The 71,806-nt window shown below is 35.1% G+C and overlaps 5 protein-coding genes across 5 annotated transcripts in view; 3 read left to right on the plus strand and 2 right to left on the minus strand.

Moving 5' to 3' along the window:
• Positions 1 to 23,808: 23,808 nt before the first annotated feature.
• LOC125837316 (CDK5RAP3-like protein) lies at positions 23,809 to 38,264 on the plus strand. The gene is made up of 10 exons (XM_049516460.1): positions 23,809 to 23,965; positions 24,061 to 24,195; positions 24,984 to 25,078; positions 25,166 to 25,260; positions 25,365 to 25,500; positions 25,593 to 25,745; positions 25,836 to 26,390; positions 26,622 to 26,830; positions 37,143 to 37,275; positions 38,012 to 38,264. The coding sequence occupies exons 1-10, from the start codon at positions 23,905 to 23,907 to the stop codon at positions 38,132 to 38,134; spliced, it is 1,695 nt and encodes a 564-aa protein (XP_049372417.1). The 5' UTR covers positions 23,809 to 23,904; the 3' UTR covers positions 38,135 to 38,264.
• On the minus strand, positions 31,957 to 33,508 carry LOC125837321 (uncharacterized). The gene is made up of 3 exons (XM_049516464.1): positions 32,810 to 33,508; positions 32,611 to 32,729; positions 31,957 to 32,523 (listed from the first exon to the last, which is right to left on the minus strand). The coding sequence occupies exons 1-3, from the start codon at positions 33,453 to 33,455 to the stop codon at positions 32,107 to 32,109; spliced, it is 1,182 nt and encodes a 393-aa protein (XP_049372421.1). The 5' UTR covers positions 33,456 to 33,508; the 3' UTR covers positions 31,957 to 32,106.
• Positions 38,265 to 38,867: 603 nt separating the features above from the next.
• On the minus strand, positions 38,868 to 43,124 carry LOC125837337 (protein STRUBBELIG-RECEPTOR FAMILY 2). Its single transcript, XM_049516474.1, has 16 exons — positions 43,049 to 43,124; positions 42,841 to 42,973; positions 42,689 to 42,763; positions 42,544 to 42,609; positions 42,385 to 42,456; positions 42,233 to 42,304; positions 42,014 to 42,085; positions 41,874 to 41,939; positions 41,728 to 41,793; positions 41,306 to 41,634; positions 40,503 to 40,771; positions 40,146 to 40,411; positions 39,794 to 39,941; positions 39,525 to 39,664; positions 39,290 to 39,446; positions 38,868 to 39,150 (listed from the first exon to the last, which is right to left on the minus strand). Exons 1-16 carry the CDS (start codon positions 43,122 to 43,124, stop codon positions 38,947 to 38,949), a joined length of 2,211 nt encoding a protein of 736 aa, XP_049372431.1. The 3' UTR covers positions 38,868 to 38,946.
• A 4,515-nt stretch (positions 43,125 to 47,639) lies between these two features.
• Positions 47,640 to 58,735, plus strand: LOC125837315 (carbon catabolite repressor protein 4 homolog 1-like). Its single transcript, XM_049516459.1, has 12 exons — positions 47,640 to 48,201; positions 53,411 to 54,134; positions 54,460 to 54,546; positions 54,615 to 54,698; positions 54,795 to 54,881; positions 54,972 to 55,058; positions 57,211 to 57,264; positions 57,342 to 57,433; positions 57,571 to 57,685; positions 57,867 to 58,014; positions 58,170 to 58,321; positions 58,415 to 58,735. Exons 1-11 carry the CDS (start codon positions 48,044 to 48,046, stop codon positions 58,313 to 58,315), a joined length of 1,782 nt encoding a protein of 593 aa, XP_049372416.1. The 5' UTR covers positions 47,640 to 48,043; the 3' UTR covers positions 58,316 to 58,321; positions 58,415 to 58,735.
• A 10,057-nt stretch (positions 58,736 to 68,792) lies between these two features.
• The window catches only part of LOC125837313 (probable galactinol--sucrose galactosyltransferase 2), a 7,549-nt gene continuing 4,535 nt past the window's right edge, over positions 68,793 to 71,806 (plus strand). The window contains exons 1-8 of the mRNA XM_049516456.1: positions 68,793 to 69,027; positions 69,457 to 69,701; positions 70,187 to 70,277; positions 70,451 to 70,499; positions 70,599 to 70,690; positions 70,770 to 70,880; positions 70,978 to 71,076; positions 71,269 to 71,806. The exon at positions 71,269 to 71,806 is cut by the window's right edge and continues 15 nt beyond it. Of these exons, the coding sequence (XP_049372413.1) occupies positions 68,837 to 69,027; positions 69,457 to 69,701; positions 70,187 to 70,277; positions 70,451 to 70,499; positions 70,599 to 70,690; positions 70,770 to 70,880; positions 70,978 to 71,076; positions 71,269 to 71,806 (1,416 nt within the window). The 5' untranslated portion in view covers positions 68,793 to 68,836. The remainder of the gene's footprint in view (positions 69,028 to 69,456; positions 69,702 to 70,186; positions 70,278 to 70,450; positions 70,500 to 70,598; positions 70,691 to 70,769; positions 70,881 to 70,977; positions 71,077 to 71,268) is intronic.

The raw sequence follows: 71,806 nt of genomic DNA on the forward strand, positions 1-71,806 counted from the left end.
ATTTTGGCCGTGTTATTGCTAATGAGATCCATAATGGGTTTCGAGGCCATCCACATCTTTGCTTTTCCCCTACTTGATCACGGGGTTATGCAAAGTGGCAGAGGTGCATATTCTTGTTGCAGTTGACGAAGAGAAGAATGCGACAAAGAAGTTTGATCTTGAAAAGATGAAAGATGACTCCAGACTTGAGTTGAGAACACAAAGCTCAGACCTCGATATTTTGGCCGAAAAAGAGTCCTACGATTGTGCCAGTACCTACAGATAGACGAGACACTAGCACTGTTATGCCCAACCATACGCAGTCCACCTCAGACACTCCAGCACCACAGGGTAAGGCTACTGACACTACTTCATCTTAGATACATGTATCACCTTATTCTTTCATGCATTCAAACTTTACAAGACTAGAAAAGCAGACGAACAAGCATGAGAAGCAATTGAAACTACGGGCAGAGAAACCTGGCCCATTTATTAATAGGGCGATTGCCACGACCTTAGAGCCATATGCAAATGTGCATACCCAGATGGATGCAATAGAGCCCGAATGAATGACCACTTGCGAGAGCTTTCAATTCCAGATTTGCCTACTTGGTTACAGAGCTTGCACAGATTAGAGCGGATGTTGCTATGTTATAAGGGCGACCTGTTACGCAAGTCCCAACCCCGAAGATTAAGGAGTTGGAAAAGGAAGAGTCATTCTCTGAACTATTTAGAGCATCCCCTAGATCAACACACAAAAGGACAATAGAGATAGGATAAAAGGAAGCAAGATGATATCAGGAGAAGCGTAAAGAGAAGAAAATGAATTATGGCAATATACAACTGTTGTGATACGATAATTGATTTTTGATGTAGAGTTTGTGCTTGATGATCTTATAGGTCATCTTAATGAGGGATTCTTGTAATACCTCACATCCTTTGATTGAAGACATCTTTGTTGACCTCATACCGATCACACCAGACACGACTGATGCAGTAGAGACAGTAGAGGACTCTGCCCTACCATCAGTTTCGGACTCTAATGGTTAGAGCATCAATGATAACCCAACTCTACGATCACTGATTGTCATATTTGATGCATTGAGGGCAACGCATAAACTTTTATGGAGGTGTATCATTGTTTAGAGGTTTTTGTTATAGTGATTCTTTTCCCTTTTAGGTGTTATCTAGTAGAACCAGCATGTTTAGAATTGTCAAAGAATCTTTTGTATATAAGTGTGATGTGATGTATCAAGTCAGTCTTGTATAAATAAGTTTGCAACAGTTATGGTTATAAGCATTCAAATGCGTTGATGATATTGTTGTTGACATTTTAGGATCTTGGTATGACATTTGTCGAGTATTAATGAAACAAACTTAAATTAATGCATTATATATAAAATTTGGCAATTTGAAGTTGATAGTGGATATCAGGCCATGTATGATTGTGAGTATTTGTATTCTATTCTTGCCTTGTATATGCATCTAGAACTTGTCTAGTCTATGTTTCAATTATTTAAAGACATTGGGTTAGTAAAGGATCGTAGGCCATTGTTTAAATTAGCCCACTCTGCGTGTAAGACCGATCAAATGAAAATAAGAACCCTATTGATCCCAAAGTTTGAGCCTGAATGATAACCTATTTGTTGCTAGCCCTTTAGCTTCCGTGTTAACTTTTAAAACCTCTTCTTTGGCCCTGGTCCCTCCTTGGACGTTGTGTACCTTACCTTAGGCAAAATTCCTAAGTTGAGGATGGTTATTGTTAATTAATATAAAGAATATGGTATGAATAAAGATAGGCAAGTACCATGCAGAATCTGGAAGATGTGGCTTATAAGTAAAATTTATATATATATCTATAAGACACCTTCAAGGGATTGAAAAACTATTTGACACAAAAGGGGGAGAAATAAGGATGGTTAGAAGAAAAAAAATCAAAGTCGGTACCAAGAGGGCATAGTCACTACTCCCAAAACTAATCCCACCTTTAGCCTAAACCTATGGTACAAGCCGAAAAAGTCCTATTGTGATCCTAGTCCAGTTGTTTGCAAAGTCAAGGCGAAACTAATAAAGGCAAGCCTATGGATTGTATGTGCATTGCTTGAATTTGTTTATGAGCATGAATGTTTATTTTATCCCTGGCAAATAAGATCTTGTCATGAGAGTGATAGGGATTTCTTTATGGTAAGGGTTTTAGTAATGCACTGTTAAAAACTCATTGTTAAGCACGTGTGCTAAGTTGCTTATTGATACCCAGATGTCATTCCTAGATCCTTTTGAGTTGAAACATTAATTGATACGCATGTGCATGTATGAATACACTATTAATATTGTTGATAGTCCTTGTGTTTGTGTGTTGCTTGAGGACAAGCAAATATGCTAAGTTAAGGGTGTTGATATGCTGGTATTTGATGAAACATCTGATGCTTATACTAAGGATATTTGTGTGTTCTTAAGTAATAACAGTATCATTTTGATATTTCAATATTATATAAGTCAGAAAATGTGCCAAGACAGAAAAGAAGTGAAATGGAGCTAAGTGTCGAAAAAAACATCCATGACGGCAGCACAGACAGGCTGTCAGACCTGCAACAGACCGTCAGCTAATCCATCACATGTGCAGGAAGCTCAGGTGTATAAGGCGACTATGACGATGACAGATGATGAGCTGTCATCACTAGCATCACATCGACAAAAATTAGGCGCATGTTTCTGAAGCTCTTGACAGCCATTCCAACGGACCATCACTCTTATGACGGGTTGTCAAGACCATCATCAAACGCGCATCGGGAATTGCACTTTTTGTTTTTAAATTTGAATTTTAGGAACCATAATTACTTTTTGTAGGGTTTTATTTCAGTATCAAATTTTTATCGAAGAAGACGTTTTCTTTTGGCAAAGTAAAGGAAAATTTCATAGTTTATTGAAATCTATTGTTGGTTGTTTGCATCTTTTGTAAATCTCTATTTCTCAAACGACTGCAATTATCAATTTTATTTCATCAAGTATGGTGGATAAATTCCACAACCAAGGGTTGTGGGATCCATGACGACTTGGGAAAAAGTTAATGACAAAATTTGGGAATTAGAACCCCTCTAATAGTAATGTTGTAGCAAGACTAACTACTTGAGTTATTATCATTGAGCTGAGATAAACACTTATGGTACGGAAGAATGCAAGTGACATACATTTGATGTGGTTGAGAAATCATGAATTGTAGTCGTAGTTGATAAATTGGTATATTAAATAATGTGGAGTCTAGTTCTACAATTTACCCGACGAATGGTCAAGAAGTCATGGTGAACACAATCCTGGTTAATTCTCTATAATCATCCTAAATCAAGTGTTATTGTTGAACTTTTCTTGTAATGAATTTTCAAACACTTCCCAAAGACTCCCCCCATTTTTCATTTTATTTTGAAAATAAGTACCTAATAGTTAAATAATAATATACGGCTCTCACCTTATTTCCTGTGGGATTCGACCTCAACCTAGTTGAGTTCTATATTTAACAACAACCATTTTATGCTCCTTAATTGAAGTGTAAATTTTGGCGTATCAACAAGCACATACAACTAATCTATATACGAATGAAAAACTGTGTTTAGATATATATATGTTTCATGCATATGTATACATACTGTGATACTAGATCTAAAATTGATAACAACATCAATTAAAAAGGAAATTCATTAATACGATCCATTCAAATAAAATTTGAAACAATTCTTCAATCATAAAATCATGTTTTCAATAAATACACATACAAATCAATACAAAACATCAAAATATGTTGATAATATACAATTCAAACAAAACATGATTTTTGCTAAAATATTTTACCTGAATTTTGAGTTGAATCTATTTCTAAAATTCAAAATAATGATCTAAACTTCTACAATAATTTACATGTTATTATATAATTAGCCAAGAATCGATTGAGGATTGTTTGTATTAATGAAGCTTTCTCTATCTCAGAAAATTAGGGATTATTGTGTTCTTCATGATGAAAAAGTCATTTTAGATAAGAAGTTCTAACTAAATATAATTATATTAATTTATGGGATTGTTTTCCATTTTCATAACCGAAATTATCGTCCATCTTTTTCATTTATTTTAAATTCGAATTTGTATAATTTTTTTAAAACTCAGCGAGATATACAAACTTTTAGCATGAAAAATGAAACTATAGATACGAACAGAGGTGGATCTATGTGGAGCGTGTCGGGTGCTCGAGCACCCATTAACCCCGATAAATTTTTCATATATTTGTATAGAAAATCTGCAAAAATTAATATACAATACATATTAGCACCCATTGAACAAAAACACTGATTGGTGCTTTGTTTTGGGGTGGAACTTAAAGTTTCTCATGTGGGGCCAACTAGGTTGAGGGATCGAATCTCGCTAGCAGTCCAACTTTCCCATAAAATACACATATTTTTAGTCCCAATTTTATATTATTGATTTTAGACTTCTACTTTTTTTATTCACTTTTCCTTTTTCTGACTTCCGTACTTCCATCAACTTTTCCAAAAAATAACTCATTCCATTTTTAAGAAAAATTTCTGTCTTCTTTCCTTTTCAAATTTTTACTTTAACTTGACTTTTCACTTCTCCCACTAGTCAAAAAAAATTATTAAAATCCTTCTTCTTGTCTCAAAGAAAGGCCATCAAGTTTTTTCTTCACAAAACCAAAACATAAAAGTAAGGTAATAAGATTTGGTGATTTGATTAAAGTTATATATTGAATTTTTTATAGAACTTCCGCTTATTTCTAATATTCTAAAAATTAGATTCAAGATTATTTTTTTACTTGATCAATAGATTTAAAATATCAAGCACTTGGTGATTTATGGTTTAATTTTTTTTTGTTTCGAGTCCTTCAATACTTTTTAGATAAAATACAATTTTCTTTATTACCAACTTATTTAATTAGAAAATTAAATTATGGTATAAATACAAATTGTGTGATTGAAAGATTTGTGCTCATTGACTCATTACAATTTACATCAGAAATTTATTATTTAGATTGATTGTTGATAGAGAGTCATGGGTTTCTACAAGAATTGATTAAACTATGTGAATTGAATTTAGGATAAAATTAAATAGAATTGAATTTTGTTTTGTATGAATTTATCTAGTGAATTGAGATGGATAGATATGTCACAAGATCAAAAATTGGGCATTCAACTTCTAGTTCTACTCATCCATCTACCGGCTCATCCGTAGCTCCAGAAATTCAAAAAAAAACACTTATTCTAGATATTAATAAAGACTTTTTCCAGCCGATCCAAGAATTAGAAAGCTCATTGCAAGATATAATCCTAATAGACGTGATGATATTAGAAGATATTATATCCTCAAAAAGCCTTGTCAATCAAAATAACATGAATTTTCTAAAACTCAAATTGGAAAGAAAATGTGTCAATTTTGTCCTAATTAATTTAAAGGTTGAGTGTGATTAGAGTACACCATGACAAAAGATGTTGCATTTTTCTGTGTTGCTATTTATATAAAAATGAATGTGAAAGTCGTGGAAATATGAGTGATGTTGCTTTTACAATGAATAGTTTTAAAAATTGGGACAAGGCTTTGAAAGATTTAGAACTCGTGTTGGAGATGTTAATAACGTCCACGACAACTATTTCAAAAGGTTGTCTGATTTAATGAATCGGTCATGGTCAATACACACTTCCTTTGACAAGAAATTGAAGAAAGAAAAAAGTGAGTCTGGACATCGCTTAAGTGCTTTCTTCTATGTGACAAGATTTCTATTACACACTAAAAAAAAATTCGAACTGAGACTTGAATCATCCTTCGCTGTAAGTAGCATTTTATCGAGGAATTTAATATTTCTTGAGTCTTAAGGTCACTAGATGTAGCACCTTGAGTTCCAAGAAGAACTAAAGAGAGTTCATTCAAGTCATTCCTAAGTTCCTTTAAGTTTTGGGTCAACTTCAAACAACCATAACTTTCAGTACAGGATGAGTTAGGTGGTCCATAAGATATCAAATGAAAATTCTTTGATTATCTTTCCAACGCCACCGAGTTTGCTAAATTTTGAGCATGTATGAGGGAGATATGCCCGTTTGAAGTCAGGTTGTCTAAATATAAAAAGTTACCCAAAAATAGTAAAGGGTATTTTGGTCTTTTCCTTACCCGATCAGATTTAATTCATTTTTAGTAAGGTTTTAGGGGTCTAATTTTATTGGGTTAAAATTTATAATCCTAATATACGCTTAGAGTTTAAGTTGAAAGTTCAAGAAGAAAAAAGAGGAGAAAGGATCAAGGCGTTCATTGAGGTTCTCGAGTTTTGTTGTGGATTTTCTCCATGGGCTAGATCCCTAAGAGGTATATAGGTTCACATAGTGTTGGGTTCGTTCACCCACGCGCCAATCATATTTATTTCAGCAAAATTCGTTATAGAAATTTGAAAGTTTGATGATCTTAAATTGTGTTCTTGAAATTGGCTTTCGTTCTTGAGTAAGGATGGGATTGTTGATTTCATAAGGCAATCGTATCAATTTTAGAGTCTTTTATGAGTAGATTCTTGTGTACATGTGCTGGGTATCTGAATCTAAAGAGAAATTGAGAAAAAGAATCGAATCTAGGTGAATAGGGGTTAGAAAATGAAGAAGAAAAAGTCGGACAGAAAACAGGTATCAAATCAGTATCGCGAACATGTTCCTCAAGAGTGAAATTTTTTCGCTCTGCATCGCGGAGAGAACGCGGACTCCACTATTTCAAAAGTTATTTTGACCAAACATTATAATTCATCTCCGCGTCGCAGACTTGCTTCCCAGGCAGAGTTTTTCAACCGTTTCTCATGATTAACTATCTAAAACACTTTTAATCATCACGATATCTTTCCTATCACAAATCGTAACCTTGAATTCATAATTTAAATTCAAGGTAGAGCTAAGAGTTAAGTTTTGAGAGTTCTTTCAAACATTTTGAGAAAGTTCCTTTGAGTTTTTTGAGGAGTCTTTTACAATTTCAAATAACTTTTTTCAAGACTCGAGCAAGTGAGTATGAGAATGAGGAGAGTGTATTCATGAGTCGACATTATCATCACGAGATCCTTCATAACACAAATCATAACTCTTGAATTCATAATTTAAATTCAAGAGAGAGTTAAGAGTAGAGTTTAAGAAAGCCTTTGAGTTCAATTGTGAATCCTGCGAGATCAACTATTGATTTGAGCTAATTTTTGAGGAAGTAAGTATGAGAATGAGAAGAGTCGTATACATGAGTTACATATTGTTATGTAGACCCCCGAGTCGAGTCGTTAATGCCCATAAAATTCCGCATGAACTTCATAGATTAAGCATCTTTCAGAGCAGTAGTCTTTCCAAGTACTAAGTCTTGAGTATTGAGTTCCTAACCCTTTCGAGATTATATCCCTAATCATGGAACTATTATATGTTTCCCATGAAGTCATTGAGTTGAGTTGTTCATGCCCATAATTTCGCATGAACCCTATGAGTCGAACATTTTTTAGATGAGTAGTATCTTTGAAGTTCTTGAGTTCTATGTATCGTTATTGAAAATCTTAAATTGAGTTGTTCACGTCCATAATTCAGAATGAACGCTATTTTAAGAAGTCTTTTGCAAACCTTGTTAAATTTGTTTTAAGACTTGAGCATATGAGTTTGAGGAAGAGTAGAGTTGATTTCATTTTTTCTTTAAAATGATATATGGGAACTAAGTAATCCCAAGAGTAAATGTTTTTACATTTAAGTATAGTGGAAACACTGATTTCCAAAAGAGTTTTCATGCGCAGTTCAGAGAACCATCTCTTTTAAGAGATAGATTTTGAGTAATAATCTCAAACCATGACAAAGAGTTGTGTTTTTAAACATATGAGCTAGTTATATTTTGGGAGTAGTATTGAGCACCGATATGGGGAAGAGTTTGAGTTCAGATAATTCAAAGTATCCATAAACCGTATAGCCAGCATGGGTAGAAAAGGGTCATACTTTTTAGATGATTTCTTAATGATTTCAGCATAGACTAGTGGATCCACTTAGTAGTTAGGTTCTATACCCCCAACAAGGTATAGGACGGCCCTGACAGCATGAGGCAAGACGTTGTATCCTCACATAACTCATAGTGATGGTTGTCGGTTAGAGAAACTCCCACAAAGATATTTTGTATTCTTATATACACAGAGTTTATTTTGCATTTTCATATACAAACAGAATTTATTTTGTATCCTTGAATACAAACTAAGTATATTGTATTCTTAAATACATTGAGTTGTTTTCTATTATTTTCAAAAATTCCATATATTGCATCTCCTATTGTTGCTTTATATTGAGTTGAGTATCCAATGTTGAGTATCCAAAGTTTGAGTACCTAGAGTTGAGTGTCGTATTATTGAGTTGAGCTCTATTTTCTCTTAGTTGAATTGAACTATGTTTCTTTGAGTTGAGTGAGTTGAGAAGAGGTAAGTATGTTTTTATTCCATCAGTTTAAGCTTATGTTTATGCTTTAGAATTCCCTTTGCATGCTCATAAATTCCACGTACTGAGCCATTTGACCTGCATCGTTTCATGATGCAAATATATAGGTTGATGAGTCCAAGATTTGGAGTCATTTAGGCTTTATTTGGATAGATTTAGTGTCCTCAAATAATTATTTGGTGCCAACAACTAATGTAAAATCCTTGATTTCAAGGTATTTCGATTAAGGAACAAAGCATGGACACTAATTTGCAAAAAGGAACGAAGCGAGCTGAAAGAAGGAAGCAAAGAGAGTCTGGTGATCACCAAGTCCATTAGGCGAGTCACCGAGTGGCCATTTGACCGCCTAAAGTTCCAGTGTGCCAAGCCCTGAAGAAGAAAATCAAGTTGGTGAGAGAAAGGAGCAGTCGGTGAATCACCAAGTGGTTCCGTGATGCAGTATTAGATCGCCCAAATTTACAAACCTGGAGGAATGCTGAAGGCCAAGGCAAAAAGACGATGAAATTGACCAAAGGGCGGATCACCGAGTTGATCGGTGAGCCCGGCTTACTATGCCAAATGGTCCTTCGCAGCATAGTTTTGGCGACTATAAATACGTTTTTGAACATTTAGTTTAGCATCTTATTTTTGATCAATTTTTATTCTAAACAATCTTTAGAATAAATTTTCAGTTTGAACTCTGAGTTTGGAGACAAGTTTTCCTTAGCTTTGAAGTTTTCCATTTTCGAGAAATTGGAAATGGGTCTTTGAGATTCATCAATTTGGACCTTTGTAAAGATGAAATTAATCGTACCCAGTTGATGGAAACACAATTTGGTAACGATTTTTATCTTTTTATGATGTCTAGCTAAAACCCCAATTCTTGGGGTGTGATATGTGATTATGGTTTGATTTAGTTTATGGGTATTGCTAACTGTTAGTTTAAATATTGTTTAGAAGTGATTTCAATCATTAATTGTGGTTTAAATTAAAGAATTGTAGTTGCAAATGCAGTTCTACCTTCGTGTTTTTGGCCTGCTCGAGAGAGAGGTTTTGAGACCAAGATTATTGATAGATGGTCTATGTGTATTGGGTTGTCATGGGTTCAGCTCGAGAGAGTGAATCCTAAACCCCTTTCCACACATTTAGCTCGAAAGAGTGAATGGACTAAAGTGTAGGTTGTTCTTAATTTGTATGCTTGTCGATGTTCGAGAGAAATTGACTTGATTCAGGTTAAATTATTCGAGAGAAAGTTTACCTCCTCTATAGTCTACCGTATTCACTAATTTACATCTATTTCCTAACAGTTGCAATTACCCATTTGTCTACATTAGCCTATAATCGAATCACATCCCAAGAACCCATCTCATTATTATTATTCCGTATTATTTACTACTGATGTAGTTGATAATTAAAACCAAAACCCCCTATTATTTTACATTCATGTCACCCTGTAATTTGAATTATGTTTTTATTCGTAAATGTCTATTCATATGGCTGATTTGAGCATATTTGTGCTTTCCTATTGAATCTTAAACACGTACCACTCTCTGTGGGATTTGACCCCAACTCATTTAGTTGGGTTATTATACTGACTAGCGATCGTTAACACTTAGAATTGAATGAAGTGTCCCTGAAATGTTAATCAAAATGGCGTCGCTGCCGGGGAGTGGTGTTGGTTAAGATTCATTAGTCAAGTTGAATTTCTTTCTTTTTAGTCATAGTTGAATCTACTTACTTTCAGTTTTGGTTTGTGTGTTACTATTTTGAACAGAGGAAATGAGTGTGAATGAAAGCAATGGTAGCCAAGTGGGCCACAAAGATGGCATCGGTAATGTCAACGATGTCAATGAGCCTAATATCAATGACCCTCATATAATGGGTGGAATTGGTGCCATTCGCTTGCCTCTGGCTGAAGGGAACAATGTGTTCCATATTACAAGTACCATGTTGCAGCTATTGTAATTGAAAGGGTTGTTTGGTGGGCTGGCTCATGAGGATCCCCATGAGCAAATTAGAAACTTTGTTGATGTTTGCAGGTCATTCTCCTTCAAGAACATATCCCAAGAGTCGGTCCGGTTGAGGTTATTCCCATTTTCTTTAATGGGAGAAGCTTGTAAGTGGCTGGCTGAATTGCCACGGGAATCAATCACTTCATTGGAAGAGCTTGTCACCGCATTCCAAGTGTGATTTTTCCCTCATTCAAAGATGATGACTCTTCGGGATAGCATCCAAAGCTTCAAGCGTTTGGAGGGTGAGCCGATTCATGAGACTTGGCTGTGATTCAAGAAGTTGGTGCAGTAATGCCCAACTCATGGTTTGCCCGACAAAGTTTTGTTGCATTATTTTTACCGAAGCCTTCATTCGGTGAACAAGGGTGTAGCTGAACAACTTTCTCTGGGAGGTTTGATTCAACAACCTTACATTATAGTAGCCCAGCTTTTGGATGGTATGACCATAATTAATCGGGCTTGGTACACCCGCGAAGATCAGGTCTCCCCTCTCACGTTTAAATTGACCAAGGAGAAGCTTGAGAAAGACCAAGAGAGAGATTAGAACATGCCAAATATTATGACACAAGTTGACATTTTGTCCAAAAATGTCATGGGAGCTAGTGTTTGAAGTGTCAATGTTGTGGGTGTCGGGTGTGTTAATCCTGATGAGGCCAAGTTTGAAGCGTTGTACAACGATCAGGTGAACTTCCTAGCCAACCAAGGAGGTGGTTATCGTTCAAACTACCTAAGGCAGGGTGGTATCCAAGGTTGAAACAGGGATGAAGGCTGGAAGGATCATGATAAAGAGTGGAGGGATCGTAACCACAATTGGAAAGAGAGAGACAGGAAAAAGGACAGGTACATTCCTCTCCACGAGCGTCAAAAGCCAAAGGATTCGAAGGGTGGCCGGTATGAGGATATGTTGTCTCGTATTCTGAAAAAATTTACAAGGGGCTGAAGGAAGATGTGTCGACCCTTAGCCAGATGGTTACCTCACATTCCATCTCTATCAAACAGTTGGAGACCCAGATGGGTCATATCTCATCTCATTTAAACCCGAAACAACAAGGGGGGTTGCTTAGTGATACTTTGGCCAACCCTAAGAATGAAGTTTGAGTGAGGACTTTCGTCGTGCCACGACGTTAACTAAGGAGCTTCTCGGGAGGCAACCCAAGTTTTATTTGCTTTCTTTTTGTTTGTGAAATAATTGTGTGTCGATTTTGCAGTTTAAAGTGTGGAATGTGTTTGAAAAGTGGTAATTTGTGAGCCAAATGTCCAGTCGGCGAACCCGACTTGAACCGCCGTTGGACTCAAGAAATTCTAAGGTTGGAGTCTATAAAACTCGACGAGCCTAGGAGCAAATTGGCATGTTGCCGAACAGGTCGGCGATCGCGACTTTGTCCGCCATTTGGACCCCTACACTAACTGGAGGTCCTGTAAAATTTGGTGTGTCGCCGAGTGGGTCAGCGAGCAAGACTAATGTCGCTGAATGGGTGAGAACTAGACGGTTTTTTTAAAAGCAAAAAGTTCAAAATCTTTCGCATTCCCTCACTTTTCAACTTTCCAAACTCACACCCACACTATATTTTACTATATTTTCGTTTTTTTTTACCAATTCCTAGTTGTCATTTGTGTATTCGGAGTTGGATTCTTTGCCGCCTACCTTTTCAACTGATTTATTTGGCTTAAAAGGTTGGTTTTCCAAGCCCCGAATTCATATTTTGCGATTTTACTCATTTACAATTGATCTTATCTTAGTGATGTGTGTTGGGCCTCTCTGATTTCATTGTTTTTTGTGCTTGTGTGTGTATGTGCCTATTTAAATTCGAATATCTTGCCTAAATTGTCTATATTGTTAATTTCCCAAATTATCGTGCTTAAAATTGATCAAAATCTTGTTGGGTTGTGTTGTATTTTTGTTGGTGCTAGTCCAGTGAGATCTAAGTGACTCACATTTGTGCCAAATGACGTGCTTTGCCCAATGATGGAGAGGTTGACATCATTCTCAAGGGAAAAAGTCGTTAAATAGCCAAATTTGGCCAAACTGGGAAAAGTCTGAGTATCACGAGGGCATGGGTATAATGGGTATAAGTCTAATTGAGGGAGTGAATGTTTTGATTTTGTTTTCGAGGGTTGCGGGGTTGAATTTGGAAGTCAGGGTTGAAAGTAAGCACGTTGGGCAGTTTGGCAAGCTGGGTTGAGCGCGCCAAACCACTCGACAGTTCATCAAATCCCCCTTGATAACCTTTATTTTCATGCTAAAATTGAGTTTGGGTTCTGTAAATTTCAGCGAGAAGCTTGAGTTCGCCGAGTGCACTCGAAGACTTGTCGATCGTCTTTCTTGATCGCCCTTTCTGCACCCTTAACCCCTAAAATGCACTGTAACTTTCGGCGGGCTAGTTCTAGCTCGCCGAATATTGTCTGTGATTCGCCGAAAGTCCCTTCCCATCACCAACATGCCATTTTTCTGAGAATATTTTGAACCAATCCTTTCGGCGAGCCCGATCTAGCTCGTCAAAGTGATTCGGCGAGTCTGTCTGCAACTATTTTTTGCAACTTTGTTTGAACTATTTTAAACTTATTTTGATGTTTCTGTAGAGATGGCTAGAACCAACCTCGACATGCCACCTCGTAAAAGAGCACGGGGAGTAGTGATAAATAAAGGGGGAGACAATCCTCCTAAGAAGGGAAGGACAAAACCTCCAAAGGGAGGCATGGGCAAAGGAAAAAGGCCCGTATCTGAGACCCCGGAGCACAACCCCGACAAGGAAAGAGAGTCTGCTGACTCCCAGGCTACAATCTCCGAGCCGGATGATGACCAGCCCCTACAGTCTAGGCGAGTAGAGATTTGTGCTAGGTCTCGCCCAGACTCATCTAGAGCTCCAGCAGCCACTTCTCTTGTGGCAGACACAGTGCCAGCTCCGGCACTACCTGTGATCCCAGTGTCACCAGTGGTTCATCCTCCTTGGCTACTTAGCAAATTAGAAGTCGACGGGTTGAGGACAATTCTAAAGGAGATGTTGTTATCCACAGAAGGCTTAGTAGGTAAGTATTCCACTATGAGGGACACCCTCCAGTTTCACCGGTTCGAGCAGTTCACCAGGCCCCGAGTCCCCTATATTCCTACATGTGTCCGGGAGTTCTACACAGCATATGGAGACTTGGTACTCAAGGGAAAGAAGAAGGCCAGTGCTTTCAGACCAGTGAAGTTTGTCATGGTCGGAGGAAAGGAAGTGGGGTGTAGCAGCGAGTACATTGTACTTGACAGGGCTCTAGGTGCTACACTTGCATATGAGGGCTTACCAATTACTCAGTCCCTAGATGATTTAAAAGGGTGGCTTGCACCTTTGATTTCTGATACCACACTGAGGTGGATCAAGGCAGGAGCCCCCATCGAGAAGAAGGACCTGAATATTGATGCTCGGTATTGGTTCGAATTCATCAGCAGCTCTATCATGCCTTCCTAGAATGAGTTCATCCGCCAGCTTCCCAAGGCAGCCTGCCTTGGGTCGATCAAATCCAAGAGAAGCATCAACATGGGACTCCTTATAAAGTAGGAGATGGCCATAAGGGTCAAACAGCATCAGACATCCATTTCATTCCCGGTGCTGATTACAGAGTTGTGTCGGCATGCTGAAGTTCCTTGTGATGAGATGAGATATATTGAGGTCACTCCCACATTCTCCATAAACATACGGCGTATAGAGGCCGAGTACACTCGGGAGGAGGCTGACAGGAGGAAAGAAGCCCCGGTAGATACATCCCAGAGGTGGACATAGACTCTATACCTGTAGAGGCACCTTTGCCTACTCCGGACTTCGGGCCTTCAGGTACCTACACTTCCTCCCAGACTCCTAATACTTCTACTATTCTCCAACCGACCAAGATCACTCAACCCATGCTCCTGAAGATGGGACATTTAGCACATTTTGTGGATGTTAGGGCTACTAGATTGAAGGTTGCGGTCCCATGGATGATTGAGAGTGTTATCCTAGTTGCACTGACTCCCCTACGAGCATCTATTAACACTCTCACGGCGAGAGTTGAGGCTTGTGATAGTAGACAGGGGGAGACTCTAAGGTGACTGCTTTGAAATCCGAGGTTGTAGATTTGAGAAAGGACGTGGACCACTTGAAGTCCACTAGCTTCACTTCATTATTGGAGGTAGAAGATGATGTGGATTCCCTGGCCAGTTCTGATATTCCTCCGGTTACCACCGGAAATGTGTTGATGGATGATGTGGCAGTTGATGAGTCGAAGGCAGAGAGACCAACGAGGAGCAGATTAAGGTGCGGGAGGAGAGCATATATGGAGACGTGCCAGATCTGGAGAAGACGATTGCACAGTTAGTGATCCAGACATCGCTGACAGAGACGTCTATGACAGGCCCTAATGGATCGAGTACTGTTGATGTGACTCTGGGCACTGATGCCCATGACCAAAGTACTACACCGGGCACTGATGTCTCGACAGATGGAACAACTGCGTAGACAGGATCCCTCTTTACCTCTCTCTTTGTCATTTTTATTGATTTTTGGATGTTTTATTACATTTGAGGACAAATTGCTTTTTGTACGTGGTGGAGTGAGGTATTTCCATACCTACCTCTTGTGATTATGACTTTTCTGTATATATTCGGTTTTGTGCTATATCTTGTGTTTTGACACTATTTTTTGTGGATGTTTGAGCTTGTGGCTCCTTATTTTGAATGTAAATGATTTTTAGACCCTTCTGAAAAAATTTGCCACCTCTTGTGTATTTAATTGTGGTTGTTCTTCTGCAAATTTGAGTGTCGATTGTGATCAATATCGATGACTTGAATAGTGCTCTCAATCGAACAAACATGAATGTGAGGCTACGATGAGGCCAAATGAAGTTGCATAGGCAATATGTGAACTCTTTGCATCTCGTTGTGACTAGCCGATTATCAAATTGAGTCTCTTGTGATGAACGTTGCACACTAGCAAAAGTGTAGAGTCTTATTTGACATTGGTGTCAATGCCTTGTGTGATGAGCTTACCGTGAACCTTGTGTGATGACATCTAGAATTTGCCCCGTTGGTTCAGTTGACTAAGTGATGCAAGATCTTGAAATGAACTTAAGCAACAATTCTAAAGAGTGAAACAATTTGACATTATACCTCTTTTGTGGCCTACCTTGTGAGTGTGTAAACTTTGCTTGAACACCTTTTGAGCCTTACCCTTTTTCTTGGAAGAAACTTGATGAAATTGTGACCTTTCTTTATCCATTCACCCATAATCCTCATGATTTGTGGTTTTTTTGAATAGCCAACTTAGACCAAAAGCCTAAGTTGGGGGTGTGGTGAAAAGAGAAGGTAAATCAAGAAGTGCAAAGAAGTCCCCTTTGATCCATGGTTGTGAAAAAGATGGAACCCCTCCATACAAAAAAAAGAAAAAGAAAAGAAAAGAAGAATGAAAAAGAAAAAGAATGAAAAAGTTTTGAAATAAGTTTGTGAAAGTACAAGAGAAATGGGGTGTCCGGTATTCCATGGAAAGTGAATAATGGGGTGAATTTCGAGCATGAATCAGAATAATGAAGAAAAGGAAAGAAAGTTTTGTTCATACCACATTTCATGAGGATAGCAGCCACTAAGCCTAAATGGCCATACCTTTACAGTTAGCCCCGTTACAAGCCTTGAAAAGACCTTTTTTTTATCTTGAGTGAGTTGAAACAAGTGTTGATTGGAAAATAAGGGCAAACCTAGAAGTCATACATGTGTTCATCTTTGTGAGTGTGAGAGTTGCATGTGATTCTGGAGCTATTAATTGTTGAACCATTGTATGTGAATATGGAATCATTCGTTGTGTGAGGGCATTTGAGTACCTTTGTTGAGCTTGAACTTGCATTTGAAGCAAGTATTGTGAGCTTGAGATTCTTTGGTAATGGTGAGTCACAACTTGAATCTTTGAGTGCACAATTGACCCTTGCATTAGTAAGTTGAGCCTTGTCGTGTGCAGTCATTATTGAGTCTTGTGTAGCACTGTTTTAGACATCCTTCTTGAACTACTGAACTTGAGTTTTACTTGAGGACAAGCAAAAGTGTAAGTTGGGGGTGTTGATGAGTCCAAGATTTGGACTCATTTAGGGACTTATTTGGATAGATTTAGTGTCCTCAAATAATTATTTGGTGCCAATAACTGATGTAAAATCCTTGATTTCCAGGTATTTGGATTGAGGAACTAAGCATGGACACTAATTTGCAAAAAGGAACAAAGCGAGCTGAAAGAAGGAAGAAAAGAGAGCTTGGTGATCGCCAAGTCCATTAGGCGAGTCACCAAGTGGCCATTTGACCGCCTAAAGTTCCAGTGTGCCAAGCCCTGAATGAGGAAATCAAGTTGGTGAGAGAAAGAAGCAGTTGGCGGATCGACGAGTGGTTTCGCGATGCAGTATTAGATTGCCCAAAGTTACAGACCTGGAAGAATGCTGAAGGCCAAGGTAAAAAGGCGATGGAATTGACCATAGGGTGGATCGCCGAGTTGATCGGCGAGCCCGACTTACTGCGCTGAATGGTCCTTCGTAGCATATTTTTGGCAACTATAAATACGTTTTTGAACATTTAGTTTAGTATCTTATCTTAGATCAATTTTTATTCTGAACAATCTGTAGAATTAATTTTCAGTTTGAACTTTGATTTTGGAGACAAGTTTTCCTTAGCTTTGAAGAATTGAAGTTTTCCATTTTCGAGAAATTAGAAGTGGGTCTTTGAGATTCATCAATTTGGACCTTTGTAAAGACGAAATTAATTGTACCCAGTTGATGGAAACACAATTTGGTAACGATTTTTATCTTTTAATGATGTCTAGCTAAAACCCCAATTCTTGCTAATTCTGTTTATGTGATTATGGGCTCATTTAGTTTATGGGTATTGCTAATTCTTAGTTTAAATGTTGTTTAGAAGTGATTTCAATCATTAATTGTGGTTTAAATTAAAGAATTGTAGTTGCAAATGCAATTCTACCTTCATGTTTTTGGCCTGCTCGAGAGAGAGATTTTGAAACTAAGATTATTGATTGATGGTTTGTGGGTATTGGGTTGTCATGGGTTCAGCTCGAAAGAGTGAATCCTAAACCTTTTTCCACACATTCAGCTCGAAAGAGTGAATGGACTAAAGCGTAGGTTATTCTTATTTTATATGTTTGTCGATGTTCGAGAGAAATTGACTTGATTCGGGGTAAATTGTTCGAGAGAAAGTTTACCCCCTCTATAGTCTAGGTTATTCACTAATTTACAGATATTTTCTAACAGTTGCAATTACCCATTTGTCTACATTGGCCTATAATCGAATCACATCCCAAGAACTCATCTCATTATTATTATTCCGTATTATTTGTTGTTGTTATAGTTGATAATTAAAACCAAAACCCCCTGTTATTTGACATTCGTGTCACCCCTTAATTTGAATTATATTTTTATTCGTAAATGTCTATTTTTATGGCTGATTTGAGCATATTTGTACTTTCCTATTGAATCTTAAACACTTACCACTCCCTGTGGTATTCGACCCCAACTCATTTAGTTGGGTTATTATACTGACTAGCGATCGTTGACACTTAGAATTGTATGAAATGTCCTTGAAACGTTAATCACAGGTACTCAGGATCATCAACAAACGCTTCGTTGATACCACATGCAGTTCGAGTTAGCTATGGTGAGCCTCCTTACTTTCGGAGGGTTCCACTTGTACTTTCAGTTATATTAGTTGTTAGGATGTCGTGGGTCTTGTCTCGACTTCCATCTTTGTCAGTTAGAGGCTTTATAGATAGACAGTAGAGTTTCCGAAGCCTGTTCATTTATTTTGTTAAATGTTTTGAAGACATAAGTTGCCTATTTATGGTGAGTTGAATATACTATTTTATTCAGAGTTATCTATTCAGTATTGTTTAGATTATTTTAAAGTTTAGTATTTGAATTGAATTCAGTTTTTAAGCTTTTGCATGCTTAAGTTAGTCTTCCGCTTGTAGTCAGTCAGGATGAGGGTTCACTTGGAAACCAGCAATGGCTCTTGAGTGTCGGCCACGTCCAGGGTATAGACTCGGATGTGACAATTTCTGTTGAGACTAGAGTTATCATTTTGTCGGCATGATGAAAATCGATCTTCTTGAAATAAAGGTATCTTTCTTAAACTTTTTAAATGGTATGGAGATATTGATCAAGATGTGGGAAGCATTATTTAAGAAAATGCCCCTAAAAATGAAATGATGTGTTCCCTAAGTATTCAAATGGAAATTGTTCATTCTTGTGCTAAAGAAACAATCAAAGCTATCATTGAAGACTTAGATGGAGATTATTTTAGAATATTAGTTGATGAATCGAAGAATATATCACACAAGGAACAAATGACACATGTTCTGAGATATGTTAACAAAGAAGGTGAATTAATAAAGTGATTTGTTGGCATTATATATGTTAGTGATACATATGCTCGTTTATTAAAGGAGGCAATCTACCATTTTCTTTCAGATCACTCATTAAGTTCATCCCAAATTTGTGGACAAAGTTATGATGGAGCTAGCAACATGCAGAGGGAACTAAATGGCCTTAAGACTTTGATTTTGAATGAGACTTCTTCGGCATATTGCATTCATTGTTTTGACCACCAATTACAGTTAACACTTGTTGCCCTTGCAAAGAAGGATTCAAATGTAAATGGAATTTTTTTTAGTTACTAATGTGCTAAATATTGTTAGAGCATATTTTAAGCGCAGAAATTTACTTCGAAAACATCAAGCTGAAAAGTTAGAAGAATTGCTCATATCAAGTGAAGTGCATACTATAATCGAGGATTAAACCAAGAAAGTGGGCTTTAACGTCCAAGTGATACTCATTGGGTTCTCATTATAGAACATTGGATAACCTTATTGTTCTATCTTCATCAGTTATTCATGTATTTGAATTTACCGGACGTGAGTGTTCAAATTATACTGACAGACTTGTTGCTAAAAGTCTTGTGAGTATGATTAATAAATTTGATTTTGCTTTTATGTTGCAGTTGATGTGGAAAGTTCTAATGATGACAACTGAGTCGAGCTCCTCATTATGAAAGATGGATCAAGATATTGTCAATGTTATGAGATTTCTTGCTCTTACAAAGCAACGATTACAAAATATGAGAAATAATTATTTTGATTCATTAATGGGTGATGTATCATCTTTTTGTGATAATCATGATGGTATAATAATTCTGGAGTTGAATGGTGGTTACTTCTCAGGAAAGTCCAAGCATAAATCTCTTGATGTATATTCTCATTATTTGCGCGTTGAAATTTTTTATGCTGTTATTAATTTGCATCTTCAAGAGCTTAATAATCATTTTGATGTTGTGAGTAATGACCTACTTCTTGGTATGGCTAGCTTGAATCTAGTTGATTCATGGGTGGTTTTGATAAAAGTTGGATAATGGGATTGACTGAGTATTATATGAATGAGTTTGATAGCAATAAGCTTCGAGATCTCAATTGTTAGCTTGATAGTTTTATAGTTTATGCTCGTGGTTCTGACAAGATGTTCTTCAACTCGAAGGGACTTAGTGACCTTGCTAAAGTATTGGTAATGTTAAATCTGCATCAAACTTGGCCACTTGTTTATTTTCTTATCAAGTTGACTCTCATTTTTCCTGTTGTTTCTGCTTCTGTGGAACAAACTTTTTCATCCATGAAGTACATCAAAAATGAACTCGTAATAGTTTAGGTGATGAATTTTTGAATGGTTGTTTAGGTTGTTGTGTTGAGTGTAAGATATTCACAATCATTAGCAATGATATTATTATTCATCGTTTTCAACATATGAAAAGTTGTCGAGCACAACTATGACTTTAAGACTAGAAGTTACTTTTTATAATAGTAATATTACTACTACGTCATTGTGACCCGTGATTATAAGTTATTTTTGTGACGATAATATTCATCATTGTTTTATCATTTACTCCCTCTGTCCCAATTTATATGACTTGTTTTCTTTTTTAGTCAGTCCCAAAAAGAATGACACATTTTTATGCTAAGTAACAATTTAACTATAAAATGTTTATGTTACCCTTAATGAAATGATTTACAGTCACACAAATTTCTATCATTCATTTTGGACTACAAGTTTTAAAAGTTTTCCTTCCTTTCTTAAACTTCATGCCGAGTCAAACTACCTCACATAAAATGGGACAGAGGGAGTACTTTTTTATTGACAAATTCGAGTAGCTATATATTTATATTGTGTGATTGCAAGCTATTTTATGTTAAAGGAAATGAGCACCCACAACCTTTAAATTCTAGATCCGCCACTGAATATGAAGCATAATTAGACAAACCATAGCTAAGAAAAGTTATTAAATTTGATCTCTCAACTATCTATAAAATTTTCTCATATCTTAAATCAACATTGTAAAATAGGGAAACTTACATAAATATACTATATTAAGAAAATATTTTTACCATTTATAACAATAACATTTTTTTCACTTAATCACTTTTAATACGTGTATAATACAATGTGTCAATTTCTTGAAGGATAATACAAGTTTATTGATGGATAATACATTTACACACATTTTTTATACACTTATAATACAATGTGTCAATTTCTTACCAAACAAGCATAATATATTTTAAAACAATTACAATACATATATATTGCATACATAATTCACTTTTAATACATATTATAGATTTATCATAATATTGCTATAGGAAAAAGGCATAAATTCACTCCCGAACTTTTCTCAAAAAGTCAGTTACACGCTTAAACTAATATGGTGACCTATTACACACCTCTGCTACTAAATGGTGATTTTGTGTACTCCTGAGTTGTGTAGCACCACTCTCACAATGAGACGTGTATCACACTTGCGCCATATCAATGCCATGTCGTTGCCAAATCAGATGCCATGTCAAATTTTGACTAAAATTCTCCATGTCATTCAATTGTTTCTTCTTCAATGAACACCACCATGAAACCACTACCATTGCCACCATATTACTACCAAATCAATATATTTCACCATGAAAATCAAAATAGTCACCACAAATTTCACCACCTACGATGAAATCCACCATCGAAATCATACTATCACCATTATCCCCACAAAAGTTATAAAGATCCACCACAAAATTTGACACCCATAAACAAAATCATCACCATCAAAACGTACAAACCCACCACCAAATATCACTACCATCATTGTTAATATTGATTGTTTCTTCTCCACCACCTTCAATTCCCACTTTTTTGCCACCCCTCACCAACAAATCCATCATTATATTTTAGTTTTTTAAACTTAATCATCAATTTTATCAACCACCAATAAAGCCGAAGAGAAAAATCAAATATAATGAAAATGGTGAAATCGAATAAACATTAAAATAGGATATGATGAGGGGTAGGGGGAGAAGATATTCGTGGAGGTATAGTGAGGTGGATGAAAATTGGGTGGAAAAATAATTTTTTAAAAATAAAGAAGAAGAAGAAGAAGACAATTGTGTGTGAAGAAGAAGAGGCGTGAAGTGGGGGGTGGAGGGTGGGGGTAGGGTGGTAATAGAAAGAAGATTTTTTTTTATTTATTTTTACTTTATTTACTATCAAACACACTTTTCTTTTCTTATTTTTTGCCACGTTAGTTTTAGGGGGTAAAAAAATAATTTTTAAACAATAAAGGTGTGTAATAGGTCGGCATGATGGTTTAAGCGTGTAACTGAGAAGTTGAAGGGTGAATTTATGTCTTTTCCCTATTGCTATAAATGATAATAAATAAAAAAATATTACTAAAATCAGTAATTATTTATTAAAAGTTACATATTCAAGAAACCATTTTTCCAAGAGGAGTTGACACAGACATACAACTATTATATATAATTGGCAATATATAGCCCAATATTAATTAGCAATTAATAACCTAAAACAAAATTAGCACGTATTAGCCTAAAAGAAATAAAACCAACTTTTTATAGTTTTTTTCTTTTTATCGTGTGCAACCAACCCGCATTAATTAAGGAGATGTGGGATTATTTTTTCTTTCTTGTTTTTAACTCCTATAATTAAGGAAGTTAGCTTTTCAATTTCTTTAAATTCTTAAACTCAACTTTATTTAATCGTCTATTTAAAAAAAAATAGTAACACAATTTACAGAAACATAAAGATATATTTGATTGTAATTTTATGAATTGTTTTTTTTACCAATCAACAATAATTAGTTTATTAGAAAACTGATTGCCTACTTTTAAGAAGTGATATATATATATATATATATATATATATATATATATATATATTAACCCATTAAAAAAAGGTTACACCAACTTTTAAGGAATGAATTTTTTAAAATTCTTTAAATAACTTATTAAAAGATTGTGACTACTTTTTTTAAGGTAAGAAAATGTATTATTAATGCTCTAACGTGTATTAATTATCACATAGTCGACAATAATTAATCAAATAATATTAAATGGCATTTTGTTAGAAACTGTAATAATACATATGCATAAATTATACAATAATTAAAGTTGCAATTACATAATGTATACATAAAAAAAATACATATACACAAAAAAATATTTATAAAAATAGACGTGTAAATTTTATCGATGTATACAATAATTGTAGCATGTGTACATAAACTTTATATTGTATACATAAGAATATTACCATCAATTATACATATTACTATAATGAATACAAGAATGAGATTAATATGATACATATATAAATTTTATTCATTAATTGTACATGTGATTTTGTTTATGTATACGGTAACTACATTATGTATACATTAGTTTGTATTCATCGTGTATTCAGTGATTTGTATTCACATAATAAACTTGTATACTTTAATTTAAATTGAGATTGGAATTCATTGGTATACATTGGGTTGTATTCATCAAAATAAATTTAATTCATTTTGCAATTTATTATGTCTCTTCATTTGTTACGATTAGATTACTTGCCTAATTAATTAATTATTGATACAAATTTTATTTAGTCTACGAATCATTAACTACTCTACAAAAGAAAATAGAGAGAGAAAGGGAAAAAAAGTAAGAGAAAGAGCAACAAAAAAAGCAGCAAAAAGAAAAACAAAAGAGAAAGAACAACATAAAGAAAAAAAAGGGAGAAAGAGCGAGAGAGAAAAGGGAGAAAGAGGCAAGAGAGAGACAAATCTAATAAAATATATAATATTGTTATATATTGCTATAAATGGTAATAATTAAAGAATATATTTAAAGTAAGTAATTATTTTTTAAAAGGGATCCACTTAAGTAATTAGTCCTTCAGTTTATAGGGTGTTATGCTGTGCCATTTTGTCTTTTTCGAAAATGTGTCTGCAAGGCCCAAAAAGACCTTTTTTCTGTTGGGCTTTGTTTAGGCTCATGATTATTATCCAACCCATTATCTCACTTTGGGGGAGAGTTGACAACTCCATCGCGCACGTTAGCATATCGGCCGATTTGTTTGGGAAACTCCGGTGAATATTTTTGGGCGAAATGCAGAAGGAAGAAGATATTCGCAATCTTCCAATCGACATAGCATTCGCTCGCCTCGGAGGTAAATATCAACAAATAAACACTTTGGATAAAGTTGCGTTTTTTCAGTCTAAATTTTTTTATTTTATTTTCTGTATATCCATTTTTCTCATGAAGAGTGGCTGGTTGATCGGAAGAGAATTTCGGCCGATTGGCGGAAACGACTTGCCGCCGTTAGAGCTAAGATTACGACGTCGTTTGCTTCGCTGCCTAAAGACATTGATCCTTACTTCCACACTCTTGATATTGAAGGTTTACTTCTTTTCCTTTGTTTTTATGCAATCAAATTCAGGGCTTGTAAAATTATGCTTTTAAGCCCTACACATATATGCTCATCATCATGTCGATGTTGCGGCTATCTTAAATAGTATCATTAGTTTGTTTTTATGCAATCAAATTCAGGCTTGTAAAATTATGCTTTTAAGTCCTACATCTGTGCTCATTATCATGTTGCGGCTGTCTTAAATAGTATCAATTGTGTTAATTTTCTATAATTAGTCTACTTCCAAACTCATCTGTAAACTGCCTGAACAACTCTAGAACTTGAAGTGACATAAGCCCATAATTTGTTTGTTCGATCTATTCTATAACATCAACGAAAACAGGCAATCTTAGTTCTTTGAGAACCTGAATATATATATGGAAATGTAACTGTATTCTCTTTGAACAAAATTATTTTGTTAAGAACTGAAAATTGTTACAGTTTTGGATAGGCATACATCTTCTGGTTTTTTAAGAACCTATTTTGTTTTTTTGTGTTACTAAAACCAGGAGGAGGATGACATTTGAAGGATTTTAAATATGTTTGTTGTTCGCTTCTGACCTTTTATATGCCCCCCTTCATAGGCCTAATTGCTATCATTTGATGGAAATTTTACTTGTCAGAAAATAAAAACAGAAATTGGTGGAAATTTCATCTACTGGCGTACCATCGAGTGACAGTTTTGTTGCATCAATTCTCTGTGGTTCTGAAGAGGATCTTTTCTACACTATACTTTTGCAGAGTGTAAAATGTCTACTGATTAAATATTAATTTTCAGGGATCGGTTATTTGGAAGCCAAAAAAACATATGAGATTCTTCTGAAGTCAACTCAAGAAAGCCGTAATATTTTTGGTCGGCTTTCAGGTGATGCTGTAAGACCAACTTCCTCTGTCTGTCTCTCTCTCTCAATATGTATGTGTGTTTGTTTCCAATAAAGGTTTTATTTCGACTCTTGACAGGGTGTTTGGGAAGCAATAGTGCGTGCCTATGAGAAGGAATACATTTTTCTTGGTGAAGCCGCTCAGATTATGGTTCAAAATGTTAACTATGAGATGTAAATTAACTAACTTTATCACTCTATGCAAAAACAATTGAGTTATGATTGGACTGTAGTAATTTTCTGTCAAGATGTATAATAGCAGTATAATTGTTTTGTAGCCCCTATCATAAGAAGCAGATTCAGAAAACACAGCAGCAACTAGCTGAGTTGGAGCGCAAGGAAGCAGATATAAAAAGAAATGCAGCTCTTTCGGCATCTAAATATGTAGAGGCTTGTCAAGAGTTGGGCCTGCAGGTTTTAGTTTGCTTAACTCGATTCTTTTCATGTAGCCTTTTTCTTCATTTTTCTTTCCATTTAGAATATATTGACTTTTCTCTTCTATTCAGGGAATAAATGTGAGGTCAGAACTTTTGGAAACTTCCACTATATCTCTTCCAAGTACATTTAGCAGAATCTTGGAAGTACTTACTGGTGATTCTGTCTCACGGGCTATTGAGTTCTACTCAGATTTCGTCAAAGATGCTCATACAGAAAAGGATGTATGCGATGAACTTCCCTTAATCCATTGTTAGTGCAACATCAAAGTTTTATGTAGAATGTTTTACTAAAGTTATATGTTCTGGTTGCAGAAAACAGTAGCAGTTGTGTTATCAAATCTGAGAAGTGCTCGTGAAAGGCCCCCAGCGATTGATGTCTCTGTTAGCACTGAAGTTCTGGAAGTTATGAATGCTCAAGCAGGCTATAATGGCTTAAGTCAAATAACTGTAGAAACTGACATTGTAGCTGATGGGATTGACTGGGATATTACTTTAGATAGCTCTCAAATTGATTGGGACATTAGCACCGTGGAAGAAACAGAAGAAAATGGAAATGGTTTGGGTCCCTATGAGATTGTTAATGCTAGCTATATTATGTCATCTCCTCGTAAAGATGATGTAAAATCTCATCAGATCTCAATGGAAGAAGGATTCCTTGCTCCTGAGGTCTCTGCATCAGAAATATCTTGGGATATAAGTGTTGACAATCCTCAAGTTGATGTGATTGATAAAGACAGCTCACAAAATAATGCTGCGGAATTGCACTCTCTTCAAAATAATTTAACTGCCGACCCAGTAGCTATCCATGACAGGAGTCCTCTACTGGAGACAGAATACAGGAATAAGATACTTGATGACTTATTTGAGGTCTGTATGAATGGTATCATCCTTTTTTTTCATGACTAGTGTCTTTTAGATGTTTTTTACTTTGTTTGGCAGTAGTTTGTCACCTTTTGCTCTGGAAATAGGGTCTACTACTTAGGCGGCTTTATTACATTATCGGCCATTTGGACTTCCAATGTCTTCTGTTGAGTCATCTGGCCTGGCGGGTTTGATGGTTTCTGACATCTGAACTTCTGTTTGATGCTTGAGCATCAGGTGAAAGCCTTCTTGAATCAACGGTTAATTGAGCTAAGGAACGAAGATACTACGTCTTTACAACATCAAGTCCAGGCAGTTGCTCCACTTGTTCTGCAGCAGTACTCTTCTGATATAATTCAGACACTGCTATCTGACGTTTCCTCAGCAATTTCATTGCTTACAAATAGGAAAACAAGGGATATGATCATGATCCTCAACTCCGTAAGGTACTTATAAGTTATGGATTCCATGAATTTTGTTTCTTGAGCAAGTTTAAATTTTCTTCCTTTTTCAAATTGTTTTGACATGCTAAGTTCTTTAATCTGCATGCCACATGTGCTCTTTATTGACTCAAGTGCAAACCTTGATGAGGACATTTCCACTGTATACTTCCTTTGTTCCAAAGTGGTTCTACTTCTTTATAAAGGAAAGTTCTACCAAACATCATGTATTAAAGTAACACATTAAACCTATTATGAATGATATATTTCCCTTATCTATATCTATGGATGTGAAATATATTTGGTAGCCCCCAATCTATCCTTGTCTTTAAACTGTAGATAGGTTTAGTAATCTATTCGCTGATGAAGAGTGATACAGTATTGAATTGCGGAAAAACAAAAGAAACCCTAAAATCTAAGAACAAGGAAGTAAAGATAGAAGATAGATACAAGCAAGAAGCTAATTGGCAACAATAGCCATATTAAAGCTAAAATCTCCAATTAAGAATTCAAATAAGCACCTAATCTATAATAGTGACACCCTTGAGAGGATTGATCCTCAAGCAAGCAATCCCGTCAACATTTCCTAACAACTATGGCCTTAGCCTCAAACTCTCTCAAGAGTTGCCTCAATTCATGAGACTTCATCATATCAAAATAATCTCTAAGTCTAAAGGAGCTATTCTCCATTATTTATAGTCTAAGCTAGCTATTACATAAATACCCTTAATGAAGTAAGGGGTCATTTGGTACAAAGATTAGTAATGCAGGGATTAATAATGCAGGGATTAGTAATGCAGGGATTATTTTTATCAAGCGTTTGGTTCATTGTTTCCCACCTAATAATAGGCTAATCTTGTGTTTAGTTTAAAACTCTAAAAAAGCTTCAATACAATTATACCCTTGAATTATTATGAGATTTTCTATTTCATGTAATTGTGTAAGGATAGATAACTGCCGAACAATATTATTTTATGAAATAAGAATGTTATCAAGACCATATTCATTATAGTTTAAAACTTGAAACAAAGTGGTTAACAAATTTAATTCACGGAAGGAAGTCTCAAGTCAAAAACAACAAGAAGTTATTTTAAGTATCCATGACCAAGGCTTACCTCCCTCCTCTCTCACCAAAACAAGTAAAAAGTAAAAACAGTAGCCAAAATAAGATCTCCTTTGCTTTCTCACTAAGTTGCTCGGACTCTTCACTTCCGATGCCGCACCCATGTTGGATTCTCCAAAAATACACTACTTTTGACGAATCCGACACGCTCCCCATGACATTATTGAAGAGTCCGAGCAACATAGCTTTCTCATAGAATCTTCTTACCTAGTAACATTAAAATAAAAAACACTAAAGAACTTGCAAGTTCATAAAGACAACAAGAAATGTTAAAAAAGACTATATAAAGAAGTTGAGGGGAAGTTCAGTCATTTTGTTGTCTTATCCAAGTATTATAAACTTGGTATTAGCAAATCCCTAGATATACTTGGTATTAGATAAGACCACATATGGTGTATTAAGTTATCCATGTATTAGGTATGTTTGAGTTAATTGTGCAACCAAACATTGTATTGGGTGGACTAAATTTTAATAGAGGACTATTTTAATTAATACATCCTACCAAACGGCTCCTAAGAGTCTTCTTAGTCAAGAGGCTTGCATTTCAAGAATAGCCATTTTTACATTCATAGTCTCTTTCTCCCTACTTTGAGTAGTCTTCCACATGGATCCTTGTACTTCCACTATAGCACATTCTCAAGCTTCATGCCTTTGTTCCAAGAACCCTCCAAGGTTGCGATTCAATGACAAGTCTACAAACTCTTTAGCCCGGCTTCTTGTGTAAGGTTTTGATACTTGGCTTGCATCATTCTCCCTTCCTTGAAACCTAGCAAAACCATAGGGAAGACAAACAAAAACAAGGACTTCATAGCATGAGGGTTAGCACAAGTGCTAACAAATCCACCATCTATGCCAAAATGTACACACTTGTGGTATAACCAAACATCAACTATACTCATGAAAAACAAATCCCCACATGAAGTGCAAAGTACTTGGCTAATCCCACCATCATGAAATAAGAACTTCCTGAAAATCCCAATGGTGTCAAAATACCAAGTAGGCAATAGCACATTGGTTCTAAGAGACATAAAGCATAGTTGATCCTCTATTTCAAGATAAAATCACTTACAAAGTGACACTGATCACATCACAATAATTTGAATTCTCACCGGGGTCATAACGAAAGGACCTCCACATATCATGGTCAAGACAACAATCATCTACCCCGTTAGATCTCATAGACATAAGAGACACACTCAACACAAGTAAGAGCATCATCATATGCAAATAGATAATAAAGAAATGTGTCACACAAAATAACTTCATTCATGCTGTCCTCACTTGTAAGATTACTATTGGCTTGGGCATGGACCTCTAAAGGAACTCTTCCCTGTATTCGTTAGCATTGCCACTATGCCAGACATTAGTCTGGAATCAGCAAAAGGGTACATGGATGGAATATTACTTTTAGAAGGCTACTGCATGATTGAGAGTTGGAAAGAGTTGTTGAATTTTTCAAGACCTTGGAATCATTCCAAGGGTTCAAAGACACTGGAGATTCACTTATATGGAAGCCCACTAGTAAAGGAACTTATTCTGTAAACTCAGCTTATAACATTCTTATTAGGCACAGACAGTGAACTAATCAGTTGCCATGGAGATTTATTTGGAAGATGAAGGCTCCTTTTAAGGAGGTATCCTTTTCTTGGCTAGCAGCAAGAAATGCTTGTCTCACACATGATAAACTTCAAATAAGGGGATTCCAACTGTGTTCTAGATGTTTTTTGTGTGGAGCTGCTGGGAAAATAATAGTCATCTATTCATTCATTGTCCTGTTACTGGACAATTATGGCAACTATTCTTGAACATGGTAGGAATGAGATGGTCACTGCCAGCAACAAGTGTTGATTTGCTGAAATGTTGGAACCAGAATGATGGGACAGTTAGTCAGAAAAATTGGTGGAAACTTGAAACTTGTCCATGCTTGCATATGGTGGACCATTTGGAAGGAGAGGAACTATAGACTTTTGAAGACAGATATAATTTTGTGGAGAAAATCACGATGAATTCTATATCTTTGTTTTATTTTTGGTGTAAAGAAAGCTATGCTTAGGAGGCTGAATCACTAGGTGATATGATAGGATCCTTGTGAAGCAGTAGTCTAAGCTTGGTTGAGATTTTGATAAGTCTTTTGCACTGTTATGGTGTAATTTAATATATATATATATATATTGTCGTTACCAGTTTCAAAAAGTAGGACAATCCAAAGAATAAATATCAATTTGAAAGTGAGAAGCACCTTCTTTTTTCAACATCCCCTGGTGGGTTATCATATAAGTATAGCCCCCAATAAGAACTACATGAGCTACATCATCATCACAATTCACACCACCAGACACTACACTAGGAGTGATCTCATCATCATCAAACAAGCATTGTACTTAAAGAGAATAATCAATCAAAGGTGGAGAATTAAAGTATGTAATCTCATTCTAAGAAAGACGAATGCCATCTTTCAATGAGGTTTCAATCACATGATTTTTATGAGCAAGACAAGCAATAGGATCTTCAACAAGAGATATGCTCGAAGAATCACTCCCTTTCAAATGACCAACTTTTTCAATGTCATGACCAACTTGAGGCTCACCAATCAAATCACAAAATCTCTCAATTAGCGAACTAGAATCCCAAACAAGTTGATCAACACAAAGTTTACATGATAATTTTCTATCAATCAAATCACAAGTGTCAACACTAGGTGGACACAAATTGATCTTACATGAAGAATCAATTAGGTCATCAATAGGATCAACTAGTGTATGACACTTTCAACAACGATATTATTGCTATATGGTAAAGAATCACATGACAAAATGTATTATCATTCAAAGTACAAGTGTCAACCCTAGGTGGACACAAATCGATCTTGCAAGAAAATCAATTTGGTCATCAATAGGATCAATTAGTGTATGAACACTTTCAACAAGTACATTATTACTATGTGGCAAAGAATCATTGGGCTCAAACGAAGATAAGCTTCCACTCACGCTTAGTTCATTAGAAATTTTAAAGTATCAAGTTTAGCTATGGTATCTTGAGGATCACAAGAAGGATGTTCTTTACCTTGAAGCGAAGCTTCCACTCTCATGTTTTCATGCAAGTCAAACCTCTTGATCCAATGGACCACCAAATCCATGAAATCCTTAATTGTAGGCTTCTTGTTGGGAGTTTGTATTCCCCCATTCTCCATGCTCATACCTACGCTAGAATTCTTACAAAGGGAAGGACAAGCAATTAGGTTAGATGGTGTTTTTGGCAACTCACTCACTTCACTCCTCACATCCTCTCCCTTTTCCAATCTAGAGTTGCTACCATTCACTCCTTATTCCTCTCTATCGTTTTGAGAATTGGTAAACATTGTATTCTTCAGCATTAAGGATATGCTGGGGACCTTTAAAAAATTCAGAAAAGAACAAAAAGCATAATACTTACAAGGATCCTAAGAGTTCTAAAAGTTGATCTGAATCCTCTAATCCTATCTCTTTACACCAAAAGTATAGAGATACAATGCAATTCCATTTAACCTTGTGAATGGAATTGGATATATCTTCAAAATTCCTACTATTCCTCTCCTTCCACACTGGCCACCAAATGCAATGTGGAATCAAATTCCACCAGGTCTTTTGTCTTTTGTCTCTTGCTACCTCCTCTCCTGATCCAACAACTAAGTAAATCAGTTGTATGTTCGGGCATAGTCCATTTCACTTCTAAATAGTTGAGAAACATGGACCATATTTGTGCTGTGAAAGTACAATGTAAGAATAGGTGACTGTTAGTCTCCCCCGTCTTTTCACATAAAGAGCACCACGGAAGTATGATCTTTCTTTTCTTCCTCAAGACTTCATGTGTCAAGCATGCCTTTCTAATGACCAGCCAAGTAAAGCATTTAACTTTTGTTGGTGCTGCACAGTGTTTTGGGAAGCGAGAAGCGGAAAAAAGCGACAAGGGCTCGCTTCACAGAAGCGAGAAGCGAGAAGCGAAGCACGCGCTTTTTTTAAGTAAAGCGATATTTAGTATAAAAATAAAAAAATATTAAATAACTGAATAGAGGTAATATATTCTTAGATTAAAAGTAAATAGATAGTCAATAATACTCATAAGTCATAACATATAAAGCAAAAAATCAAAAACATAATTAAATCACAAAAGAATCAAACTCCTATTCTTCAACAAGATCCTCAAACTCTTCAAGTGCCATAACCAAGGGTTCTACTTGGTCATCATCTTCTTCATCATCAGAAGGCTCATCAACAAGGTTTCGACTTGAACTGGAACCTCTAGCTCCTCTTTCATTGCCCCTTAAAGTACTCCCCCTAAAACTATAAATATTCTCCTCAACACCACTTGCCATAGAAACATCACCATAAGTGAGACTTTCTCCTTCATACACTTCTTCATCTTGGTGATCTTGGGGTGCTCCGGTTAACCATTCATTTGCCTCATCAATACTATCCAACAAAATTGGATCAATGGTATTACGAGCATTGTAACGACGCGCCAATGTTCTATTATATTTGATGAACACTAGATCATTGAGGCGTGTCAACTCAAGCCTATTTCTCTTTTTACTATGAATCTGCACATAGTAGAAAGGAATTAATAGGAGGACTTAGGATGATTAAGATACCTATTAATTTAGTAATAATGTAATGTAGTTTCTCACATGTTCATACACGCTCCAATTTCTCTCACAACCGGATGCGCTACAAGTTAAACTTTGCACTCTAATAGCAAACTGTTGCAAGTTTGGGACATTATGACCATATTGCATCCACCATTCAACTGTAGAAGAGTTATTTTAAAAGATGTGTAATAACTTAAAAGTTGAAGCTTTAAACACAATTAAAAGATGAAATTCTCACCTGGTGACCTTAAGGTTCTAGCTCTAATGGCTGATTCAATTCCAAGTAGGCCATCCGCTTTCATGTACACACCAAGCTCCTCCCCTATTTTGTCTTGCAAATTTTTATCTGGGATCATCCTCTCAACACATTTATGATATCCCTGCCACACATCTTCAGTTAAAGTCTTCATGTCATTATTTTTATAATAGAGCCCTGGGTTCAAAATGTGTCCCGCTGCATGCAAAGGTTGATGAAGTTGATCTGTCCACCTTGCATCAATGATTTCAAAAACACTTTTATATTTCCTTGTATCATAATTGAATGCCTTTTCAATACTTTCTTTGGCCCTGTCCATGGCTTCATAAATGTAACCCATTGGTGGTTTTTTCTCCCCATCCACCATACGAAGTACATGAATTAAAGGACCACCAACTCTAAGTGCTTGAACAACGTCATTCCAAAAAAATGGACTAATAATGTGTCTTGCAACTTCTTTACCAAGAGTTTCCTTTGAATAGATACTCTCATTCCATTCAGTTGACATAAACAAAGTTCTCAAATTTTTCTTTTGCTTATAAAAACTATACAAAGTCAAAAAAGCTGTTGCGAATCTTGTCTTGGCGGGTTTTACCAAATTTCTTTGCTTTGTGTATCTCCTCATCATATTCAACAACAATGCCCTTTGATTGATATAAGCATGTACCTTAACTGCCTTACCAAAAACTGTTTAAAAAAATGGTAGTTAAAATGTAAAGAAGCTAACAAAGTTTAAAAAAGAAAATTAAATATCAAGACTCAAGTTCACCTGTAGAATACGGGGCTTCTTTGAAAATGTCACCAAACATCAAGTTGATACAGTGAGCAGCACAAGGAGTCCAAAAAATATGTGGGAACACTCCCTTCAACATGTTACCCGCTTTTTTGTTCTCACTTGCATTATCAGTCACAACTTGTACCACATTTTCCTTGCCTATCTTCATGATAGTCTTCTCAAACAAGTTAAACATCTTATTAGAATCGGTAGAAGAGTCACTAGCATCATAAGATTCAAGAAACACACTCCCTCTTGGAGAATTCACCAAAACATTAATGACCATTTTTCCATTCCTTGCTGTCCATTTATCCATCATAATGGAACAACCATATGTTTTCCATTGAACCTTATGTTCTTCTACTATCTTGTTTGTCTTTTCCACCTCCTTTTTTAGAAAAGGAACTCTTACCTCATGATAGGTGGGGGGCTTCATTCCAGGGCCATATTGGCCAACTGCCTCAATGAATTCACCAAAACTCTCTGTGTAATTAACACAATTGAAAGGAAGCCCTGCATCATACATCCACCTAGCAAAAGCAGATACAGCACGATCCCTCAAAATCTTTCTAGAAGATTCTAAGTCAATAGGTCCACCTTTTCTCTTTTCGTTTGGTTTTTGCGAGAAATAGAGATTCATAGGACCCTTGATAGTGCTATTGATGGAAGACCCACTCCCACTACTTGAAGGCATCCTTTGATGCTTTGAGGGAGGCCCCATTGGCATATTAACTTCAACTTCATCATCATCCATTTCATCATTATCAACAAGATTAACCATGGATGCTTCATGGTTCATTTGAATTTTAAACTCATTTTTCTTCAACAAATATTCTTTGATCTCTTCCTTCACTTTATCCGGGACGTTCGGGCATACTTTAACATCTCTATAGCCACCGATAAGATGCTTTTTGTGACGAAATATTCCGCCATTGTATGTCACATCACAAAAGCTACATTTAACTTTTGTGTTACTACCCATAGGAGTTCCATACGCCCAAGCCGGATCCCTTTTTTGTGACATTTTGAATAAGAAAATACAACTTCACTAGTTACTACAAGCAAAAAAGAAGTGTCACTTAGTAACAAAACAACAAATTTACTAAGTAAGAAAAATAAAGACTATTAAGATTTAAGAGCAGCAACCAGAGCAGTCGCACTGTCTTGAAATAAAAAAAAAACAGAGCAGCAAGCATACACACATCACTGATCACAGTTACTATATAGAAATAAAAAAGAAAACAGAGCAGCAAAAGAATTGGAAAAAACAGAGCAGTAATATTAATTGAAAAAAAAAGCAGGTCAGTAATAGAGATTGAAAAACAGAGCAGCAAACAGAAATTGGAAAAAAAAAATGCAGCAATAAAAATATAGATAACACCCAGCAGCAACCAAAAAAAAAAAACAGTAGCAGCAACCTCGAAGAGAAGGAGGAGAAGAAGAAGAAGAAGAAGAAAAAAAACTTACAGCAGTGGTAACCTGGCAGCAACCAAAAATAGAAAAAAAATCGCAGATCAGTTGCAAAGAAAAAGAGAAGAAGAGAAGACGAGAAGAAGAAGAGAAGAAGAAGAAACTTACAGCAGCAGAGAAGAAGAAGAGAACTTACGCAGCAGAGAAGAAGGAGAAGAGCAGTCGCAGCAGAGAAGAAGAAGGAGAAGAGCAGTCGCAGCAGAGAAGAAGAAGGAGAAGAGCAGTCCAAAAAAGAATTTGAAGTCGTGAAAGAGTATATTAAGTCGCATAAGGATTTCAGCAATTAAAAAAAAAAAAAAAACTTACAATTTTTTAAAAAAAGAAACCCTAAACTGTTACCTTGTCAAAAAAAAAAAAAACCCTAATTAGCGCTTTTTCAAATTAAGCGCGCTTTTTTTACGCTTTTGCTTTTCTGCGCTTCTCGCTTCTACAGTAGAAGCGAGCGCCTTTTCAATGTCGCCTCGCTTCACGAAATAAAAGCACAGGGGCCTCGCCTCACCTCGCTTCTCGCTTTAAGCGCGCTTTTTTGCGCTTTTTACAACACTGGTGCTGCAGTCCTCCAGATATTTTTCCATGAACTCTGGTATCTGCTACTTTGCGAGTTGCACTCCTTTTTATATGCCCTGCCAACTATGAAGATCCCATCCTTACTGTGTGACCATCTAACAACATCATTGTCAGTATTGGTGCCTGCAAAATCCCCCACTTCCTCCAACAATTTGGCTACTCTCTCTATTTCCCAATCATTTAGAAGTCTTCTGAAATAGAGATTCCAACCTTGTACTATCCAGCAATCACTGATCATTGCCTCAGAATTGGTGCACAAAATAAATAGATCAGGAAACAGGTCTTTTAGGGGGGTTTGTTTGATCCATACATCCCACCAGAATCTAGTTCTCCTTCCATCCCCCACCTTGATATGCAAATTTGCTTCTAACTTGGGCCATAAGTTTCTAATAGCTCTCCAAACCCCCGCTCCATAAGCATCCGTGCTTATGTTACTACACCAAAATCCATCCTCCCCATATTTACATTTAATCAAATCTTTCCACAAAGCTTGCCTCTCCTCAGTGTATCTCCACAACCATTTCATCAAAAGACAGTTGTTATGCTTCCTCAAATTTCTGATGCCCAAGCCACCTTTATCTTTTCTATGCAAAACTGTCGCCCACTTGACCAAATTGTATCCTTTGTTCTCTTTGCAACCATGCTCTATATCTTTAGTAAATATTGAACTCCCAAGACTAGATTTGTAAAAACAAATCTAATCCAAGCTCTTGTTATCAATTGATACAATATTGAGCTGCGGAAAAAAAAAAAGAAACCCTAAAATCTAAGAACAAGGAAGTAAAGATAGAAGATGTACAAGCAAGAAACTAATTGGCAACAATAGCTATATTAAAGTTAAAACCTCCAATTAAGAATTCAAACAAGCACCTAATCTATAGAGACACTCTCAAGAGGATTGTTCCTCAAAAGCAAGCAATCCCATCAACATTTCCTAACAACTATGGCCTTAGCCTCAAACACTCTCTAGAGTTACACTTAATTCATAATAATTCATCATATCAAAATAATCTAAGTCTAAAGGAGCTATTCTCCATTATTTTTAGTCTAAGCTAGCTATTACATAAATACCCTTAATGAAATAAGGTCTGCTTAGTCAAGAGGCTTGCATTTCAAGAATAACCATTTTCACATTCATAGCCTCTTTCTCCCTACTTTGAGTAGTCTTTCACATGGATCCTTGTACTACCAGTTTAGCACGTTCTCGAGCTTCATGCCTTTGTTCCAAGAACCCTCAATCAAGCCTCCAAGGTAGCGATTCAATGACAAGTCTACAAACTCTTTTGCCCGGCTTCTTGTGTAAGGTTTTGATGAAACTCGGCTTGCATCAAAAAGTGTGCCATTTGACATCTGATAGTGTAATAGCTCACTTCTTTTGTCACCATTATGAAATATTGCTGTACACTATTATTTAGATAGTTATTCTACGAAGTTCATGTATTGAAGACTTAACTATATTTGTTGGAAGTTGCATGCTGACTGCTGTATTTATTTAAATTTCAGATTTTTAGATCGGCTGGTCAACACTTTGGAGGAGAAAAAGCATCAGGAAGCCAAGTTAAAGGACGGATTGAAGGACTTGTCTAGTAGGCGTATGGAACTTCAGAATTCGATGTCTTCATCCTGGCCAAAACAAGTGAGTTTCTTATTTTATTTTCCTTCCAATTTTGTTTAATGTAATTTGCAGTAGTTGCATATATGTGAAAACCGTGTTAGTCGTTGAGTAGTAGTAAGATTGACTACTTTGAGCTTAAAGTATTATAGAAGATTGACTACTTTGAGCTTAAAGTATTATAGCTTCTCATAATTTTATAAAGATTATTTCTCGGATTTTGAAATGTTACCGATCTCTGAGAAGTGGCCAAGTAAACTATGGAACCTTTACATAGAGTGCTTTTAAAACTTCAACCTTTGCCGTTCCTATATTGTCGAGGACAGTAACTCCTATTAGATCTTCTGAACTTCACAATGCTGTAAGTTTGTAATAAATATATTTGTTTGTTTTCCAGTTTTTTTGGTTTTTTTTTTTACTGAATGCCTATCTCTCCCATAAAAAGGCACCTGTTTTGAATGCTCTTCGACAAACAGTGTGACTGCCTTTGAAATAGCCTGTGTAATATTTATTCATTTCTCCGAAAATAAGATAGTGGCTAAGTACAGCGTAGCAGAAGTCCCTTGCTTGCTCCTCAGTCTTCACTACAGGAAGGGATATACTTTTTCTAAGTTATTTTTTGCTGCTCATGTAGAGATCTTGAAAGCATTGCTTACGGCTGTTCACTTGTAGAATGCCTTTGTTGTAAAAAAGAAAAGGAAGTCCCCCTTGGATCCTTAATTTTTTATTTGCTTTTTCTTTTTTTGGTCTCCTTATGCAGGAAGCAGCTCTTGCCCAGACCAGGGAACTGAAGAAACTTTGTGAGAGTACACTTTCATCCATGTTTGATGGACGGCCGGTGAATATCATAGGAGAGATTAATACATTGTTGATTAGTAGCTAGTGTTAGAAGAGGCTTGAGCAACTCTTATACATCTTGTAGTTTTTGTTATTGTTGATACTGTACAAGTTGGAAATACACAGTTGAACCTGATGTTGGCAAAAACATAATCAGAATACATTTATCTTGCTTTGTACTCTAATAGACAAATAAAAAATCAATGTTTTGTGCTCCCATGGAATACCAATTTCCTGCCGAAACTACAATTTCATAAACGCAAAATGTTTATCCTAACAATTGAGACTAGTTCAGCTTTGTCAAAGGCTCGTTTGAGATGTTCTTCAATGGTGCAAAGTAGATTGCGTGGTGGTTCTGTGAAGGCATCAAGGTGATGAGATAACTACTTTATTTTTCTTGATAACCTAGAAATTTTGAGGGCTAGTTAACACATTTTCAGTGGATAATATATGTTTTAACTCGTATTTTTTTGCATCATGAGTTGCACGCTTATCACTAGACCAAACCCTTCAAGAATCTGATTCCATGGTGTGAAGTTAAATGTTCAGATTGTACCATTTCAACTGCTATTCAATCCCATTGCAGAAAGATGAACATCAAGTTAGCTATATACGGTAGGGAGAGACCTTATACCAACTCTTTGGTTTTCTTTCAAAAGAAGTAAGTCTTTAACAATCTTAGAAGCTGGGAAAAGCAAGACAAGAGGGAAGTACTCTCCCGAAGAATCAATGTGTGCACATTAAACTCCGTGCGTTGCAACTTTATCGTTATGTAAAAGAACTGAAATGGTTGTGAAGAAATCCTAGTATGAAAAAAACTGTACAAGGTGGAGCATATATTCAACTCACTGCAGAAGGTCAGATGGATAAGTAGCTTGCAGTCGGTGAAGCAAAGAAATGGCTGTTGGTTGAACGAAAAGATCGGTCACAGGGGTCAAATTCAGCGCCTTGTGCTGTCTCTTTATCTTTTCCAGACTTTGCTTTTTCTTGTCCAGACTTCTGTAACAGTGACTCCAGTGACTGAACAACTTCAGCCATTTGAGGACGGAATTCCTTCTGGGGCTGCTCATTTTTTTCAGTAGCATAAACAAAATTTTAGAGTGATTGTCAGGTGAAACCTTTATCTTAAAAAGCTTTTAGAAATTATCGTCATAGTTATTACGTATAAACGGTAAAATAACTTTGTAACATATTGAATTACCTGAATGCATTGAGAGATAATGTCAGCGTAAGATGAAAGAGCCCGAGTGGAAATTATTCTCTTTATTGTTGAATCAACCATCTCCAACAAAGACTCACTGTCATGAAGCTTGGAAGAAGCCCACTCCACCAGTGATTGCTCTCCTTTTGGTCTTGAACTGCATCAAGATTAATAAGGAAAAGGAAACATCAGCAACAAGATTATGGTTTTGAACAAGTTGAGAAAAAAGTCAAACCTGTCAAAAGGCCGCCTTCCAGTTAAAAGCTCAAGAAGCAGCACACCAAAGGAAAAGATATCAGCCTTTGGGTTGCCACTTCCACGTTTGACATGCTCAGGCGCAACATAGCCACTATCTGCAATAGCAATCTCAGAAGCCTGTCTTGCAACATTAACAATGACAGTAATTGGTTGTGAGTATCGGGAAAACTTGTGCTGTTTCTAGTCTACTTACCATTTCCCTTAGCAGTTATAAGTAAATAAAGGTTATAAGAAAAAAAAGTGTACCTTGATTTTAACATTGTTGCTGGCCAGTGGTTTTAGGACTGCTAGTCCACAATCACAAACACGAGGGTTAAGATCTTCATCAAGCAAGATGTTGGTAGCCTTTAGATTGCTATGGGTGATGGAAGGCACACAGGACGTGTGCAAGTAGCTGCAATATAAGTGGGAAGATTAAATCCATAAATACCATTAAGAAACACGAGAGGTAAGTAAAATATTATCCTCATCCAACTTACATACAGTATTTGCAGTCATAATTACAAGAAAGTGAGCCATGGTGCAAAACCTATTTAAGGTGTCCGACCAGATAAATAGAAGGTTGAAAGGATAAGCAAAACAAGTATTGTGTACTTACTTCAATGCCCGAGAAACACCAATGGCAATGCGGAGTCGGAGGCTCCAAGTCAGAGGCATGCACAAAACATTGTGCAAAGCATCATCAAGTGTCACTTTCCTTATGTACTCATACAAAAGGAGATGGTTTCCATTCCCCACAGAATAGCCAACAAGTGCAACAATATTAGGGTGCCTCAGATGAGATACAGTTCGAATCACTTCCATAAATTGTTCTTCTTCAGTTATGGAGAGTGCTACAGTCTTAATGTTCTTAACAGCCAGAACCTTGCACAAAAGAAGTAAGAAGAGTAAGAAAACTTTGTAAATTTCTCTTTGTTGAATGCGAGAAGTTCTTAAAATAAAGCTCCTAGGATACCTGTCCATCAGGGAAATCTGCTCTATAAACTGAACCAAGTGTTCCTTCACCAAGAAGATTATTGGGACTGAAGTTGCTAGTGGCCAACTGCAAATCTGCCACTGCATAGAGTTTGGCACATATTGGGATTTTGCACTTCTTGGAGAAACTTCTTCTGTTCGACATTTTAATAGTCATGGTTGGTGCAGGTGGCAATTGCCATGAAGAAATCAGTGGAGGAGAGTCACTGCTAGATGAATCTGGCCTATCGTATTCAGCAACTAAAGAACCTGAGATGATGAGTAAAATGAAAAACCAAACCAGAGAAGAACTCTTTGAAAGATGTGGCTCATTTTCACAGAAGCTATTTCACTGGAAAACAGATTTTATGTGCATTAGGCATTATCCAGATTGTGCTTCATCATAATACAATCTCATAAACCTCAACTTTGATAGAAGCACACACACAAGATGCAGAGGGGAAATGTTAATGCTGGATGAATTATTACTACAAGAAACATGCAGAGTTGATAGTTTTAGGCAGGGAAAGGATAACACAACCACATTATATTTGTCCATTTCATAGGAATAGGTTGTATCAACAAAACTTTCATGAATGAGATGTTACTGGAAAACCAACCCAGAAGAACAAGAAGGGAGAAGATTGAGCCTAGGTTTGGTCTAGTATTTCTCTATCTGCTAGGAACAGACAATTGAGAAGTGCACTACGAAATTATCAGCTTGAAACCATTTTAGCGAAAGCTTTGCACATACAAGTTGAGGGAAAATGGTATATGAAGTGTTTCTGAAGAATTATATCTGACCTTGGGATGCACTAATTGGAAGAGACTGCAATGAACTTAAGCTACCTCCTATGCTGTCAAGTGTCTGTTTTGTAGACCGATGAGTCCGAACAGCAATGAAGACTGCTGCGCCAATTACAGTCATTACAGCTCCAACCACCATAATAACTATTCCTCCAGAGCCTGGTCTTTTCTTTCTGTTATATCCTGATTCATGAGAAGGATATTTCTCAATGGCACTAGATTCTGTTGTTGGAGGACTAGAGATATTCTGCTCATTGGGCATAACATCAGTAGGAAACTTCCAGGGAGGATAGTTTACTCCTATGCGAAACTGATTACCTCCAATCCTGATTATTAGGAAAGACATAAGCTATCCAAATGCCAATTAGGAGGTAAAGCATAATATACCAAGTAGATTTTGAATTTTGAAAGCTGTTTACCATAAGCTGTTAATATTTTGAAAGCTCTCAGGAATAACACCACTAAAATGATTATCTTCAATGTTCCTGGAATTGACACATATATAATAAATTTGAGAGTGACAGTTTAAGCTTTGATAGACTCACTAAACAGATTACTAACTCACAGTTCATGTAGATGAAGGTCAGCCAGAAAAATTACTGATCCAGTAAATTCATTGCTCTGAAGATGCCTGCGCCACAATACCTCATTCGTTACTAATGAAATTTGCAACTGGAGGCATATTGTCAGATGTGAAAAACTTACAATCTTGTAAGGTTCATCAGAGTTCGAAATGATACAGGTAGATCTCCACTAAAGTTGTTGTGTGACAGGTCCCTGTTGAAGAAAATTATACTAGCACTTAGCTAATTTCAGATTTTTTTTGTGAACAAATTTTACTCCAAAGACAAAGATTCACTAGATATAAGTAAGGTCAAAATTTGCATCCAAAATTTTAAAAAAAAACAAAGAAATATATCGTACATCATTATAAGGTTGTCGAAGCCACCAAACACATCTGGTAGTGGTCCAGATAGAAGGTTCTGACTCAGATTTCTGCATAAAAAATAACAAATGTTAGGAGTTGAGGATCAAATAGGAGAGATGTAAAGAAGCTGAACAGAGAATATGCTTACAGGTGCCTGAGATGTTTCATTGAAGTCACAGTATGTGGAATGGTTTGACTAAAATAATTGGCCGCCAAATTTCTATATCCACCAAAACAAGAAGGGAAGAAGATATATTGAGAATGTAGAGCTAAAAGAAGGAATTGAGAAAGATGAAATTCATCTTACAAATCTGTGAGATTAGTGGGCAAGCTATTCGGTATCTCTCCATGGAAATGATTGGAACTAAGATCTCTACATAAAAGAAAAAACAGATGAGATAACTAACTAATGAATCCTTGGAGATCAGATACAGTAAAATGAAATAACCTACAAATGCTTCAAGTGTTGTAGACGAACAAGTTGATCTCCTTGAAGATTACCAGTGAGACTTAATCCTTGAAGTTTACTGCAGGAAAATAAAAACCGGTGAACCACAAGGGCGTGGGCATAGGCAAAAAAGAAGAAGAAGAAGAAGATTTGTACATGTCAATGACTGATGATTGATGGCATGAAACCCCAGTCCATAATTCGTCACAAGGATCACCTCCCTCTAATTTCCAATTGTTAAGTTGTGTAGGGCAGTTTAGGGATCTGTAAAAATTTCTCAGTGCTTCTACTGCAAAATCACAATCACAATCACATAAATAACAATGAATGCTCAAATCAACCAATAAAGTAACCAAATATATACCTTCCTCAACGTCAGTGAGGGCAACAGCTTGAAAGAGGAAAATTGCAAACACTACAAATCTCTGCTTAGCCGCCATTGTCATTCGTCCTTCGACCAACTTCAAAATACAGAGATGATCAGAGATAATACAGAGATAATCATCAAAATACAGAGATAATCATCAAAATACAGAGATAGTCATCAAATACAGAGATAATCATCAAAATACAGAGATAATCACCAAAGTACAGAGATAATCATCAAACTACAGAGATAATCATCAAAATACAGAGATAATCACCAAAATACAGAGATAATCATCAAAATACAGAGATAATCACCAAAATGCAGAGATAATCACCATTGATTCACCACACTAGCAAGAGAAACAAACAATTACTATTCTGAAGATCTAACGGACGAAGAATCTTTTCACATTCCAATACAGTAAGTAAAACGGTTAGTTAGTTAGTTATAATAGAAACCTTGTGAGCGCGGCAAAAAAATTTCCTCTTTTTCTATACTAATCATATTTTATTTTATCTTTTTTTAAAAAAAATAATTTTTTAGTCACAATATATTTATCTATGTATTTATTCAAAAGAGTTCTATAATTTATCCATATTTTAATGGTTATAGAAAATCTATTTATGTTAAAAAATTATTATTATATAAGGTAGGCTTTATTCAAAATATGTTTTTTTTTATTGATTGGGCATATTTAAAAAGTTATAACTATTTTACTACCAACTTACCCAGTATTCGAGTGCATATAAAATGAGATGGAATCAATATCTGCATTTCCACCTACACTTTCACGTGGAAGTAGAGGAAAGTGTACAAGCAATTTCTAATCATATTTTATTTTATCTTTTTTTAAAATAATTTTATAGTCACAATATATTTATCTTTGTATTTATTTATAAGAGTTCATGTATCGATATTTTATCGGAGATAGAAAATCTATTTATGTTAAAAATTATTATTATATAAGTTAAGCTTTATTTAAATATTTTTTTTATTGATCGTGTATATTTAAAAAGTTATAACTATTTTACTATCAACTTACTCAATATCCGAGTGCATATAAATGAGATTGAACTAATATATTTGCATCAACCGTTATTTTTACATACATTTCTTCGCATACAAATTTCCATTCAAAGTGCATTTCCTAGCATCTGCACTTATGTATACTAGTTTTTGTGCATTTTGCACGTGTACGCCATATTTTTCTTTGTTGGTTAAAACAATATTATATATATATATATATATATATGCTAAGGAATTACAGAAGAATTAGCTAGAACATACTCCTTAGATGGGCTAGTAATTACTGCAATATTACTCAAATGAGCTAACTTATTACATATAGATGGCCTAATTAGTCTAGTCGAGATAACTTCATTCTTGTCTTTAGCAAGTTCGTCTTTGATATAGTCCGATAGAGATTGCAAAAGGATAGCCTTTTCATAGGTTGTTACCCTGGATCCTTGCTTAGCTAATGTATCTACTACATAGTTATCTTGCTTGAAGCTATGTCGGACCAATGTTGTAACACCTCAGAAACCTAGCAGACCTGAACAACAGAAAATTGGGTGAACCACGGAAGGGTTCACGGATCATGAAAGAACGACGGTCCGTCGACCTGCTCGTGGTTCACACCCAGCCAGCGTGATGGACCATGGTTCCCACCACGAGCCGTGGATGGGTCCATCAACCTAAACCAGCAAACCCCTAGCCCAAGTGAAGAACCACAGTGGCCTTCACGATCTGTGGTCCTTTACACGGTTCGTGAAGTGGATCGAGGCAGAGAGGTACAGAACCAGTAGGCACTGGCCAACAACCACAAGCCACTCGATGGACTGTGGTTCCGTTAACGGTCCGTCAGTGGCTCTGTGGGTGGGCCTCGTCAGCTTTTAAGTCAGGATCGTTTTGGTCTTTTCCTCTATGCATTGGGAATTTAAACTACGTTATTTTACTTAGTTTAGCCTAATAATTTAGTCAGAACCTACCCAAAACCTTTTTTCTTCATAAATTATCCAAATTAGAACGAAAGAAGAGAAAGAGGTGTTAGTTTCCTTCAAGAACAAGCAACTGTGTTCTTCAACTTTCATCCCCGAAATCAAAGGATTTCTTTGTAGATTTCGTCACCAGGGATGTGGGATTTCACTATTGGGTTCCTTTTATCCACTAGGTCCCTAGAATTCAGTCAATTCCTTGATTCTCCATATCTTTTTTAGACCTAGGATTTCTAAAACCTTAGATATTTACTATGATTTAGATGTTGTAGTATCCTAAATCGAAATAGCTTATTTCTTGGAAAGTTTGCTTAATTCATTTTATGAAACTCAGAACCCTAATTTGTATAAATTCTCTTAGTTCACGAATTATACTTGTTAAGTTAGTTAAACAGATAATCATGCTCCAGATTTCGAATGTTACATTATCAGTATATAAATAAATGTTGCAGTCTCAGATTGCATGTCAGTATTTTGAGCTATTCAATATTTCAGTTACATTTGTGTCATATACATATTCAGTTGGGAGTAGACTTAGCACGGAGTGGACTAGGGTTCAAAGTCCCACAACTACTTGCCCTCGTAGGAGTAAGTCCCCTCTGTTGGGCATCAGATTTAGTGAACATGCCAGCCATGCCTTTATTCGAGTTTATACAAAAATAACTGAATCATACAAATGTACCCGAAATTATACAAACTTACGAAATTATACAAATCTGCGAATTATACAAACGAGGTAGCTTAAACTGTAGTTACAACCCATAAATATGCAAACTATAAGTATGAAGCATAATTGAATTTATTATAATGGCTATTTGCGAAAGTTCTCCAAAATAAATTTGAGTAACTCACAAAAATGACTATAGTTATAGAGTTATTGAAGTTCAATAGCTACAAGTATGTTATTTACCAAAAATGACTACAATTTATGTCTATATCTAGCTATATTTTTTTATAAAATATTTATACAATGATACATTTATAATTATAATGCACTAAATAAGATATTTTTAGATATGTTAAAAAACTAAAATCACTCCTAAAAATCTGCCAGTTTGAATATGTAGTCTAAAGTGACAGTCTAACATTGTTTATTTTGAAAATTCAAAAAATCAAAACCAAAGATGCAAACTCTGTACAAAAAAAAATGAAAAACGAGAACACTTGTATGTTGAAAAAATATATCTCAATATTATTATTATGCATATAAAGACATGTAGATGAAAATAGTATACAAATACAAATACATATGAATACAATTATGTAACAGTCAACTAATCTTCTGTTATATTGTATTTTATACCTGCACTTGAATACAAACATACATGACTACAATAATATAACAGTTAAATAGACTTTATTTTTATTGTATTTGAAATCTATATTTGAATACAGATACAAATGAATTTAAATTTATAACTATCAATAAGCTATAATTTATAATGTATTTGATACTTATATTTGAATACAAATATAGAGAAATACAATTATATAACTATTAATATGCTTTCATTTATAATATATTTAGTACTTACATTTGAATATAAATACAAATGAATATATTTATGAATACATTATATATATGAATACAAACATTTAAATTCATTTGTATCTGTATTTAAATACATCAATATATATATATATATATATTTTTTTTTTTTTTTTGATGTATTTAAATACAGATACAAATGAATTTAAATACAAATAAACAGATGAATACAAATATTTATATTTGAATACAAAATACAGATGAATATAAATTCAGAACAAACATAGTGTTTTGATTCAAAATACAAATGAATACAAATACAAAGCAAAAGATGGTGCTTTGTTTGGTCTGCCATTAGAGTAAAAAGTTTTGGAGTTCCTTTTGGTTAATTCTAATTGAAACTGTAGAAATTGAATGACACGAACACACACACAGAAAGATTATCTCAAACTGCTTTCCATCATTGTAATGAAAAAAATCTTCAATTGAAACCCTATGAAAATAGATGAAATAGATGTATACAAATATAATCTTTATTAAAACAAGAAAAAATGTAATTAGAATATACTTAATGAAGATGAATCACAAAAATCACTCCTACAATCATGCAAAAGGTTAGTGAATATCGGAAGGATTTTTGAAAAAAAAATATCGATGATATATGAATATTGAAAGAGAAAACATTGAAGAGGATAAACATGAAAACCAACACCGTAAGACATGCCTAACATAATTAATTAGGCGTGTACTAATTACTTTGCTATTTAATTTTTGTTAATATACATATAAAATTGAAAAGAAATGATTATTCATGTTTAGTAAATTAACTTTGCTATTTCATATTTAATTATATCCATATAATATAAAATAAGTAAATTATAGCTATTTATCTTAAATATATATTGATGTTTGCTATATCTTGTAGTTCTTCATTAATTATATCCATATAATATAAAATAAGTAAATTATAGCTATTTATCTTAAATATATATTGATGTTTGCTATATCTTGTAGTTTTTCCAATAAATTATGCCAAATTTAAGGGCTTTTAACTATTTTTTAATATATATATATATATATATATAGAAAATTAGAAAAGCTGAGACTAGTGTCTTCCCTCCTCTCTCTCCGTTTGTAAAACCCTAAAATCACATCCAATCAATCGATTCTCCCCTCCTCTCTCTAAAGTTTTCTATTTGTCTCTTAACAACAATTTGAATCTTCATTGATTTCTCTGTAGTTTGTCCTCATTTCCATTTTCATTGAAGATCTCTTCGATTTTAATCCAAATTTTGTGTTGGTGATATTATATACTATTTTCTGTTGGTGATATTGAGGGCAAAGAAGACTGGCGATTGGTGCAGAAGTCTGTTGAATGGCGGATACGCCGCATCTCCAATATATCTTGGATTGTTCTCACTTAAACTTAGTACTAGGAGAAGTTGCAGTTGTGTTGAGAAAAAGAAAAGAGTGCGTTAACTTCAATATTTTTCAGGAAGGAGAACAATGCTGAGTGTGGTGCGGGTGCATCTCCCGTCTGACATTCCCATAGTAGGCTGTGAACTTACCCCCTATGTTTTGTTGCGTTGTCCTGATTCATTACTCATTTCTGATGATATCCCTGAATCCGCCCCTATTTACGGCTGCTTCTTGAGATATAAGTGGTTAGTTTCTTCTTCTTCTACTTCTTTATATTCATTTGATTATTTTTCAATCAGAGGAATGAGTATAATCTATGGATTGAACTGATTTTCTTGTAGAATGTTTGGTGACTTCCTCATTTTCTTTTGTTAAACCTTCTGTTTTTGGTTTATAAAGTTTTGTTGCGGCTCATGAATGACATTATATTTAGTTGTTCGCTGTATTTTTCCAAGGAGATGATGATCATTGGTTTCCATTTAATTCCTCTCAAATTGGCAATGATAGTTTACGGTTGTGACTGTGAGTCTACTTGCAAGAGTGGCTTTAGTCAGTTTGAACTAGTAGAATGAATGTTATATGCTCTGGAAGAAAGCAGTATCTCTGTAGATATTTTTTAAATTGCTCCTTATCTTTCATTCAAGAAATATGATTACAACCAGATATGTATTGAAAACTCCATTAGATCTCAATAAAGACAAAAAATATACTAGGTGATTTCTTCCCATTTGACTAATTTTCTGCGGGCAAAGTTACCCAACACTTGTGCTAGTGGGAGATAGCAAGTACCTGCAAAATACTTGTGGTGCATGCAAGTTGGTCCATTATAAAAAATGTATTGTAGAATCTGCCCTCCCTTCCTCCAAACCCCCAACCCAATCCTTCAAATAATCATTTGAAAAGTTTGACCAGGGTATAATTGGAAATGTGTTGAGGCTTGATAAGCTGTGACAAAATACCATAATGATGTTAGGTGCATCTACTTTCACAATCTATGGTAGGACCATTTCCTATTTTAAAAAAAGAAAAGAAAATAGAGCTCTGATGGGACTGATTCACGTCTCTGATGGGACTGATTCACGTCAGGAGGTAAAATTAAGTTGTTCTATTTAGCCATAGGAGCATTTGATGTGTATTTGATCTAATGAAGGAAATCCTACTTCAAGTTGTTTGATTTGCTATAGCCCAGAGTCCCCTTTGGCAGAAAGACATCTAGACATTTGTGGCAAAGCTTAACTTCATTTTTTGTCTTAGCTTACAACAACAACATACCCACTGAAATCCCACTAAGTGGGTCTGGGGAGCTTAGAGTGTACACAGACCTTACCACTACCTCGTGGATGTAGAAGGACTGTTTTCGAAAGATACTCGGCTCAAGTGCATCAACCCAAGTAAAGAAAGAAGAAATTAATGAATAAACCATATCAATTAATAAGAAAAACAGGGTAGAGTCATTCTTTTCTTAGCTTTAGGAATTAATTTTGGTTTATGACTAATAGTTATGTAAAATATAGAGGTAAATATATGGTGCGACATACCACATCATGTGTATTTTAGGAAAGTATCTGACTCTCCTATAACACTAGTTAAGATCTCTTGGTACTTGCAGGGAACTAACATAATCTGAGGTCGAACTTTGATTTTCTTCAAAGCAGGATAAAACTATGAATATCTTATGTGTATCATCTCACTGAAGAAATATCTGAATGACCAAATCCCATCCTTGTTGTGACCCCATAAATAAATCCTCACCTATCTGTGTTCTTTGAAAACTCTCCTGTAACTTATAAAGTTCTATCATTCTGGGAATCTCCTAGCCATTCAAGTTTCTTTTAAGGACCAAATCCCAACCTTGTTGTGACTACATTCCAGCAACAATCTCATCTTGATGTTGAGCCAAAGGCCCAAAGCAATGATATCTGGAAAAAGATCTTTGAGGCTCTCAACACCCATCCATTTATTAGCCCAAAAACTGTTTTTCTGCCATTTTAAACCTTGACATTTGACTGATTACTGGGGAAAGGCCAGAAGACTCTAATAGATTTTCAGAGGCCAACACAATAGGGAGTATTATCCACTTTAGTTACCCATTTGTTCAATTCCTCATACTTGCTCTTAATCACCCTGTACCCGAAGGCTTGGTCCTCCTGATGGTACCTCCATAGACCATAGCCACTTCACCCTAAGAGCTTTGCTTTGGTTTTTGAGGTTCTTGATACCCTAATCCACCATGTTTCTTGCTTCTGATGATGTTCTATTAGACCAAGTGAAATTCTTTTTTTTCCTTATTGACTTGTCACATGAAGTTTTTGATTTTGTCCAACCTTTGGACTACTGACTGAGTTACATGGACGATAGATAACATATATGTAGGAAGAGCATCTAGAACTGAGTTTATTAGTGTTAGTCTACCTCCCAAGACAGGACTTGAGGAGCTAACATAATCCAAAAACTGATTTCCATTGTTCAAGGGCATAATCCTTTTCTGAAGGAATCATGACTTTATTTGTACGACGTGATCCTTTTTGTCGATGAAATATGATAGATGATGTAACTGGAATTTCCCTTTTTTTGGTATTGTGCATGTACTAAATTGGATTGAAAGAATTCCACGCATTCGACTTATCAAAAGCTTCCATGCATTAGTGGATGGTCTGGACGACATGACATAATAACCTTTAGAGGAACTATGCATTTTTATTCTTCTTTAATGACCTTTGACTTGTGGAACTTTTCTATATGTTGTAGTACATGTCTGCATAATTCCTAAATTTAAAATTTAACGACTGAACAATTGATAGAGTTTCGCAATTTAATCAGCAAAAGGGTCTATTTTTATATGTACTTCCATAAATATTAGGTTGTATACTTAAATATCATCTTTTCCATTTTATTACAATAATCTAGCCAGATGAGTAGATCTGCCACAGACAAGATGAAATCCTTATTACATCCATACAAATTGAATTGAACTAGATCTGAAATAAAACATAGAGAAGTACGATTGATTAGATCACTAGATCTTATCCTAGTGTCAAGTTCCCAGATAGGCTCTTATGATCTAAATAGCTAAACAAGCAATACATAATGTAACATTTTCGTTGTCACAAACAAAAAGAAAAGGAACCGTGTTCCAGCTACTCGGGTTTCTTGGTTATAAAAATCTAAGTTGCTCGGACTCTTCACTTTCGGTGCCACACCCATGTCGATACGATGTGGGTGTGGGACCGTATCTGATCTGGTCAATGGGTTTTGGTATTTTGACCAAATTTGAGTGAGTAATTTTGGACAGAATCAATGATTTCTGTAATCGAAATAAAAAGTAAGGTGAAATTGAAGAAAATGAAATACCTTGTATATTTAAGTTTCTATTGTCGCTCCCTTTCCTTTTATCTCCTTTCAGAAACTCCTCTTGATCAATATTTTTTTTGATGACCCCTCTTGATCAATATTGTCTCCTCAACTTTTTCACATAATATCTCATAATTTAGGCTTTATAACTCTATTTTTAGATATTTGAATTATTTTTAGCTGAATCCTAGCACCCGTATCCATACATGGATCCATATCCCCGAATCTTATAATTTAGATCATAGAGGATCCGACCTCTAGATCCGCACCCGTATCGGATACCCACACTCAAGTCTGAGCAACTTAGATAAAAAAAAGCTAAAGAAGAAAGTAACATTTTTATGATCTTCTCTTAATAATATTTGTATCCTATATCTCATTAACTTTCTTTTAAATTTATCTTTTGCATTAAAAGATACTCATCATAAGATCAGGTGGTTTATGTTTATAATAGTTGGTAGACATGTTACCATCTGAATATGTTCTAGCATTGTTGGTGTAAGCATTAGGTGCAGGTATATGACACAAATGACATGGTAGATCGTGAAGGAAGACTTGGATAACTGCAGATTTTTTTTTCTTTATTGAAGAACTGCAAATAAGTAATTGAATTTTGGTGGTGGGAGAAAAAGATCAATAAAAGTTACTTCATATATTAATGATAGAACACGGTACTGTGCACCATTTTAAAAAGTTTTTGGCCCTTGGAATTTCGTAACTGTAGAATGTTTAAAATATTGCTCATTTTTGTTTCTTCATTTAAACTTTGGAGAATTAATTTTTATATTTCCTTGAGTTGACCTAAAATAAATGTGCATCTCTATTTTTGTGCAATTGCCATAGGTGCACCTATTAAGGAAAGTCCCTATGTGGGCTTAGTGTGTTGCAGCTTGTTGGTTTCCATCTTTTTGTTGACGTGTGAAATCATTATTTATGTACACAAGTATGAAGTCAATAAACAGAAAAACAATTTGCTTATAAGACACTATGAGCCTGTTTGGATGTGCTTAATGCTTTTGACTTATAAGCCAAAAGCCTTAAGTTAGAATTTCTAACTTATGACTTTTGGCTTATTTTTGTCTTTTCATTTCAAAAAAGTGCTCATAAGCACTTCTTTTGATATCCGAACACTCCAAAAGTGCTTAAAAGCTATTATTAAGATGTATGCAATGCCGGCCATGAATTTTGTCTTGCAGAAAGAGACACTAAATAAAAACTGCAGTCAGAGAATTATGTAGATGTTGTGGATGAATATGTTAATGATTAGGAATCTATCAAAAAATATGTTTAATGTTTAGGATATTATGAATGGCCACTAATCAACCGGTCACACTGGTCAGTGGCATTCATTCAGTTGTCCTGTTCAGATGGATGACACAGTTCCCATTTGAAGCACTGTATAAGAAAAGTTGTTAAATTTGAATTAAAACCTTCAAATGCATATATATATATATATATATATGTATTGAAGTGCGTTTCTAATTGCTATCAGGCCTATATGTCTATGTTAAGATGGTTTATTCCTCAAGATTTTATATCACGTAGTGTATATGTAATATGGAAATATGTATGCTTCCAAAGTCCTTGTTTTTTAAAGTATGAATTTCTTTTTTCCCCCAGGGGTTAGTTCATTTTGCAATTGTTGAGGTACTTGTATCTAGTCACAAGTCCAAGCCCTGAACTAACCGAACTTAGTCCAGTATTTAGGTGTAGAAGGGTAGAGGGTGGACCCATCCCCTAGCTTCAAAGGCTATGATTGGTTGGCTCCAGAACGATTTTTCGGTCATATAAACAAATTCACAAAATCCCAGAAACAGTCAACCACATTTGGGCACCGAGGAAACTGCTTAGAAATCAACCACATGTGGGTACTGGATTGCTTCCTGGGGTTCCATATTTTATAGTTGATATCATGGAAATTATTGCTTGACTAATAGTGTCAGTTTGACTCTGACACTGGCTATTTGGCTCTTTAACTGAATTGATACTTTTCTCCACTATAAAGATGTGATTTGAGCTGTCATTTCTCCTTGCTGCCAAGAAAAGCAATATCTATTGAATTCCTTTTTCATTACTTGTTTGATAATTCTTCGTTTTTTGCAGGTACCGAATACAAAGTGATAAAAATGTTGCCATGTGCAGCATCCATCCATCTGAGCAAGCTACGCTGCAGTGCCTTGCATGTGTGAAGGCCAAAATCCCTGTTGCCAAGAGTTACCATTGCTCCCCAAAATGTTTCTCAGATGCATGGCAGCATCATCGTCTTCTGCATGAACGTGCTGCTAGTGCTGTGAATGCAAATGGAAATGAGGAAAATACAGGATCTGGTGTTAATACAAGCTTGATTTCTTCGCAATCAAGCGGTAGCTTGACAAATGGAACAACACCTTTATATCCTGTAGTAGTAAGTCAAAGAAATGGTGGTGAAACCTGGTTTGAAGTTGGACGCTCTAAAACTTACACCCCATCTGCAGATGATATTGGTCACACCCTTAAATTTGAATGTGCTATCATCAATGCAGAAACAAAATTATCTGTTGGAAATGCTAGTACCATGATGTCTCGAGTGATTCCTGCTCCATCTCCTACTCCACGTCGCTTGATTTCAGTTAGTGGAGTTGATATACCACTGCATCTGGACTTAGATAGTCGTTTATCATCTTCAGGAACTTTTACTGTGCTCTCATACAACATTCTGTCTGATGCATATGCAACAAATGAATTGTACAGTTATTGCCCCTCTTGGGCTCTTGCTTGGACTTACCGGAGACAAAATCTATTGCGTGAAATAGTTGGCTACCGTGCAGACATTGTTTGCCTCCAAGAGGTACCTCCTATGACATCAGCTAAAATTTTAATATGTAATTGTTTAGGTGATTTTGTTGAATCTTTTGAATTAAAGTACCAGTAGGTATGAAAAATCTTTTCATGCTATTCAGGAGGTCGCTTCTTACTTCTATATTGCAATTTAGAGGACTGAATTTGTGAATTTGATGCCTGCATAATCAGCTACTTTAGCTTAAAGAATTTCTTTTTCTTCAAGTGTAGATGTTTGTACTTACCAGTATGTTGTCATGTTAAAAATGATCTTGTGAATTGCCTATGGAATTATAAATACCCGTATCTTAGTGCTTGTATGCTTCCATTATCAGGTTCAGAGTGATCACTTTGAAGAATTCTTTGCTCCTGAGCTGGACAAACATGGTTATCAAGCTTTGTTCAAAAGAAAAACAACTGAGGTTTGTGGTGCATAGTGTGTTTTCATCTGAAAGTTTTTGATTTCTAATGACACTTTTTCTTTATGCAGGTGTTCAGTGGGAATATCAACACCGTTGATGGTTGTGCCACATTTTTCCGCCGAGATAGATTCGCACATGTTAAAAAATATGAGGTATGGAAGCACAGTATGTTCCTGAGAAGGGATTTACTAATAACACAATTTGTGCATTGATATTGTAACAAGAATCTTCGTATGCGCTTGTTGCAGGTTGAGTTCAACAAAGCTGCTCAATCTTTGACTGAAGCCTTAGTACCCAGCGCCCAAAAGAAGACCGCATTAAATCGTTTGCTGAAGGTATCTTGCCGAATTTGTCACTTTCCTTGTTGGCTTATGACGATTTTCATTCAGGACTGGGCTTATATCTCACTAGTGTGTGCTTGACAGGATAATATTGCACTTATTGTGGTTCTGGAAGCAAAGTTCAATAACCAGGGGGTTGACAACCCTGGGAAGCGTCAACTTGTTTGTGTGGTAAGGAACCTGGTGCTCCTTTCACGTTTCCGTTTAGAGTTAACTTCTGTGTTCTGTTCTGTACATCTCTGGAATAAACTCAGCCACTTCCATTGTCGTGCAGCAACCATTTTACTATTATTTCAAGTTGCCTGTGCTTTTGACATGCTGTTTTCTCTATGATTTTCATTGTATTGTTTCATTTTTCTTACTGTCAAGAGCACCTTTCTGTGTCATCTATATTAAGATTAAAGAAACTGTATTGACGAATCTAGATAGTCCCAAGACTTGAAATTTCTAGAAACGACAAATGAAATTGTCAAAACAGAATCTAATAGTGGAAACTTTTGCATCTGACCTGGAAATATTATTCCCAAGGGTCTATAAATGAGTACAAGTCATTTAAATGAAGATAGTTTGCCTAGTGCTTATATTTGCTTCAGTGTAGGTTCTTTAGGTTAAGAACGTTTATAATCTGCAGAAGGTTTCATGTTGAATGTTTATGATTTGCAGAAGGTTTCATGTTTTAATGTTTATGATCTGCAGAAGATTTCACGGTTTAATGTTTATGATCTGCAGAAGATTTCACGGTTTAATGTTTATGATCTGCAGAAGATTTCACGTTTTTATGTTTATGATCAGCTGTAGGTCTCATGTTTTCCTTTCGAGTGAAGTACTATTTGGCAATATTGCATGTCCTTTTGCTGCCTGTATCTTTATTTTATGTTTTGACCGATAGGCATCTTCATAATAGGTTCTGGTTGACAGAGTTGAAGGCCCTTGAACTATTGTAAATTTGTGTCCTTTGGAGACGTGTTCATCATACTCTTACATTTTAAAAGTGATATCAGTTTGATATATTTGAAAGTATCCTGATCTCTAGAATTAAAGAAGAATCTCCATCTTAAAATAAAGGATAGTAGACTTGCAAAATATCTCGACTAATAGTTGAGGGGGTAGTTGAAGGCCCTTGAACTATTGTAGATTTGTGTCCTTTGGAGACGTGTTCATCATACTCTTAGGTTTCTAAAGTGATATCAGTTTGACATATTTGAAAGTATCCTGATCTCTAGAATTAAAGAAGAATCTCCATCTTCTTAAAATAAAGGATAGCAGACATGCAAAATATCTCGACTAATAGTTGAGGGGGTAGTAAGACAACTCTAGCTAGTAAATAGGACTATTTAAAAGGATTGTTAGTTTATTCTTAATTTGCTTTTCTCCATACCCTCTAGGAGTGAAGTACAACAGTTCTGGGAATATGCAAGTTAAGAAAGAATGATCTTCAATCATTTAATTCTATTGGGAAAAGCAAGAACAATCTTTAACATAAACTGCTAATTTTGGAGCAACCCCTGAAAGAATGCCACCTCCTGCATAGCTTGCTTCATAAGTTACTCCTCCCTTTGGTTTCAGATCACATGGTGGAAATGAAATTATGCTCTCTCACACACACATTTGCCCTTTCCTTTTTCATTTTCTTTGTGCATCTGGGGCATTGGTAATTGGTGAGAGTGATATCAGATCTGAATTAAGTAACTGACAACAAGATGCTTTAAAATGTCAAATCTCTTCCCTGCCAATAGGCAATTTTGAGCTTATCTCAAATATGTCTGTTCCTTTTCATGAAACAGTCCTAGTTCACGCGGACCTCATGTTGTGATAAGCTGACACAAACCAAAGCCTTATCAGACTCTGGCTCCTCTTCTCTACCTTAAAATGCGTTATGTTGTACCACCTGCCTTTTTTACTTGTGTTTCCATTCTTCCCTATCCATGACGTATTGTTAACTGTGATTGTGGTATCATTGATGAAGTACCATGGGAAATAACTGGTATTCAGCTGCTATATTGGTAACTTAACTTAGATGCCTGGAGAAAATAATAAGGCTTTGAATCTTTGTTCTTCTAAGGAGGTCAATGTTAGAACTAGTTCCTTTTAGTAAGAGTTTTACCATGCTGTTGTTAACATGAACTCAATTGATCTGGCGAAAACTTTTCTTTATTACAAGATTTTGTATTGTGCCTAGGCAGCAGTCTCCAGCATGCTATTTTGAAAGTTGGAGCAACCAAAAGTTTTTCTTATGAATCTCTTATGGACTCACTTAAATATTGGTGAAAATATTCTTCTGCTAGCGCACCTACTGAATACATTCCTTCATTTCTGAATGCAGGCTAACACACATGTAAATGTTCATCAAGAGTTAAAGGATGTCAGACTTTGGCAGGTTACTATTGGATAACAAATTAAATTGTTCATTTTATCTCAGTCTTGAAACTTGATTGGCAATTTGTTTGCATTTAGGTTCACACACTTTTAAAAGGACTAGAGAAAATTGCTGCTAGTGCTGACATTCCTATGCTGCTCTGTGGCGATTTTAATTCAGCTCCTGGAAGGTCCATGTTTTTCTTGATTTATAATTGCATGTTCTCTCATTGGCAGTGTTGAGAGTTGTACCTCTATTGCTTCCTCATTTTATGCAAAAATCAGGCTGGAACAGTAACATTACTGATAAAAGCTCTTGGCAATGCAGTGCTCCTCATGCACTTGTTGCAATGGGGAAAGTTGATCCAATGCATCCAGAGTTAGCAGTGGACCCTCTTGGTATTTTGCGTCCAGCCACAAAGTTAACGCATCAACTGCCATTGGTATCCACTTCAGTGACTTTAGAAAGCTCCTATTCCCCATTGTCTTTCATAGTAGATATGTTTGCTTCCCCATGTCCCTACCGTTCCTGAGCACATATATATTTTTGTATTAGACTCCATCATTGAGAAGACTAAATAAGCTCTGTGACTATATTGGTTATATTGGTATATATCTGTACAGGTAAGTGCTTACACATCCTTTGCCCGAATACCTGTGGTTCCTGGACTAGATCAGAAACGGAGGAAGCTTGATCCCGGCACGAACGAACCTTTGTTTACAAGCTGCACCAGAGATCATTTTGGGACTCTTGATTATATATTCTATTCTGGTATGATTGCATGGTTCTGTCTTGAGATATTTTACATTAGTGACTTATATTCCATTTTTATGTTTCTGCATGTGGTCATAACTATATTTAATTGTACCTATATATAGAATTGTGGTTAGACTGGTTTGTGTGATGGTTTGAATATGTGCTTTCAGCCGACTCTGTAACTGTTGAATCGTTGTTAGAGCTCTTGGATGAGGAAAGCTTGAGAAAAGACACAGCACTTCCTTCTCCAGAGTGGTCGTCTGATCATATAGCACTCTTAGCTGGGTTTCGCTGCAAGCCTAGAACTAGGCGCTGACAATGGGTATGCAATTTGTTTCTGTTGATTTTAGTTTAAATACATATTTTGCTTGTTCACCATTGTTGTATTTTGTTACAATTGTTCATTTTGGTGCAGGTCTTGCTTGAGGGATGAACTTGAAAATAGAAGCACAAAACAATCCAAAGGACAAATATAAGTCATTGTAAGAATAGTAGCTGATGATATGGCCCCCTGCCTTCTTTTTTCGGTGTCTGTGGTGGGATAGCAGTTGATCCTTGTATTATGTTACCTTATCATCACATAGATAGTTTTTAAAATTTTGAAAAGTCAGTGGAAATTTGCATCAATGTATGTTCTTTAGAATAAAAGCACAGTTAGAATAGAGTTAGAGACTTGCATAGACAGAAGTTTAGGGGCAGAGGAAGAAAAGTGGTTCAGTGTTGTGGATTTAATTTCCCCATGACTTTTGCTCTGTGTGGTCGATAATTGATTTTTATCATGAAGGTTGATTGGAAATTCTGGTCGCAGACTCTTTTATTTGTGCATTACTGGGCTGAAAATCCTGAGTTGTAACAGAGAGTCAGTTTTAAGAAATGAGAATGGGCATATACATATATTGATTTGATTTGATCAGCCAGGGGAAATGTCTGATTTACATGTTTCTGCGTATATGATTAATATAATATAATTGACATCGTAAACTAATCTTAATACAACGAAAGGAACAGGTTGTATTAACATTATTTCACATCAGATTATTGAAATGTGTTTTTGAGGAACAAAAGTTTTTTATATATTTATAGTCTTGAATGTAATAACCAGGGGTGTTTAAAACTGAATTGTGGCCGATAAGCTAATCACAAAATTGGCTTATTGGTATTGGATTGTTAGATAAACGAATTAAAATTTTATGAAAGTCATTAAAACCTAAAACTTGGAAAAGCACTAATGCTATGCACATGAAAAGTACGTCGCAATTAATCAAGTCATTGGCAAAGTGCTTTCACTGGATAATGTAAATGGGATAACCAGTTGAAAATCTAAATCAATTTATCCATTTGATCTTATTACTGCTTAAAAGTCATCTTTTTGTAAGGTATATTAGTCGAAAAAAAGGTACCATAGAGATTAGAGGTTAGTCGATACACTATTCAATAACCATCTGATAGTTGCTAATTTGTTACCCAACCGGTATCTTATAGGTTGGGTAGCGGATTAGTGAATCTAAAAATCGATATCCGATATGCCAAATCGTTAAGCGAAATTATCCGTCCGATCAATCCGATAAGCAGCCCTAGCAATAACTACTTTGTTAGTGACTTGACAATTGAACTAACAAAAAGCCAATACAATATTTGACAAATATTTTAATGCTTATGCTTGTACAACAACCATGGTCATATACAACACAAAAGAAAAAGAAAGCAACAAAAAACAATTGAATACAAAGTAATAGACATTCTAGATTATAGACCTTAATTAGATATGTATACAAGTAATCACAAAGTTAAGATGAATATAGAAAAGTGAAAATACAGTTATAGTGTAACATAGCATATGCTTTATCTATTAATCATTAAAAATTCTTTATGAATTATTTGACCGAAAAGGATGTGACAAGTCAGTATCTTAGTAAAATATGCTAATAAAAGAATATCACAATATAGCTAGTTCATTCATTCATTCATAATATAAATGCACAAGGAAATTAAAACAAAAATATAAGAGTTCAACATAGACCATAAACTGAAAATATTAGTCTTGACAGTACGTAGCACTTCACATCAAGTGTTTTTTTTTTAAAATTTTTTGTAAACAAAGATATTACATATATTACTAGATTACATTGGTACAGGGATTGGGAGCCGTAGGCTCAATCCTAACTAGAGGGTGCATATTACACAAAAAAGTAGAGAGTGACGGATACAAAACATTAGAGTTACCTACGTTACTACTATCTAAACTAATACGATTACTAGAGAAAGCTGAGATAGTCCTTTTTCTTTGCTTCCCTGTTCGGTCATCTTCAAGGGTGTTGCTAACAAAATGTGGTGGCGCATCTAACACAACAATCTCTTCCAAAAAGTTAGGTGAAGAGATTGAATATAATAAGTTGCTATAGATAATCATAATCTATGCTCAGGACATGAAAAATGCTATAGCTAATCATAGTTTCATGGCTACCCACTTATTATGTTCCACAAACTAACCATCTTACTCAACTTGTCTCATATCAACTGACTCATAGCCTAAGCTAAATATAACTACTACCAGTCACAGTCATAACCTGAACCTACTCAAAGTATTAAATGTAGTGTAAACGGTTTGAGTTTGGACTCAAATGAAGGGACAAGGCATATATTCCCTCTTGAAATTGTCCCGAAAAGTTAGTTACACGCTTTAACTATCATGACGATCTATTACACACCTTTACTATTTAAAAATGAATTTATTTACCCCCTAAAGTTGACATGGCAAAATAATAAAACAAAACACAAAATCATGCGTGTCAAATAATTATAAAAGTAAAAAAAATTTAAAAAATCAAAATCTTACTTACACCCAGGGGCGGCTCAACGTAATTTGAGGCCTCAAATGAAATTTTAATTGAGGCCTTAAATCTATATAAATTTCAAATATAGTATTTTATTTTTTTAAATTAAACTTTTTAAGTGCAAATTATTACTTGATATCTTTTCTTCAAATATTTTTTTTCGAATATCGTTTTTAATTATTAATTTTAAGTAATATTTTATCAATTCAACATTGAAAAATATTCTTTTGCTGAGGCAATCATTATATAAATTGTTAACATAATACTATAAGTAATAAGTTGACAAACTTTACATAAAGATACGAATTAGAACCATAAAATCTGATACAAGAAATTGATAACTTGGTATAAGTTATAACCCTACTTTAATATGTTTATGTATAACTTGAATATTTAAGAAGAAACAAAAAAAAGAAAAATTGTAAGTCACTTTGTTGAATTTTTTCGACTATTAATTTATATTTTTGACAGTGTATTACTCTAACTTATAAAAAAAAAAATTAAAAAGAAAGTGCAAAATAATTTTAAAAAGATTAATAATACGAGTGTTAGCGAAGAGAATGTAAACATACAAAATAATGTTTTCTTAATTTCTTCTATTTGATTGGCGTTAAAAATAATAAAATAATATAATTTGTTTAAAATTATACTTTTTAAGTAAAAATAATTATTTTTTAATTAAAAAAATTAACACATAATTTTTTCTTGATGAAAATTTGAGGCCCCCAATTTGCATGTACCTTAAATTTATCAAGCAAGAGTCGGCACTGCTTACACCCCACCCCCCCCACATCTCTTCTTCACACCCCCACTTTGTTAAACTCTTTTATGATATAAGACTATTTCATTGAAATCGTTATTTCTATTATCTTACATGATGTATGCAAGTGGCTCGTATAGGGCCTCTTTGGGTTCTATACATCATGTTATGCCTAGGATATACTTTGGGTCGTGACATGGTGTATTCCATTGTTAATATAAAGGTTCTCATACTTCTTCGTACCATTGTTATGATGGCTATGTGAGATAAAATACTTTCTCCCATAGGTCTTATGAATCCTTTTAGTGGAATCTAGATTGAAATGGAAGTTGTGAGGTAGATTTATCTTCACCATATTGAAGTAAGATTTTGATGATTGCTTACGGATGTTTGAAAATGTCAAATCTATGGTGCAAGGGAAATAAGCTACTCATCATGAACTTGAGCCTAAGGAGTTGCTTTTGGAAACAAAGCAAGCTACTGCTTGTGATATTTAAACCAAAGGAGTTGTGCATCAAAATTAAAGTAAGACTTGAAGGGATCTTCTAACCCTTCACAGGGATTCCTTGGTACTTTTCCTAACTCCCATAAAATTTTGAGGCAAAATATTAAGATGAATAATTAGGATGTGAAATGAGACAACTCTAGTGTGGGAAAAATGAGAGGTTGTGTGGGGTGAAATTAGATGTGGGAAAAATTTCTTTTTCTAGTTGCTTTAATGATTTTGTAGGTGTCCTTGGAATAAATCCTAGCGAAGAACCTCAAAATGGGAATATGTTTTCCAATGTTGATAACCAAGGTGAAGACACTTCTTCCTATGAGGTACAAAGTATCAATTCTAACTCTTAGTACACTTCCTTGAACATGGAACATCATTGCGTGGCTAGTATCCAATTTAGTGTAAATGATATCTTGTTAATATGTGAGCATAATAAGTCTTTACCTTGTGATGTTCTTGATAGCACCTTGTTGTGTTATGATTATATCCTTGTTGTGAGTGAGGTGACACTAGTTGATTCTAAAGATGACCAGATTGACTCTTCTAGTAAGGTCGATTTGATTCCACCTAGTTTTGGCAGTTGTAGCTTGAATGAGGGTACATTGTCATGTGATAAAAGTGATTCTACACTAGTTAATCCTATTGATGGCCAAGTCAATTCTTCTAGAAAGATTGATTTGTGTCCACCTAGGGTTGGTATTTATGATTTAAATGAATCCTTAGACTTTAACACCATTTATTGTTTTTTTCAAGAGAATCTTGAGGTAGAATGTCTGTATAAGGAAGTTCTCTTGTTTGATGATGACATAACTCATGAGAGTGCGCATAGTGAAATGCCTTATAATGTTGGAAGTGTATCCACTCTTGAAGGCTACCATTTATTTGGGAATCTACTAGGGTGTGATGACACACTTTCTGACAGGATGAAAATCTCTTTTATGAAGATGATAATACATTTATTGGAGAGTGTAGTGTTGAGAAAAAAGGTGATGCTTATCTGTTAATTGCTACTTCTTCCTTGTGTGTTCAAATTCTTCATATGAGTTATGATGTTTTTGTATATAAAGTAGAGGGTAAAACTTGGGAAGACAATGATTGAAGTTGATTTATGTGACACCTTTCTGTAGTACTTGTTTGCATATGATGGTGCTCACATATTTTGAGTGGAGTATGTGGTTTTTGCGAGCTTCAATTTTTCTTCTCTTCAACTTTTTCCAATTTTTTCGCTTCTTTTTGCATTATAGTGTCCTTGCCTTGTTCATTAGCCTTCGTGTCAGGAGCAAAGCTACTATAGCAAAAGGGGGTTCAGACGAACCCACTGACTTTTCCATAGATTCAATATTCGTATTAAAATATCAAATATAAAGTACAAATAAATTTATTGCACAAACACAGTGAAGCGGGTAGCCCAATGGTCTTTCTGCACCCAACGGAATTTAAATAAAAATAAATTAAAAAACAGAATGTTAAATGAAAAATAGTGTTTTTGGAATTAATATCTAACCTAAAGATAATAACACAAGTAGGTTTATATATTTATTTATTTAAAAAAAAAAAAAATCGATAAATGAAAATAAACAGAAAAATAGTGTTTGTGTCATACTCTGAAACAATATCTAATCATTGATTTCTACCAAGACATTCAAAAAATCTTGACCCAAATTTATTTTTAAAAGTTAGGGCTCTAACTTAATCTGATTGCTACTATCCGACCTTTGCTCTCCGGTAAGTACTACGTACTCTCGTATCTCCTTTTTCATTTTTTTTCTTATTTATTTCTTTTACACGGTTTAATTATCTATTCAAAAATTAATTTTTATTCTTTGATTCTAGGTTATCCTACATATTGATAATTGATTATGTTAAATAACTATTGTTTGTTTTTCGAAATTTTAACTTTTGAAGGCAATAATTGGTTCAACGTCATAGTGAAACTAGTAAAATATATGTTTTAGGTGGCAAAATATTAACGGTGAATCTAATAATTTTAATCTCACTTAGAACAATATTGAAGATTATAGTAAAAACGTCAAAATTTATTCATTTTTTATTAACAATATTTTAGAACTTAAAAATAAATTACGCAAATCTTCATATTATTAAATCAAGTTTTTACAATAACAATATCTAAGGTAATATTTTCAAACATGATTAACATCTCAATAACAAAAGTTGTGTTTTGTCATTTTTAAAATTGTTGTCCTTTTTAAAATTTAGAATCCACATGTTTGAAATTCTGGGTCCGCCTCTGAATTCGTGGCTGCACATAAACAAATTAACATCAGTTATGAATGCAAAATAAGCATTGAGGACACTAATTCATTGAATAACAAGTCCTAAATGAGTCTAAATGACCAACTCATCACCTGGTTCTATGTAGATCGGTCCAAATGAAATGAAGCCTCAGTTTGACAGGACAAGCATTAACAGTTGCACAACAATCTAGTTGGACATATATCAACGCTAATAGTATGACACTTTAACTTGCATCCTAGATCACTCTTCCACAGCAATCTCTATTGCTTAAGGCTTGCATACTTGAATCTCCTGATGTAATTTTGATGAATAAAGGTCAAGTCACTTCTTTGTCAACTGCCAAAAAAAAAAACACATGAAAAAAAATGGAAATCTATGAAAAAATCATCAAATTTGGAGACCAACTTCAAAAACCAATTCCTGTCAATTCAGGAAGAGTTTGATATTGGTTTTTGGATATGTCATAGTACTACGAGTCTAGTTTCTTCACAACTAAGACGCTCGTCATTTGAATGCTCCTACTCTAAGAAAAGGATATTTTGGCGAGATTGACCATTACTGTGAGAAAAACTTCCAGATTTGGGGACCAACTTCAAAAATCAATTTCCGTCAATAAAAAAGGTTTTTGAAGTTGATTTTTAGATATGTCGTAGCACTGAAATTCTAGTTTCTCCATAATCAAGCCGCTCATCATTTGAATGCTCCTACACCAAGAAAATGATGTTTTAGCAAGATTGCATATAACTGCGAGAAGAACTGCCAAATCTGGAGACCAACTTCAAAATTGATTCCCATCAATCCGAAATGTGTTTTGATATTGATTTTTAGATATGTAATAGTAGCAAAAGTCTAGTTTCTCTAGAATCAAGCCTCTTATCATTTGGACACCTCTACATCAAGAAAATGATGTACGGGCAATTGTAAGAAGAACTGTCAGATTTGAAGACCAATTTCAAAAATCAATTTTCGTTAATTCAAAAGGTGTTTAATGTTGATTTTTGGATATGTCTCAATAATACAAGTCTAGTTTATTCCAAACCAAGACGCTCGTTATTTGAATATTCCTACACTAAGAAAAGGATATTTTGGTGGGACTGCACAAAACTGAGAGAAGAACACACCAAATTTGGAGTTCTTCAAAAATATTTTTTATGGGTGATTCACGAGGATTTTTTTTCAATGATTCTTTGATGAATCCTTTGTACATGAGATATTCTTATATAGAGTTTCTATGAATAATTAAGCTATGGAAAAATTGGAAGAAGCAAATCAAATCAATTTTTACCAATCTAAATGAAAATTGTTAGCACTCAAATGGAAAGGAATAATGCTTAAGATTTCAAAAATGATTCTTCCAAAATCAAGCAAAGGGAATAAAAAGTTGGTGGGATTATTAAATTACCAATTGTTTCAAAATTGAAGGTTTGCCAAAAAAAAACAAGCAAATCAAGTTATGCTCTTATTTTATTTAAAATTCAACTTTGGGGACTTGTGTGACACTCTAAGTTTTGGTGCCCATATTTGTGTTCAAATCTATTGTGGAAGTTTATTTGAACTTAAAATTCATACAACTTAGTCTCATTTATTTGTTTATCCTTCTTACGAGAATCCTTCATATCGTCCCTCAGGTGGATTGAAATAATAAAAGTCCTTAGGAGCACATCGAAATAAGGTTGCACATGAATGTACCATGCAACTTGTTTCATCATAAGAAATTGAGTCAAGTAAATGTCTTGCGAGTGATATTATTGTATTCCAATACTTCAAGTCTCGCAATCAAGTGTCGATAAACCTACACTTCAACAAGGCTTGAAGTAGGGAGAATCTGTAGACATACAAATTTTATTAGATTTAATTTATAAGAAATTTGGATTAAATTCATGTTTATTTGGGTTGAATGATTAATTTGCGCTTTACAAATAAATAAGTCTATTTTTATTAAATTCAAGTCCAAGGTTCATTTCACCTTGAAGCCCAAACCCATGCCACGTGTCACAATGACTAGGCATCCAAGACCAATAAGGTGATGCCACGTGTCCAAATGAGGTGGTAGTCACAGTCAAATGCAAGAACCAATCACAATCCACCAAGTATTCGAAATGACATCCTTTGGCCAATCATAAGCTGGCCAATCATAAGCAAGTCCACCCTCTACAACTATAAATAAAGGATATACATGAGATTCTAAGGGGAATTCGAAGAAAACTCTTCAACAAGAATTCTGCAAGGACAGGAGAAAACTACAACACCAACTACATTTCTCTTCGAAGAGTGGTCAACAGAGTTCTTCCCGGAGATCGACCTGAAATGACGAAGTGTTTCCCGATGTTCCTGAAGAAAATACATCTCAAGGAGGTCTACATCATCCAATGATTCGAGAAGTACGCTACTGAAGACCCTTGAATCTTGAAGAAGTTTAGGAGAGAAGAATCAAGAGAATAACATGATTGTACTCACAAATTCATCAATAACAAATCACATTTTTCTTTTATTTATTTTGATTGAAGTTAATTTTCAGCGCTACGAAACTTTATTGCGAACACTAACTGCTTAGGATTTTTAGACAGTTGTAATTGATTTTAAATTCAAAAAACTAACTGATTAGAATATTGAAAAAACATGTTCTTTGTTGCCTACATTTTAGTGAAAATATTATCTGCTATTAAAAAGAGCCCTCAACACGGTTTGTTGAATTTAAAGTTGGAATAAATATAGTAAAGCTAAAATGCAAATATTTTTGAGCACTCACAACCAAACAATTGATTTGCAAATTATATTATTATTATTTGTATTATTATTATTATTATTATTATTATTATTATTAGTATTATTATTATTATTATTAACTGAATATAAAACTCAAAATATTCAATATTTTTTTTTCAAAATTCAATATTTTTTTAATTGTTAAAAGAAACTTCAAATGTGGATTTATAATTTGAAGATATCTAATTAGTTGTAATTATATAAAAAATATTATTTTTTATGGTGCTATCATTAGTACTTTTCACTTCTCCTATTATATATAGATAGATTTTTATACCAAAGTACAATAGTAGTGGCTCAATTAATCAAAATTCAAAAGGTATAGGGAAGCTGCTAAACAATTATTTGAAAAGAAAAACAAGAAAGAGGAAAAAGAAAAGTTTCACGTGAAATAATTATAATTGAGAAAAGAGGTATTCCCGCTTTCTCAATTTATGTGCCATTTTTTTTTTCATTTTTTGAGACTTAAATCGTTTAAATTTGATTGGCAATTTGCGCATATAATCTTTAAAATTTTTGAAATGAAATTTATATATTTATAAATTACATAAAAAATATCATAAATTATAATAATTGATAATTCAAAATATTTAAAAGATTTATGAAAAATTTAATGTCAAAAATAGATTTACTTCAATATAGAAATTTAAAAAGTACCAGACGGAGCAAATAAAAAAATATTCATGTCTGTAGTGTACCGTGTACGTGTAATCTAGCGATAGATAGTTCTGGAAAAATCATTCCACGCAAGGGAGTATTTAGATCGAAAGAGAGTCATCATTTTTCAACCTGACATGACCAGAAGTTGACAAGCAAATAGCAATCATTGTTTGTTTTAGTTTTCTTTCCTTCTTTCTTCCCTCAAAGGACGTTCAAAGTTTCTTCTTCTTTTATTTAATGGAGTAATAAGGTGAGTTTTCTTTCAAAGGTCTAATTAGCTCCTTCCTTGTTCGTTGCTTTTATTTTTATGGTAATTTTTGTTCAATTTTTTGACACTTCGATCACTCATTAAATTTTGGTTGATTGCTTATATTACCAATTTATGAGATTGACTTTGACTCCCTTTCAAATTTGCCCCCTTTTCCTTGTTCAGATTCACAAGTTCCCTTTGCCTTGTTCACATTCAGAAACAACTACTCCTATTTGAGTTACTTATTCTCTAGCCAATTATATATAAGAAGAAAGTTTTACTAATATACTTGTATAAATACATACTATGGAAATGAAGCAGAAAATTACCCCAAAAATATCTTCTTTTTTCGTTTCTACCTATCAACGGCAGCTGCTGGCAGTTTCCACTTTCATACAACCTGCAGTTGTGTGACTCAACTTTTATCTCGCTCGCATCTCTTTGGGGACAACAATATAATATGTATGCGGTAGACTTGGCTGGACTAATGTGATTATGGTGACCAAATAAGCTATAATCTTCGAGACAATACTTATGTCTGTCTCAAATGTATTATACTCCTTTAATTTCATCATCAGCTTAACTACTTTTCGTTGTTGTTCAAGTGTGAGGCTATAATTCAGTACGTATAAGTTGACGATTCTATGGGTATTTGGCTTATTATTAATTAGATGCATTCATTCATGCAAAAGATTCTTTACTTCATTCCCCACAAATTCAACTATTGAGATGATTAAATGTGTGCTTTTGTTACTCTTAATTCCCTCTGCAGTTAATTGTCAAACATCACCTACTCGCGTGCGCGGAAAAAGATGACAGTGACACCTAACATCTCCATCAATGATGGCAACCTCATTGTCCATGGCAAGACCATACTCAAGGGTGTCCCTGACAACATTATCTTGACTCCTGGATCTGGGGTGGGCCTTCTTACTGGTGCATTTATTGGAGCAACAGCTTCAGAGGGCAAATGCTTGCATCTGTTCCCTGTTGGGGTCTTAGAGTAAGCACTATTGCACTATTGCCTTCTTTCACTATTGTGCGATAACCATGCTAAACTAATTTTATAATTTATCATAACATTGATATATGGATTTTGATTTGGTGAATAGTAAGATAATTGGTTGTGCTACTAATTCCACTCCTTTATTAAGAGAACAAATTGATTATCGGTAGGATCGATGTAATGTGACCTTATGCTCATGAAGTCCATCTTTGGTGGTGAAGTACTTTCTTAATTGTTTAAATTTCTTGCATCATGCTTAGAGGATGAAGGTTGACTTGAGCAATGTCATGCAGAAGTACCACACGTTTATCATATTTCAGAAGATCACAGGGTATTGAGTTGCAGAAGAGTGAAACGTGATAAGCATATCAGAATGCTACTCCTTTTATAAAAAAATCAATACTTTTTTGTTATCTATTTTTACAGGGATACTCGGTTCATGTGTTTATTCCGTTTCAAGCTGTGGTGGATGACTCAGAGAATGGGGACATGTGGAAATGATATTCCTTTGGAGACCCAGTTCATGCTTGTGGAGAGCAAAGACACCACCGAGGGTGAGCGTGACGATGCCCCAATTATTTACACGGTCTTCCTCCCTCTACTTGAGGGACAGTTTCGTGCTGTTCTTCAAGGCAATGAGATGAACGAAATGGAGATTTGCCTTGAAAGTGGTGAGTTTCCATCTAGGCTCTAGCAATCGGGAAATTGATAAATGCTATACATTCATCTCAATTCAGTAGACTTCTTGCATCCATTTTTGCTTTACCTTTTGAGGCTACATGCAAAAGTACGCTGCTATGTGGGTGTTCTGGGAGACAAAGTCGTCTCTCTGTGGACCAAGTCTTTGGTTTAGCCTTTTAGGTCTCTGTGGGTGCAATACAACAATGTCATTTCTCGTTTTACGCACTGTTTTCTCATCTGTTATGAACAAAGCTGTGCAAATAATCCTTCAGGATAAGCTGCAAGTCCTATTTCCTATTTCCAAAAATTGAGGCTATATTAACCTGTTGGGCTGGACCTATAGCTATGTTATATTGAGCAAGAAATGTCAATGCTGAGCAAGTTGCTAATAATCTCATGTAGATCATCAATGGCAGGCAAGAAAGTAGTATAAACGTAAAAGAACCAATACGTCTTGTATGCGTTATTTTTGCAGGAGATAATGCTGTTAAAACCAACCAAGGGCTTTATCTTGTCTACATGAATGCTGGGACCAATCCCTTTGAAGTCATTACACAGGCTGTGAAGTAAGCTCCAACTTCTTGAGATCTTTTTGATTTGAATCACAAAATAACTGTAGTATGTTTGCAGTGTGAAGTAGTTGTTGAATAATGTCATTGGTACTCGACTAGCAAGACTCCAACTAGAAGTCTTTCTAGACTGTGTAAATAATGTGTTTTGTTCCCTCCCCTCTCAACAGATCTGTTGAGCAACACTTGCAAACTTTTCATCACAGAGAGAAGAAGAAGGTAAATAGTTGCTTCCTTAGTTATTTATTTATTGTGAAATCTTGGTCGTCCCATTATCTGAAGCGGGCCTGTTAATATCCTCTGTTCGATATCATGTAGTTGCCCTCAATTATTGATTGGTTTGGTTGGTGCACATGGGATGCCTTTTACACTGATGTCACAGCAGAGGGTGTCGAGGATGGCCTCAACAGGTAATTTGGCTCTTTCTCAGTTTTTGTTTGGAGATGTCTTTCGGGTTGAACTAATTCATGTTAAATGCCTTTATGACAGCTTATCCAAGGGTGGTTTTCGCCCACGTTTCCTGATCATTGATGATGGTTGGCAACAGATTGGCAATGAAGTGCCCAAGGACACTAATTGTGTAGTACAAGAAGGAGCACAGTGAGATTTCTTGCTATGTTTAATAATTATTTTACCGTAATTTGCAGATCTAGTAAATAAAATTGCATGTATGATCTCTCCCATGTTTGTTTTGTAGGTTTGCCAACAGGCTAACAGGAATTAAAGAAAACAAGAAGTTCCAAACAAAAGGCCTGAAGCATGTAGTGGAGGAAGCCAAGAAACAACATAGTGTCAAGTAAGTTTGCAACTTCCGATCGTTGTATTTTATAAAATGTCTAAAAATTGCACACACCACAATTCCTTTTTACTTAGTTTTCTGTTGAATTTAAAGGACGTCTCAGCACTTGAATCTTTTCCTCCTTTTCTCAAAGGATCTACTGGTAGTGAAGTGATACTTATCATTTTAAAGTTTATTTTTTCTATGTAGGTATGTATACGTATGGCATGCCCTAGCTGGTTACTGGGGTGGAGTACACCCTGCTGGTCCTGGGCTCGAGCACTATGACACTGCATTGGCGTACCCCATTCAGTCTCCTGGTGTGATGGGAAACCAACCTGACATTGTTATTGATAGTCTTGCAGTTCATGGCTTAGGTTTAGTGCACCCAAAAAAGGTCTTCAACTTTTATAATGAACTACATGCCTATCTGGCATCCTGTGGGGTTGATGGAGTCAAGGTTGATGTCCAGAACATCATTGAAACACTTGGTGCTGGCCATGGTGGTAGAGTATCCATCACGAGAAGCTATATCCAGGCCCTTGAAGCATCCATTGCTCAAAACTTTCCTGACAATGGATGCATTGCCTGCATGAATCACAACACTGATGGGCTCTACAGTTCTAAGCAAACCGCTCTAGTTAGAGCTTCTGATGATTATTATCCTCGTGATCCAGCTTCTCACACCATTCATATATCTTCTGTTTGCTACAACTCATTGTTCTTGGGAGAATTCATGCAACCAGAT

The sequence above is a fragment of the Solanum verrucosum genome, unplaced genomic scaffold, assembly GCF_900185275.1.
Source record: "Solanum verrucosum unplaced genomic scaffold, falcon-dt-bn FXZP01000130.1, whole genome shotgun sequence".
Taxonomy (NCBI): Eukaryota; Viridiplantae; Streptophyta; class Magnoliopsida; order Solanales; family Solanaceae; genus Solanum; species Solanum verrucosum.

Coding starts and splice junctions, on each gene's coding strand:
- LOC125837316 (XM_049516460.1), top strand. CDS start 23,905: ATGCAGAAGGAAGAAGATATTCGCAATCTTCCAATCGACATAGCATTC. Junction 25,079..25,165: donor GTCGGCTTTCAGGTGATGCT/GTAAGACCAACT, acceptor GACTCTTGACAG/GGTGTTTGGGAAGCAATAGT. Junction 37,276..38,011: donor CTTCATCCTGGCCAAAACAA/GTGAGTTTCTTA, acceptor CTCCTTATGCAG/GAAGCAGCTCTTGCCCAGAC.
- LOC125837321 (XM_049516464.1), bottom strand. CDS start 33,455: ATGATGAGGAGATACACAAAGCAAAGAAATTTGGTAAAACCCGCCAAG. Junction 32,730..32,809: donor TAGAACCTTAAGGTCACCAG/GTGAGAATTTCA, acceptor ACTCTTCTACAG/TTGAATGGTGGATGCAATAT. Junction 32,524..32,610: donor ATTGGAGCGTGTATGAACAT/GTGAGAAACTAC, acceptor TACTATGTGCAG/ATTCATAGTAAAAAGAGAAA.
- LOC125837337 (XM_049516474.1), bottom strand. CDS start 43,124: ATGGCGGCTAAGCAGAGATTTGTAGTGTTTGCAATTTTCCTCTTTCAA. Junction 42,610..42,688: donor CTACAACACTTGAAGCATTT/GTAGGTTATTTC, acceptor TCTTTTATGTAG/AGATCTTAGTTCCAATCATT. Junction 42,305..42,384: donor ATGAAACATCTCAGGCACCT/GTAAGCATATTC, acceptor TTTTTTATGCAG/AAATCTGAGTCAGAACCTTC.
- LOC125837315 (XM_049516459.1), top strand. CDS start 48,044: ATGCTGAGTGTGGTGCGGGTGCATCTCCCGTCTGACATTCCCATAGTA. Junction 54,882..54,971: donor CATTAAATCGTTTGCTGAAG/GTATCTTGCCGA, acceptor TGTGCTTGACAG/GATAATATTGCACTTATTGT. Junction 57,265..57,341: donor AGGATGTCAGACTTTGGCAG/GTTACTATTGGA, acceptor GTTTGCATTTAG/GTTCACACACTTTTAAAAGG.